The following is a 72,089-nucleotide window of genomic DNA, read 5'->3' as shown; positions in this document are numbered from 1 at the left end:
TTCAATCCAGTGAGAATCAAGCTGATCTATTCACAAAATCACTTCTTAAGTGCATTCACCAAAGACTTATACACAGAATCGGGATGAGAAGACTTAAGGATGTAAGTACTTCTGATATAAGTTAAAGGTTATTTATTTGAGGGGGAGACTGCACTCTTTTTTCCTTCGCCAAGGTTTTTGGTCCCAATGGGTTTTTCCGAGGCAAGGTTTTTAATGTGGCAGTAACTCTCGAATATACCAAGGATAGTGTACTCTTTTCCTTAGCTAGGTTTTTATCCCATTGGGTTTTTTCTAGCAAGGTTTTAACGAGGCATATCCTTTGGTAGTAGGCATCCAAGGGGGAGTGTTATAAATAAATATTATAACGGATGCCTACAACAGCAAAATCACTGTAGCAACCGGCATTACTATAGCAACTTCTAGATGTCATCGTAGTGGCACCACAACACCGCACCGACTTTCACATGTGGTACTCTAGCAACCGCCAAGATCAAGCATTATTCCACCAACTGAGTATTTTTGGACCGCTCGGATCAAATCGATCCCGGCTGCTCATTCAACTCTTGTAACCCTATAAATACCCCCCACCCCCCCCACCCCCTTCTTATTTGTATAATTTGGGATAGAGAAGAGAAAGAAAAGAGAGAGAAATAAAAGAAGCAGAAGAAGAAGAAGAAGAGGTCAATTTTACAGGTTTTTGGGTTTTTGGTAAATATTCTGGCTCTCTATTCTTATTACTCTCTTTATATTTATAAAATATTCTTAATAATTTTGAAATAATAGTAATTTTTAAATTAAAAAATAAAATGTGAAAAAAATGCACCAAGTGAGATTTGAACTTGGGCTGGTCAAGAGATAACATGTCTTATGGATAAACCCACTAACCACTCAAGCACACCAATATTTTATACTTTTATATGTCCAAATATTGTATTTTAGATTAAATTAAATATAGAAAAATCAAAAACCATCAAATATTATATTACTTTAAAAGTATTCTCTCCGGCGCCGAGGGGGGCTTCAGCCCCTACTAGCCCCCCTTGGTTCCGCCCATGTATATGCACTCGGAAAAATTAATAAAAACACAATAGATACTTTAGTATTTTTATCTTCCAATGACATTTAGCATTTGACTTCTAAACAAACATTATTAGTGACAGATGATTAATGCCATTAAATTTAGTAACATATAGTGACATTATCCAATATAATCACTTAATGTGATATTTATTTGTGACAATAATATAATGTTATTATTAGTTATATTTTGGTAACAAACCTATGTGTCATAAAAAATAAATTATGATACATGAAAAATTGAAATTGTCATTGATAATATATGTTAATATTAGTGAAAATATATTAAATTTAGTTTAAAAACAAGATATTTAAAAATTTGTCACAAAAGAAATATTACATTAATGACGTATTGTATTTGTCACTTAATACTTAAGCCGTCACTACGAATACAAGTGTTTTTGGAGTTAAACCTTTTGTGCCAATATTATATGACAATGTAAAATATTATCACATAAAATTCTCAAACAAGAGAAATTAGTGACTAAATAATAATTTCGTCACGTTATGTATTCTTTTTGTGACTAAAAGTTAATATGTCAAAATTAAATTTATCACTAATAATCAATTCCATTGTATTGTACCCAGTTTAGTCACTCTATTATCTCAAAATGACCCTATAGTCCCTTTATTCTTTTTTACTACTGAGAATCTGTAATGGCCTAAACCTTTGGATACCTGATGAAAATTATATTCAGGGTATTATCATAGTTGTAGTGAAACTATTTTATAGAGCAGTTTTAATTGAGAAATCCAAGTAGAAAGCTCAATGACCTAAATGTGAAAGTTTATAGAAGATTTTGGGTTCACAAGTAATAAAACGAACTGATCTGAAACATTTTTAGAGACCAAGGATTGAGAGGTAAGTTGGCAAGGACCTTTTTGAAATACTGTTTTATAATTCATGGACCATTGGTGACTTTTCAAAGACCTTTTTGTAAGAAATTTTATTTTTGGGACTGAACGAGAATTTCAGCATAAATTAAAGTTAAGAGAAAAGAATGGTTGATTGGTTCAGATGAAGCTTTCTCCTCCTTTAATGGTCTTCTAACTAATGACAAAAAAAGAAATAAGAGGCTTGAAGAATGGGGCTCAAAGATCGTTGGAGGGAGCTCGCCGGAGAGACCACTTATTTTGGTAAAAAAAATTTTTTGTGTTGTATTTGTCATGGATATGTGTATGTATGTGTGGGTGGTTTGTCGAAGAAGAAGATGAAATTTGAAGAAGTATTGATGAAGATGATGAGGTTATGGTTATTAGATGATTGTTGTTTTGGAAAAACACTAGTATTTGAGTTAGATGTTGCTTGGAATGATTTATTGTGGATTACTGTAGCAACCCAAATTAGGTTTTGTTTTATTTTATTAAGTTGATGATGATGATGATGATGATGATGATGATGATGATTAAGATGTTGATGATAATGGTCGGAAATGTGTTGGTTGAGTTTAATTGATTTGGTTGAGTTGGGTTTGATCAAATCAAGTGAAGTGGATTTGATTTGGTTTAGTCAGGTTCATTAAAATGGATTGGAGTTGGGTTTGCATGAGAGTCGATGTGGTTGGGTTTAATTGAATTAATTTGGTCTAGGTTTGATCAAATCAAGATGAGTTGTGGTTAGGCTTGAATTGGTTTGGCTAAGATAAGTTGCTTGAGATTGATTTAGGTTTAGTTCAAGTTTTGAGCTAATGATTTTGGGGTGAACCAATTCAAGGAGAATTGGGTTAAGTTGAACCAAGCTGGCTCAAGAGATTTTGTATAAAAATTTGGAATTGGCTTAAGGCCGGTTGGTTAAATTGAACTTGGTTCAATGAAATTGAGGTTCATTCAGGTTGGTTCAGGAGGGTTTAACCCAAATTAAGTTGAGTTAAAGTGCAAGCTGGAGGCTAATTTGTTTATGCAATGTTGGGTTTAAACCAGGTTGGAGTGAATGGCCTAATTAGAAATTAGTTATTTGTCTCTTGTATATATTTTTTTTTTGGATTCAGTTCTGTATTTAGTTATCATATTTACTTAATTTATTCCGTTCTCTGGTTAAGTGGGGTTCAGGCTTGGGAGGAAGTTTTAGGTCTAGATGGAAACCCAAGAGAGATCAAATGAGATGGTAGTTACTACTATTTTGAAATATTTATTTAATGATTACTATTTGAAAATAATTGTTTAATTATTTCATTTTGTTATGTTTAATAATTTATATTGTTAAAGGATAATTATATTTATTTGCAATTTGCTAGAAATCGTATTAGCACATTTAGTTTTGTATAATTTTTCATAGTTTCAAATGTGGAAAATACATGTATATATATATGATTTAATTATTTATTTTAGGTATTTACTTTTAATACTTACGTATACATTGACTTTGAAATGATTTGTGAAACTATGTGTGCATGTTAAAATGCTTGTACCGTCAATGTTTGTGGAATTGGTTTTCATTCCTGTCATAGGGATGGTGTCCTAGATCTCAACTTTATGGGTATTATGCATATACTGTACTTTTGAGCTTTCACTATAGTGGGGGTCCCACAGTCCAACCTGATGGAAGGCGAAGTGGTCAACCCTGAATTTACCCCTGGTCAAGAGGATCATACAATTATTGACATGGTTCATTTATGTGAGAATTATGGGGTTACCACATGGATTCTCAGTGGGCCAACGCCATGGTTATAAAGATATTGACTGCTCTCAACCTAGTCGAGACAACGATTAATTTGGAGCGTTTTTAGACCATTGATTTGAGAATTGTTTTACATTGCCTGTTATTTTGGATTTTGACGAGGGGGCAAAACCCAGATGTCGCTCTTAGGAGGACAGTCTCTCACAAAGATTATATTCTTTGGAAAATTTTATTTGACGGGGAGTTTTATGTTTTGATGGTTTAAAATTAGAATTTGTGAGATCAAAAATATGCGTCTGGCATCATGTTTGTGAAAAGGACACCAGATGATACATTGAAGCACAAATATCATATTTGTTTTGTGGGTTCTTCCATTTCTAGTAGAGGCAAGCCTCTATTATTAATTACCCTAGATTAGAAATCTTAGGAACCTCTGATTAAGGGCAAAAATTACAAGTAAGAGCAAGAAGATTTGCGAATTATAAATCTTGTTATTTTATTATATAAACATATTTATTACATCACTTATATGTATATATATATATATATAAAATCTGCCATTTCCGGATCATTCTTGTTATTGCTTCAAGTAATCTTGTCATTGCTATCTTCTTCTTTTTTTTATTTGCTGCATACCCCTTAGTTCTCTTCATAATTCGTATCATTGTAGTCAGCCTCACCAACCTCTTTTCCGTTGCTAAACCTTATGCTAGTCGATACGATGAAGCTTTTTTTTTTTTTAATACAAGTGAGTATATATACATTTTATTATTCCTGATCGTGCATACCTCTCTATTTGTTATTCCATCAACTTTGAGGGTGTCCAAGACTTGTCTCACAGACTAGATATCTATGTATTACGGCTTCTATATTTGGAATGTTTTATTGAATGATTCAGATATTTTTATCTCAGGATCCCTTGGATAATACAAGAGGGTGGTCTTGGGTTCCTTCCAACACCTTAGCATCATGTATAGGTTTCTAATAAATAAATATGTATGCACTTAAACATACATGCCTTTCATTCAATGTGCATGTTAAGACTCCAAGTTTATCATTATCACCTCATGTGCAAAGGTGGGCCGAGTATTTCATTTTTTTATTATCATTTTTTTTTGTTGTCATGAGGCAATAACATGCTTTTTATTATTATTCTTTTTAACCCCATACTCATCATTTAAATGGTGGATCCCACTTGAGTATATGCATGTATATGCATGCATATCATAAGTCCATAGGATGGATGGTTCTTTTTTTTTAGATCATAGGCTTCTAAATGTGTGAGCTTGCATGCATGCATGCAATTTTTTTAAGCTCCATGTGCACCTTTTGTCATGCATGAGTCACGTGATGTTTTCTTTTTTTATTATTATATATATATATATTTTTTTATCTCAAGCCCTGGAACCCATATTCATCATCTATTGGTGGTGGGCCTGATTTTTTTTATTTTCTTTAATTAATTGATTATTTGTGTCTCAAGGCTACATGCTTTCCATAATTTTTATATGTTTTTTTTTATAAAATAAGAAATACAGCATATTCTATTAATCAGTTATTTGTAACTCATACATATAGAGAGAAAGAGGCATGCAGAACTAGCAAGCCATTTTGAAGACTAATAGAACACACTAGAACATGAAATGAACTTAGAAACAAAAGCAGTTTCCTAATAAATATAGAGAGTCAAAAAAGACGATGAAAAAGACGGTAGTACAACATTCGGATATGATAATCCCATTCAGCAGGAATACCATGAGTTCATCGACTTTACTCCTTGCCATCGGCGGCACGAAGCGAGCCCAATTGGACGGGCGCTTGAGTTCCAACCACCTTGGCAGAACCGTAAATGGACAAGTCGATGCCTTGAGCTTTCTCTTTTTCGATCTGTTCCTTTATCCGGAAATATGTGAATCCGAGTCCATCCTTCAGTTTCATCGTCGGGGCCCAGCCGAGCTTCTCCTTAATAAGAGTGTTATCGGAATTGCACCCACGAACACCCTCCGGCCCCGGGATGTGATGGATGGGAAGTTGCTTGTTCTCGAAGCTAAGAACAATTTCAGCCATCTCATTCATGCTCACCATTTCATCACTTCCGATGTTCACTGGCTCACGGAAGTCCGACTTTGTCAATCTCAGAACACCCTCCACACATTCATCAATGAAAGTGAAGGATCAAGTTTGGAGTCCATCGCCCCACATTTTAAACACGTCAGCAGAAGTGATCGCCTTTCAACAGAAAGCAGCAGGGGCCTTCTCCCTTCCACCTTTCCATGTTCCGAATGGGCCATAGATGTTATGGAAACAGCCAATCCTACATTCGATGCCAAAGTCCTTGGTATAATGCTTGCATAACTCCTCGGTAGCAAGCTTCTCCAAGCCACAAGCATCTTGAGGCTCTGTAGGCCAAGCATCAGACTCCTTCAAGCTCACATTAGTCTCCAACTGCTTGAATTCAGGGTAAATGCAAGCACTAGAGGCATAGAAGAACCTTTCGACGCCGTTAATCCTTGCAGCTTCAAGCATGTTAAAACTGATCAGGGTATTATTGTGCGTGATCACTGAATGGTTAAATACATGATCCACACCTTGAGTAACTTTTAGGCAGTTGTCCATCAACCTGAGGTCAACAAGGTGGAACTCATGGCAGAACATGTCCTCAGTTATGTGCTCATTTTTTTTTTTCAATCAGAAGCAATAATGTAGTGGCCCTCACTCTTCATACGCCGTGCAAGGTGGGAGGTAATGAAGCCACCAGCACCAGTTATGGAGATACGGAGCTTCTCAGTTGGCCAATAAGGCTCCCTCTCCAAATTTGCATAAGTATACTCACCAAAATTGGTGCCATTATTTCCATTGTTGCCCATTCTCGACCTCGGCTTTCCAAGCACAAGCACAAGAGAGAAAGAGGTAGAGAGACCAAGAAAGATGAATATAGAAAGAGCGAAAGAGAGTGAGGGGAGCAGTGAAGAAGCGTGTAGCGGACATGGTTGACAGCATTATTTTAGCCATTCAACCATGTCCGCGACCTCCTTGACCGGCAGCAGTGGCGAGCAAGTAACGACGATGGCAACAGCGTCAAGCAGCGGCGATCATCGATCGAGCAAAGCGGGAAATCATGGGTATCGAACATGGTTGGCAGCATTATTTCAGCTATTCAACCATGTCCGCGATCTCTTTGATAGGCAGCAGCGGCGACGGAGACTTCTCTTTTATATATATATATATATATATATATATATATATATATATATATATATATGGTAGCATAGGGGAAGAGATAAAAAAAAAACCTTATAGCTTTTTTCTTTCAGAGATCTCTTCTTCTTTTTTAGTCTGTCGGTCCCTCCTTTTAAATGCTTACTCAATCTCATCTTCAAAATCAAAACCCCGCAGAATCACAGCAGATCAAACCCGCAGAATCGCAGCGGATCAAAATCGAAATAGGATAAGATTTTCATTTTTTTTTAAATTTAAATTTATGTGTGTACATTTTAAAATTTTTTAATTAATTAATTAAATTTTATTATTATTATTTATTTTTTTATTTTTTTTATCTTTTTATTTATTTTTATTTTATTATTATTTTTTTTTTCTTATTTTATTTTTATTTATTATATATTTTTTTAATTAATTTCAAATTCGAAATTTGAAATTTAAATTTTTTTTCTTTTTATCATCATTTTTTTTTGTCCTTCCCCTTTTTTTTTACGCGGCATCCCCTCATAATCACAACCTTGACTAAATCAGAAGAAGAGGATAGGATTTTTATTTTAAAAAAATTTAAAAAAATTTTATTATTATTATTATTATTTATTATTATTTTTTAATTATTATTTTCATTATTTATTATTATTATTTATTTATTTATTTTTTTGAAATCCAATTTGCCTCGGGATATGTGTTTGGATGCCTCGGTATTTGCACTTTCTTAAATCGCCTCGAGATCCGTTCTCATGCCACATAAAATTTAGGATTGCCTCGAGATGTGTGTTTGGGCTATCCTAAGATTTGAGATTGCCTCGAGATAGGTGTTCTCAGCGGTAATCTTGTAATTTGCTTTTATGCCTCGAGATAAATTCTCAGGGCCAATTTTGTAATTTTGCATTTATGCCTCAAGATATGTTCTCAAGGGTAATTTTGTAATTTGCATTTTGTATTTAACTTGGAATTTGCATTCTAGTCCAAAACAATCAAATAATCAATTAAGATTAAGATTAGGACATTTAAATTTTATTAGGACATGCATTATATTATTTATATATAAACAAATTCCCCCTTCCTACTTGTCTCACGAAATTCTCTTTAGTGAGTTTGAGTGAGAGAAGTAGGAATCCCCAATCTTTTCTTTTGTTATGGCTAATACATCTCAACCTTTTTGGGATATGAACCAAAATTACAATGAAGTTCCCCAAGGTCAAGCCTTCATGCGCCACACTCCTATGTTTGATTCTGAAGCCAAACCCGTAATCATATATGAAGGAGGAGAACAATCAGAGTGGGTGAAGCGCTATCCAAATCGTATGGTTATTGCCAAATTATCCATAAACCGTTGGTTTGAAGACGGCCTAACTGATGCAATTTGCTTGAAACCTGAAGGAGAAGTGAAAGATTTGAAGACATTCGAAACCCTTGGATCAAGAATCATCAATCACCGCCTGGGATGGAAGGGTAGGGAACCAATCCAAAATAGTTTGATTGATCTTCCGTATTACGCAGAGTGGGCCAAATTCATAGTCAATAACTACTCCCAGGAGTTATCTGAAGCAGAATTGGTGGGCGGGATTGTGGCTTCAGTCAGCCGCTATGATTTTGATATAAATTTTTATAAAGCATTAGTGGAACTATGGTGTCCAGAAACTAATACTTTCCACTTCTTACACGGAGAAGTTGGGATTTCATTATGGGACATCAAGGAATTGGGAGGAATTCCAATTACTAGAGACATCTATGATGAAGTCATACCTCCTAATGACACAATCTGCCGAATATATGACCCTGAACTTTCTATTTTAAGAAATCTTTTCAACATCTTTCAATGGCTCTCAAGACAAAGTGTTGACGAAGATGTATTTTTTGAGGATTGGGTGGAATTCTTTAGAAGATCAAGACATAGCTCCCGTTATAGGTCGGCGTCTAATCCCCCTCCAAAGCCTGTTTTCAAGGCAGATTTAGTTGCTTTCATAGCACTGTGGATTTGCTTTTTTGTTATGCCGGGTGATCGCAAGGTAATTAGACCAGGAGTTTTTATGATGGTATGCAACATCGCACACGGGAGGAGAGTAGCTTTTGCCCCTGCAGTGCTAGCGCGCTTATACTTAGGCTTAAATGCCATGGCTAAACACAGAAGAGGGCCCAGATTCTCTACCACAACGTTCCCTATTCATTTCTTGTATGCTTGGGCGGGTATTATTTTTGGAGCATATATCTCAAAAGGAGAATAGATGACAATACCTCAAGTATCCCTGGGTTGCTGAGAATACCCAAGATGTTGCAATTTATGAATTCCACCGCAACTCCGTTTGTCAATCCTATATATGTGAGGAACTTTATCCGACATGAAAGCAACTTCATATCTCGCCCTTTCTCGTTCATGCATCATAATGACGAGGTAGTATGAGATTCCAGATACCCGATTGGACCATATGCATTGGATTCATGTACCATGCAATATGTGATGAATCTTCGTTGTGGAGTTCTTCCACTTCGGTGTGCAGAAGATTTTTTTGCAGAACCTTATAATCCGCATCGATTTGGGCGCCAATTTGATACGATCAGCATACTCTGGCGTTCATTAATATTCCCAGGAGGGCCCCTTCTCTCGGGATTCTTGCGGGGTACTGGCTCCATCTTTCTCGCCAAAGGACATATAGCGCATTCTACATCCCTGTGCATGACAGAGAAGGGAGACTTATACTTGTTTATACACAGAAATGGTTAAGGACTGTTGAAGCTTTTTTCCAACAGAAACATTCATTGTTGATCCAAGATGACTTCAAAGACAAGAGAACCATTAATAGGGAGCGAGGACAATCTTCGAAGGGCCATAGATTTATCAATGAAAGTATATTCATTGATGACATTGATTTTACTGTTGACCCAGTTGTCCCATCAAAGCGACAAAGAACTGAAGTTATATCACCTTCATTTATTTGCTTATTTGTTTATTCATTTTTCTATTATTAATATTTTTTTAAAGAAAAAGTCAACTTTCTTTAAAATTTTCCTTCACAAAAATTTTCAAAAATCTCCAGGAACCTTTCCTTTTTCTTTTACGCCTTTTTCTTTTTTTTTTTCTTCTTAATTTAATTTTAATTTTAATTTTAATTTTCTTTTTTATTTATTTTTCCCAACGAATCTGATTTCCTTCTTTTTTAAATTTTTTTTTTCAAAAATTCTGAATTTTTTTTCCTTGAATTTTTTTTTAATTAATTTTTTTAATTTTTTTCATTTTTATTTTATTTATTTATTTATTTTAATTTTTTTTTAATTCAAAATCAAACTTTATAGTTTTCACAATTTTTATTTGACTCAAAGTCCAAATTTTGACTCAAGGTCAAACTTTGTAACTTCACACTTTTTATTTGACTCAAGTCCAAATTTTGACTCAAAGTTTATTTTCAATGTAGGGATACAAATTCATGACACCCCATTAGACAATGTTAGGGCTATTCAAAGTCCTCCAAGAATTGATGATGTTCCCGCATTAGATCTAGAGATGCACATGAGCTCCCATGGTAAGAAATATCTCTTTCTCTTTCTTTTTCATCTATGCATCTTTAATGAATTTGATGACGTCTTATATCTAGATCAAATAAACGCACAAGATTTAAGTGTCGGTGACCATGTAGGGATGGAAGACAACATTGGAGTAGAAGAAAATATTGAGATTGAAGAAGCTCTCCCTAACCCATTACAAGGTATTGTTCTCATGTAGTTTTTGCCAATTAACCCTTTGAATTTCTAAGAGTTTAAAAACTTATGCCACCAGGCCCTCTAACCTTTCTTTATTTCCTCAAAATTTGCAAATAACTCCCAAACTTCCATATTTTCATATTCTTCATGGTTTTTTTGCAATTAAACCCTCTAACTTTCATATTTTCACATATTTTCATAATTTTTATACAACTAGCCCCCAAACTTCCATATTTGCAAATAACCCCCAAACTTCCATATTTTCATATTCTTCATGTTTTTAGCAATTACACCCTCTAGCTTTCTTATTTCACATGTGTTCACAATTTTGCATGCATGTCCTCAAATATATTTTTTTATTATTTTTTTTTCCCATAAATTTTGCAACAAAGCCCCTCTCTTTTTTTTAATGCAAATTCCCCCAAACATTTTCTTTTCACTTCCCATCATCATTTATTCATTTTTTTTAATTTTCCAATAACCTTTTTTTTTTTTTTGGTTTCAACAAAGCAAATATTTTCTAGAAAAATATGAATAGGCCTGCATACCTATTCTATTCCTAACTCATTATATCATATGCACATGTAACATGGCCAACATGCATCATGCATTTGAATGACATGAAACCCATGGTGGGGTCCACCAAGCATGTAAGTATAAATTCAACATCCATCTAATTCATGTATCCATGCATGAGATTTGAGAAGTCATGTATTATATTTCAACAAGGAAGACAATCATTCTTCAACATTTTCTTTTTTTTTTCATTTTCTTGTTATTTCTTTTTGCCCCTTATTTATTTTAAATTTTCTTTCTATTAGGGGATGCACCCGTTGCCTTGGAAAATGAGCTCCCGCAGAACCCGCCAATAATCCAAGAAGGTTTTTTTTTTAAATATATATATATATATATATATATTATTTATTTATATATATTTTTTATTTTCTTTTTCTTTTCATCGCATAACGATATAGCGTATTCAAGAAAGTATTTCATCTCTTAGTCAAACTCCTTCGCGAAGTTTTTATAAAAGATGCCCTCTTCAATGGAGAGTGATGGAGGGAATACTCATGTTGAGAGTGTACTCTATGCGATAGCAAAAACGCTAACATTGAAAAACACGCCTCGTAATAGTGGTAACGTCAATGTTGATACCACGCCTCTAGGAATGCAGAACGAAGGTATTATTTATTTATTTATTTATTTATTTATTTACTTTTTTTTCGCGAACCGCCATGATATATGTATATATATATATATATATATTATTTTCTTTTTTCTCTTTCGTTTTTGTTAGACGTCCAAGAAATTGCCAAGGACGTTCATACTCCCACCGAGAAATTGGAAAGTGATGGCTCTAATGCCGACGTCGGGATTACCAATTTTCCGGAACAAGCCCAAGGTTTTTTTTTTAATCTTTTTTTTTTTATTGAAGGTCAAAATTTATTTGTATATTCTCTTTGTAGGTTCAAAGAATATACCGAATGTAGTTTTACGCCTGCGAGACGAGATGATCAACAACATCAAGTCCCTCAACCAACACAACTACCAAGACATCATCAACAAAGTGAAGGAGTCAAAATTACTCTTTCAACCTTTCAACGTTGATTTGAACAATCTAGAGCCTTTCATAGAGAAGATCGCTCGATGTGCATCCTATGCTACGACGGACCTATTTGAAGCTTCCAAGCCTACACAAGCGAATCTTCAAATTGCATTGGATGAGGCCAAGACACAACTTGCTGAGAATCAAGGAGAGAACTTAGATACTCCTCTTATGGCTATTTTCACTAAATGGCTTGATTAGTTGGATTAAGCAAAAGAATCGTTGTTGAAATTTACTGGGCATTAAAGAGCCCTCTCTCTTTCTTTGCTTTGGTAGTTTGTTTTCTTAGTTTGCTTTTCTAGTTTGTTTATGCTTTAGCAATTTGATTTTAAAACATCGATCATGGACATTTGATTTGAATAAGACTTTGCTTTTTTTCTTCTTTTTTTTTCTCGTATCTCTTTGTTTTTAATAGAATACTTGGAGAATTGAAATCATGATTGATTTTTTCCTTGTTTTTTTTTTTTGTTATTATTCGTTTTGAATGAGGGCCTTATATTTGTCAATATTTTCAGCCACATTTGGAATGATTTTATAAGCCATTCATCCACTTGATAGCACCATAGGCGAATAGGGAATTAGACAAACAAGGTTTGTGAACTCAATTTTTTATGATAATCAAATGAGCTCAAATTCCAATCTCCACCGTTCATTTTAGAGATAAGGACCTTATAAATGACTATAAGAATTTTCACCAAAATTGAATATGATTTGATATGGTGACACTTGACTTGATGAAGAGGTAGCTGGGCAGGAATTTAGGCAGATTCTGCCTCTAAATGTCCGATTTTTTTTATAATGGACATATGAACTTAGAATTCAATCGTGACCGTTCATATTGAAGATCAGAACGCCTTGATCATATAGAAAAAATTTCAAGAGGATTGAAACTATTTTTACTATCTGATCTTAAGCTAGAATTTGAATATAGTGTAATGACAATCATTAATGAATTTCATGCTTGATTTGTGATTTTATTTTGATAATTGATGGACTTGAGGCTCAATCATAACCGTTCACATTGAGCGTTATCAATGCTAGAGTTTTCATAAAAAAATTTTAGACTGATCCGAATTTTTGGCATGGTCCGATTAACACATTGATCAACATTGAATGTAGAGAAGCGGTGTCCTACATCATGACTCACATTCCTACTTTCTTCTATAAATAATGTAGACTTCAAATCAAATTTCAACCGTTCAGATTAAAGACCAAACATGTATTTATGATTTGAAAGAAATTTCAAGGCAATCAAAGATAATTTGGTCACCTGATGAAGACCTTGATTGGAACAATACCATCAAAGAAGCTTTTAGCTTTCAACACTTTAACATGCATAAGGATTTTTTTTTTTTTAAAACACAGGAACCAATGTATTTGCCTCAGGAAGCACGCTTAACTGTGCATGACCGGTCTACATGGAGCGGGACGTTCCTTCATAGACAAACACATGTCTCCTTATTTCATTGAACTAATTTTTAGTACAAAAATTATTTTAGTACATAAATGCATGAAAATAAATGTTTTGCCTCGAGAAACACATTTAATTGTACATGACTAGTCAACCCTTGTGAGGGACCAGACGTTCTATCATAGGCAAACATTTTTACATTAGACATAATATTTCTTTAAGAAACGGCCGTTGATGGGTGGCATCGGTCTTTCTCCATTGGCATCGATAAGTTGGTATGCGCCTCCTTCATAGACGATCTCCACAACATAAGGGCCTTCCCAATTTGCTTTGAATTTGCCCCCGGCCTTTTTGTTGGTAATGATAGGTCTTACCTTTGGTAAAAGTCCGAAAACGAGCCATCTTGTTGTATGCTTGAGACATTTGTGCTTTGTAGACTTCGAGATTTTGTTGCACCCCTAATCTTTTTTCATCAAGAGAGTCCAACTCATCCAAGCAGAGCCGAACATTATCTTCATTAGAAATTTTATTTTGCAATGACATTCTCAGGGAGGGTATCTGGATTTCAAGGTAAGACCACTTCAGTTCCAAACACCAAAGAAAATGGCGTGCACTGTGTCGGAGTCCTATTGGTAGTGCGATATGCCCATAGCATCTCCGGGAGTCTTTCATGCCAATCTCTCTTGTTTTTAGACACTGCTTTCTTCAACAGCTTTAAGAGGGTTTTATTGAATGCTTCTGCCAATCCATTTGCTCTAGCGTTATAGATGGAGGTATATCTCCAATCTATTTTATGATGCTGTGCAAATCTCCCAACCTTGAAGCTTCTGAAAGCGGGGCCGTTGTCTGAAATAATTCATCTTGGAGTCCCAAATCTATATAAGATGTTTTACCTGAAGAATTTGAGGATATTCTCAGTCTTGACTTCTCTAATTGGGATTGCTTCTGCCCATCTGGAGAAATAATCTGTTGCAGCCAATATGAATCGATGTCCCAAAGATGATGGTGGTTCAATAGGACTGATTACATCCGTTCCCTATATCTCAAAGGGCCATGAAGAGGCTGTGGGGTGTAAAGGATTTGGATGTTGATGAATAAAGTCTCCATGTATCTGAGATAGATGATATTTTCTAGTATAATTAATGCAATCTCTGACCATGGTTGGCCAGTAATACCCCAAGCGTTTGATCTTGAGTCGCATCTTGGGTCCGGATTGGTGCGCACCACATATCCCGGAATGCACATCATGCATAACTTCTTGGGCTTCTTCATATGAGAAGCACCGCAAAAGCAGTTGATCATGTGACCTGTGATATAATATATCATTTATGAGGGTGAATCTTAGGGCTCTTCGCTTTATCTGAAGACCTTTTGATTTATCCTCTGGGAGTTTATCATATTTCAAATATTCCATAAACGGTTGTCTCCAATCTTCTTTTGGCGTTTCGAGAGTGAAGACTTCCGCATTGCCCCCAACACTTTCCTCTTCGACTTCGTCTGGGATCGTACTAATGGGTCTTCTATTTTTTATGGTTATATGGATTTCTTCATAATTTGGATTCGCCAGTTCCTTTGCTACTTTTGCCAAAGAATCAGCTTCTTCATTTTCTGATCTTGAAACCCTCCTCAATTGCACTTGGGAAATTTTCTTCATCAGATTTTTGACCTTCTTATAATATTTAAGAAGTTCAGGTTTGTATATCTTGTAGTCTCCTTCGACTTGCTTCATAATGAGTTGTGTGTCTCCAAAGATGTGTATGTCTTGGATCCCCATTTTGATTACTAGTTCCAAACCAGCTATGAGAGCTTCATATTCTACCTCATTGTTTGTACATGGTTCCGTGAGGGAGAGAGCATATATGAGGATTCCCCCTTCCGGTGTAACGAATACGAGTCCTATTCCAGCTTTGATTTGTAGCATTCGGGACATGAGTGTCGGTTTTATAGATGACGCTCCATCAAAGTATAGTCGCCACCTTGCTTCTTCCACTATTAATGTCTCTTCATTGGGGAGTTCAAGATTAAGTGGTGAATCATCAGGGAGAGGATGTGCTGCTAGAAAGTCTGCCAGAGCCTACCCTTTAATTGCCTTCTGTGGAGTATACGTTATATCAAATTCCATCAGAATCAATGCCCATTTTGCTAGTCTTCCTGTAAGCAACGGCCTCGTCAAAAGGTATTTGAGTGGGTCTATTTTTTATATGAGTATTACTTTATGCGCTAGCAAGTAGTGTCTCAACTTCTTGACTGCGAACACCAAAGCTAGGCAATGCTTTTCAATTGGCATATATTTACTCTCAGCTCCTACCAACATCCTGCTAAGGTAATATAACGCATTTTTTTTTTTTGCCTTCTTCATTATTCTGAGCCAACATAGCCCCCAAAGACCTTTCCAATGCGGCCGTATATAAGATCAGAGGCTTTCCATGAATCGGGGCTGCTAGCACTGGTGGATTCAACAAGTACTGTTTAATGTCATCGAAAGCTCTTTGACATTCATCATCCCATTTGAAAGGAGCATTTTTCTTGACCAGTTTAGATAAGGGCTTGCATCTTCCAGAGAGGTTGGAAATAAATCTCCTGATATATATGCTAAACGCCCTTGGAATGAGCGCAGCTGCTTCAGTGTCTTAGGAGGAGGCATTTCTAGGATTGCCTTTATCTTGGAGGGATCTATATCTATTCCCCGATGCCTCGCAATAAAACCTAAAAATTTCCCGGAGAGGACTCCAAAAGCACACTTCATGGGATTCATTTTCAACTTGTATTTTATAATACGTGTGAAAACTGTCCTCAGATCATCAAGATGCTTGTCTTTGGAATTTGTTTTAACCACAAGATCATCCACATAGCATTCAACAACTTTGTGAATTAAATCATCAAATATTATAGTCATAGCCCTTTGATATGTTGCTCCCGCATTCTTTAGTCCAAATGGCATTACTCTATAACAATAGATGCCCATGGGGGTTCGGAAAGTAGTATTCTTCTGATCATCCGGATGCATTTTGATTTGATTATATCCAGAATACCCATCTATAAAGGAGAACGTCTCGTACCATGAGGTGTTATCGATCATGATCTCCATAACTGGGAGGGGAAAATCATCCTTGGGACATGCCTTGTTCAAGTCTCTGAAATCTACACATATCCTTATTTGCCCATTCTTCTTTTTCACAAGGACTATGCTAGCTATCCAATCAGGGTACTTCTCTTCTCTAATAAAGTTTGCTTCAATCAGTTTCTTTGTTTCTTCTATCACCTTTTCTTCTAGGTCAAACTTCATCTTCCTTGGTACCTGTTTGACTGGAGTAGCATTAGGATCAATGGCCAGTCTGTGTACAGCTACCTCATCATCTAACCCTAGCATTTCAATATAGTTCCAAGCAAAGCAGTCAATATGTTCCTTCAAGAGAGCCTTGAATGATGCTTTTTCTTCTTCTGATAATTGTGCATCTAGGAAAGTCGGCCTCGGGTCCTCATCGCTTCCCAAGTCAATTTCAACCAACTCATCAATTGTTGCTTGCTCCCCGTCTTCTAGTTCAAGTGGTTCATTCTTCATCTTGATTTCTTCTTCTTCCTATTGCAATGTTACCATGTAACATGAGTGCCCAGAAGACTCAGAGTAGCCTATTCTTCTCTTATCCACATGTGTAGGATGCCACAATCTACGAAAGCCCTGATGTGACTTTCTTGACCACTTGATTCTGCTCCCAAACCTCTCAACTATTGTCTAGATCTTGTTGGGGTAATGGCTTGGGAAGTTTATGGGTTGAACTTCATCATCTTTTATTTCTTCAATATTTATGATATCATCATTCAAGATCTTTTTGCTTTTGTCTTTATAAAAGAAAATACTTGTTTCCTTTTCATGTCGAGCTGGCACATGAAATGTCTTTAGATGCTCAACTGTATTTACATTCAAGTCATGCAGGGATTTGTACAGCCCCTCAGGAATTCTCGTAATGTACAATGCATTTTCTTCAGTAGATCTTTCAACTTGACCCTTACTTTGGTGTATATCTGCATCGCTCTCATCTTCTGATGACTCAGTGTCACTACCAAAGTGAGGTGGCACTGGTTCTCTTTTCTCGAGTACAGGAGTAGTTTTGGTTGTCTTGATCAAAGACACTTCATCTGGGCACGGCAATTTGCCCCCTTTGGTTGACTTGGATGCGTTAAGGTAATACCTCGCATCCTCATTGTGTATTCTATGGATGCCAAAGGGTTGGATCTCTCCATCAATTCTGAACTCTTCCCCATCCACCATGTACTTTGCGCATTGATGCAGTGTTGAAGGAACCAGTTGGTTTTCATGAATCCATGGCCTTCCTAAGAGGGCTTTGTAGGATGCATCAGCGTCAATTACTTGGAATTTCACGTTAGATGATATTTTTTCCAAATTTGAGGGGAAGAGTGATCGATCCCAATACCTTTTGGTTGTGTTGATTGAAGCCCTGGATAATGATCTTCTCCGAAGACAAGTGGCATACTTCAAGAGCCAATGCTCGAAGAGTGTTGAGGGTCATTAAATTCAAAGAAGACCCTGGATCAATCAAAACCCGGTTGATCTTTACTCCATCACAAAATCATGTCACATATAGTGGTCTGTTGTGTGCCGTAGTCCCAAGTAATAGGTCCTCATCTGTGAAGGACACTGAAGATGTATGAGATGCATATAGGGCTTCTTTTATGTTGACCTCGGCAAAGTATGCTTGACACTGAAGATGTATGAGATGCATATAGGGCTTCTTTTCGATCTGTTCCTTTATCCGGAAGTATGTGAATCTGAGTCCATCCTTCAGTTTCAACGTCGGGGCCCAGCCGAGCTTCTCCTTAATAAGAGTGTTATCGGATGGGAAGTTGCTTGTTCTCGAAGCTGAGAACAATTTCAGCCATCTCATTCATGCTCACCATTTCATCACTTCCGATGTTCACTGGATCATGGAAGACCGACTTTGTCAATCTCAGAACACCCTCCACACATTCATCAATGAAAGTGAAGGATCGAGTTTGGAGTCCATCGCCCCACATTTCAAACACGTCAGCAGAAGTGATCACTTTTCAACAGAAAGCAGCAGGGGCCTTCTCCCTTCCACCTTTCCATGTTCCGAATGGGCCATAGATGTTATGGAAACGGCCAATCCTACATTCGATGCCAAAGTCCTTTGTATAATGCTTGCATAACTCCTTGGTAGCAAGCTTCTCCAAGCCATAAGCATCTTGAGGCTCTGCAGGCCAAGCATCAGACTCCTTCAAGCTCACATTATTCTCCAACTGCTTGAATTCAGGGTAAATGCAATCACTAGAGGCATAGAAGAACCTTTTGACGCTGTTAATCCTTGCAGCTTCAAGCATGTTAAAACTGATCATGGTATTATTGTACATGATCACTCGAATGGTTGAATCTGGATGAAACCCATGCCTCCCATATCATCCTGCAAGGTTAAATACATGATCCACACCTTGAGTAACTTTTTAGGCGGTTGTCCATCACCCCGAGGTCAACAAGGTGGAACTCATGGCGGAAACATGTCCTCGATTATGTGCTCATCAATCAGAAGCAATAATGTAGTGGCCCTCACTCTTCAGACGCCGTGCAATGTGGGAGGCAATGAAACCACCTGCACCAGTTATGGAGATACGGAGCTTCTCAGTTGGCCAATAAGGCTTCCTCTCCAAAATTTGCATAAGTATACTCACCAAAATTGGTGCCATTATCCATTGCTGCCCATTCTCGACCTCGGCTTTCCAAGCACAACCACAAGAGAGAAAGAGGTAGAGAGACCAAGAAAGATGAATATAGAAAGAGCGAAAGAGAGAGAGAGGGGAGCAGTGAAGAAGCGTGTACCGAACATGGTTGACAGCATTATTTCAGCCATTCAACCATGTCCGCGACCTCGTTGACCGGCAGCAGTGGCGAGCAAGTAACGACGATGGCAACAGCGTCAAGCAGCGACGATCATTAGGCAGTAGAAGCAGTGGGTATCGAACATGGTTGGCAGCATTATTTCAGCTATTCAACCATGTCCGTGATCTCTTTGATAGGCAGCAGCGGCGACGGCGACTTCTCTTTATATATATATATATATATATATATTTATATATATGGTAGCATAGGGTAAGAGATAAAAAAAAAACCTTATAGCTTCTTTCTTTCAGAGATCTCTTCTTCTTTTTTGGTTGGCCGGTCCCTCCTTTTAAAAGCTTACTCAATCTCATCTTCAAAATCAAAACCCCGTAGAATCACAGCAGATCAAACCCGCAGAATCGCAGCGAATCAAAATCGAAATAGGATAAGATTTTCATTTTTTAAAAAAATTTAAATTTATGTGTATACATTTTAAAATTTCTTAATTAATTAATTAGATTTTATTATTATTTTTTATTTTTAATTTTTTTTATCTTTTTTTTTATTTTTTTATTTATTTATTTATTATTTTTTTCTTATTTTGTTTTTATTTATTATATTTTTTTAATTAATTTCAAATTCGAAATTTGAAATTTAAAGTTTTTTCTTTTTATCATCATTTTTTTTGTTCGTCCCCTTTTTTTCACGCTGGATCCCCTCATAATCACAACATTAACTAAATCAGAAGAGGATAAGATTTTATTTTAAAATTTTAAAATTTTAATTTTTATTATTTTTATTATTATTATTTTTCATTATTATTATTTTACTATTTTTTTATTTATTATTATTTTTAAATTATTATTATTATTATCATTATTTATTTATTTATTTATTTTGAAATCCAATTTGCCTCGGGATATGTGTTTGGATGCCTCGGTATTTGCACTTTCTTAAATCGCCTCAAGATCCGTTCTCATGCCACATAAAATTTAGGATTGCCTCGAGATGTGTGTTTGGGCTATCCTAAGATTTGAGATTGCCTCGAGATAGGTGTTCTCAGCGTTAATCTTGTAATTTGCCTTTATGCCTCGAGATAAATTCTCAGGGCCAATTTTGTAATTTTGCATTTATGCCTCGAGATATGTTCTCAAGGGCAATTTTGTAATTTGCATTTTGTATGTATTTAACTTGGAATTTGCATTCTAGTCCAAAACAATCAAATAATCAATTAATATTAAGATTAGGACATTTAAATTTTAATTCTAAATATATCTATGATTAGGATATATTAGAATTTAAACTAAATTGGAATATGGTTTCCATTAAGACATTGAATTTTATTAGGACATGCGTTATATTATTTATATATAATCAGTATTATGCCAAATTTTGGTATTTGTGGAAGTTGGAAACTTTATTTGAGAAATTGATCTTTATATACTCTATATTTAATTATTTTAAATTATAGAGCCACTATCGACCAACTAATGTGTGTTACAGTTGCAGGAGCAAGGTCCTACTAGATCGTCTGTGCGAGTATAGAGTCACTCAGGGTTGAGTCCAAGATTATAATAGGTCCCCTCTTTTTCTATTTGTTGGTGTTGTGATCTTATAGCGGTTGTAATGGCATATTTGAGTACAGAGGTTTATTGTGTACGTGTATTTGAACTTGAAGTTTATGTAAAAGTTATCAGTCGTGTTTATAAGTCTGATTTTTTTTTTAGGGGTGTCAGTTTTTCAGATTAAAATGGATTTTTAATTGATGGGTGCCACATTTACCTCCGTAGAAAGGGTGGGTGTGACTGACTCCCTATATTATCAATTTTTTAAAAAAGTAATCCCTCCGCTTAACGCTAATCACATTTTTCGTTTGTGCAACTAACGTGGCATTAATCATGATTGAAAGAATTATAAAATAATGTAAAAAAATACATATGGCTATAATTAAACTAATGTATACCTATCATGGACATGTCATGGTTGGGCATCTCATTCAACTAGGCATCTTCTCCAGTCGGGCGTGTGCCTTTGATAATCATCTGTGTTTTCATCGGCACCTTCACCATCTATTTTTCATCTAGCAATTGGTGGAGGCAATACGATATAGCCTCAGCACTACATGATGATAGGCAGCGGAGAGGTCTCAACTAGGAGAAGATTTGGTTTTTTGTTTTTTGGATTTTTGGATATTTATCAAATGGGGCATTGTATTGTAAAAATCTCAATAGAAATGTGACAAGTTAAATTTGTTTGAAGTTTCAACAAAGTCTTCATTTTCACTCATCGTTTCTTGTTTCTTTAATAAAAGCTAGAGAGAAGGTGGTGGTTCTACGGGCAAAGCCATACATCACTTTCCAAGGAGCTGGATGAGACGAGATGGTGATTGAATGGCATGATCGGGCATGTGACCGAGGGCCCAATGGCCATCAACTCCGCACTTACAATAATGCCTCTGTATCTATTTTTGCTAATTATTTCATTGCTAGAAATATAAGTTTCAAGGTGAGTTTTTCTTGATCCAGTATCCCATTGGAGACATCAGTGCGACAACAGATGACGATGATGATGATGATGATGACGAGGATGGCCTTAATTGGTGCATGATCATCATTATACCATCTTCACTCTAGGTTTATATTACCTTTGGGTCGGGATTTGATTTCAATTCGGATCCAATTACCTAATAATGCTTGTTATATGGGTAATTACAGTCACATGTATTTTTTATATTATTATATTATTTTTTTAATCATGTTTAATGCCATGTCAGCTACGCAAACAGAAAATATGACGGGTGCTAGGTGGATGGACTATTTTTCCAAAAATGGATAATACGAGAGACCCCCAATGGGTGAAGGGTCATTTCAAAATAATAATGGGACTAAACTGAGTATTAAATCTACATATATATATATATTCACATCATCAAATATACAGTACTTATATACAAGTATAAGTAAAGTATTACCTCTCCAATGCTAAGCAAGAGTTTATCCACCATCTGTTTCACCTCTATTTCTGCTCACCAATAACCAAACACACATACCCATAATAAATTCTAATCTCTACACGATGGTGTAAATGTAGTGATACCTATTAAACTTTTGCTTACGATAAATTCAAGCTATATATGAGATTTTTTTAAGATACCAAAATAATTACTTAAATCCATTATATGAATTGTCCTACTACTGTAATCAATTCAATATCACTCTCTACTTCCTTTTGACTAAATCAGTGTGTGTATATATATAAATAGATTTCATCAAAATTGCAAGAATATATATTGAATTCGGTTAATAGGAAAGAATGATAAAAAGGGATTATCCAGCATACCTATAATCTGATATCAAATGCTAATAACCCTTTAGAATCCAGTTTAACTCTTTTAGATTGAAAATAATTCGGGTATCTCAAGGGATTAAAGTAAGGAGAAGGGTAAATTTGAAACCTTTTAGAAGGAACAAACTAGAGGGTGTGTGAGGCAAATAAGAGGAATAGCTAGGGTTATGAGGCTTTTATATAATTTTTTCTCTTGTTTTCACATTAACCACCGGCATTTACTTAATTTCTATTTCATCCCCATTTGCCACATTGACCCTCTTATATTTAGTTTAATTTTTGTTTTAACCCTCGTGATTCATTAGTGACTATTGAAAATACCTTACTCAACAGTTATACTATTTTACTACAAATATGCAAATCTAAATGATAATGATGCATGAATATGCATAATCATAAATTTTAATGCAAATTTAGCTCTAGTTTTTAGTTTAGAGGATGTTGCATATACAGATCAAATCAACTTTTTTTTAATTTTCATAATCCCTTGTGTTTTTCTTTTATTATTTTCTCTCATCCTTCATCTTCATCGCCATCATTATCTTCTTGTTGTTGGATATGTATATATATATATATATTTTTTTTTCTTTTCTCTTTTCTTGTATTTATGTACTTCATCGCCACTCTTGTTCATGTGTTTCCTCTTCTTCATTTTATTTCATATATGTTGTAAAATTCCATTAAAAATAGTTATTATTTTTGTATGAATTACGATAGCAAGTAGGAAGAATGACAAATTAAGTAAAATAGGAGTGAGGTTAAAATAGTTAGTGATAAAGAAGTTTAGAAAGATGGAAGAGAAATCGGATCGTGATCTGCCAATTGATCTCTTGAACTGCCAAGTCAGTCTAAACATCGAATTGGTAAGAGATGGCTGAATTGCTACTGTTTTAGTGTATCCAAAACTATGTAGGTTCAAAATATATAAAAACTTGCATTTAAATACAAGATAGGTTGGTCTATTGGTTCAGTTTTTGAGTTTGTTACTAAATGACCATGGTTCAAATCCCACTTTTGCATTTTTTTTTTGTGTGTATATTTTAAACCACCATCTGTTCGTAAACTGCTAGGAGTGATCACTGAACTTCTAGATGATCTCCCGAACTTGCAAGCCAATCTAAACACCAAATTAGTAAGAGTTGACTGCAATGCTAGTGTTTTAGTGTATCCAAAATCAAATAGGTCCAAATATATTAAAATTTGAATTTAAATAGATAAGATAGGTTGGATCAGTGACTAAGTTCTTAGGTTTGTTACCAAACGACTATGGTTCAAGCCTCCATACTTGCATTTTTTACATTTTTAAACATGAGGCCATAACTATCTGTCATCAAAATGCTAGGAGAAATCATTGATTTGATAGGTGGTCTCCCAAAGTGGAAGGTTAATTAGACAACAAATTGATAAGAGATTTTTGAACTGCTAGTGATTTAATGAATCCAAAATTGGGTAGGTTCAAATATATAAAAATTTTCATTTAAACAAACAAGATAGGTTGGCTTAGTGGCCAAGTTGTTGGCCAAATGACCATGGTTTAAATCCCCACACTTGCATTTTTAACAATTTTGAAATACCATCCATTCATTGACTTGCTAGGAGAGATCATTGACCTGCTAGGTGATTTCCCGAACTGGCAGGTTAATCTAAATACCAAATTCAGAAGAAATGGTTGAAAGTTTAGTGTTTTAGTATGTCCAAATCCTTCCCTTAATTTTCTTTTTTTTTTGTATAAATATTCATTTTTCCCCTATTTGTATTCTCCTCTTTCTTCTTAATCACACTCCCTTATTCTCTTTTTCTATACTTTTTATCATCATCCATTATGATTGGCATATCGTTGTCGTCACCATCATCATCATATTCTTCTTCTTTCGTTTCTCACATAGGGAAGATGAACAGTATCATACCTCATTATTTAATGCATTTTAGTTTCCCATATTTTAAATATTAAAAGGACATGGGCAATAATATAAGTTTTTATAAATTTATTAGTTGTTATCTTTTTAAAAAATTTTAAAAAAAGTAGGACCTCGAGCTCACTTGTAAAATTGCAGGGACCTCATAATTAATTGTAACTTTGTGAAGGTCTTACAACTCTTCATCTGAATATAAAAATATATAATCGATATATATTCAATCTAATGCCGCGTTACATCAACATCCTTCCACTCCGGTGCCATCTAAAACCCTTGCGTGGTCACCATCTACACACAATAACTCATTAATAGCATACTCATGTGCTTGTGAGGGTGTGTGTATATAATTGCCCTTTCTCCAATGTCACAAAGCGCAAATATGCACACACATGCATTTACATGCATGCTTTATCTCCTTGCAAGCATCGAAGCACAATGTGCCTTTTCTCCTCTTTACCACCTCACTAACATGAACTCTCACCAACAACTAATCAACATATATATACTCCATGCAAAATCTCTCTTACCCAAACCAGCACTTAGTTAATTACTACTACTAGCATGTAGCCCACACACTAATGGCTATCAGTAGCGCCTAGCTCGTGGGTTGAGCTCTTGCATAACTAAGTTGTGTCATGACTCAAGAACCCTATTAGCACATCTCTATGGCTATGTATGCTAATAACAACTACAATGTGCCCTTCCTAGCGTCACATAAGCTTAGCATTCACCAACCAGCTAGAATCTTCTTCGACCTAAAACACGACCAAAAGCTCCCTAAAGCTTCCATATGTTAAAATAATAATAATATCTATCATAGTTGGATGGCAACTTTATATACATATATTTAATTCTGTATGTGGCCAAGAGCATAGCTCGCATTGCCACCATTATCACTCATAACCCCCATTGCTTTTAGTGCTCGGCTCTAAAACAAACCCAAATCTCTCTCTCTCTCTCTCTCTCTCTCTCTGATCTAATTTGTTCTCAGCTCGGTATTAAAGCCCTATTTACATCACCCTAAGCAAGAAGTAATGGTGGCGGACTGTTCGATATATATTCTATTCTTATCGAGATACCTTGATGTTGATCTACATTGAAGCGTGATCTTTTACAATGGTAAGCTCGTTCATCGCCAAGCATTTCTTGGGTATATAGAGATCTATCATCTTTCCCTAATCGTTCTACATCTTAGCTGCTTATCGAAAGACTAACAAATTCCAAAAACTGGGAGGGAGAAAAAAACTGGCTCACAATAGCGACAACCAAAAGAATATGGTGATGTTCCCAACACGTTTGACACTTTGCCTATCCTTTCCAACACTTTGATCCACCATGTATATTCACCCTCATTCAACTTTTGGTTTTATTTTCTATTTTAAATTGCACTATAGGTGAATTAGAGTTCTCTAAACCTATATCTTATGTTTTTTATAGCTTAAATAATCAATTATTAGTTGATGAAATGGGCATATTCCCCAAGGGAAGAAATTTATGATTTTTTTAGACAAGAAAAGCCATTAAATCAATCATGAAAGATGATGAACTATTTAAACAGTTTAAGGATTAGGATTGTAAAAATCATCAAATTCTAACATGGGTTGGCAACCTTATTGATTCTAAGATCAAAAGTAAGTTTAAACGGGTTAGCACTACAAAAGAAGGTCTTGTGATTTTTTGGCTCGTAGTTATTTTACTAAAGTCCAAGCATTGAGATATAAATTATTTTAGGGGTTTTTACTTGTATACCCCTATAAAATCATGAATTTACTTAAATACTCTCATAAAAATGATATTTGCTTGTATACCCTTACAAATCAATTATATTTACTTATATGCCCCTATGGTTAAGTTGACTATTAATGGTGTTAAATCAATGGATGGAATAAGAATAAATTACCAAAATGGGTTTGCTTATATACCCCTCTAAATTTTTTTTCCTTATTTTATAGACATTACACATTTCATTCAACAAATGGGTAAATTACTAAAATGAGTTTGCTTATATACCCCTTTAATTTTTTTTCTTCTTATTTTGTAGATATTACTCATTTCATTCAATACATGACTTTTATGGGTTTGTTAATATACCCATCAAATATTTTATTATATTTTATAGGCTTTAAATTATAGATAACCAATGTAATTTTTTTTTATATACACAATAATTTTTTAAAAAATTATTAAAAAATTATGAATTTTTTAGTAAATTCATATTTTTAAGGTTTTTACAAACATCTCTAAAAAATTTTACCTTATCACTTGCTCTTTACAAACACAACCTAAAAATAGGTAAAAATTACGACATGTAACAATATATAACAAATAATTTCATACACCTACTCAAAATATAATCACATATGAAATTTATAAGAAAGAAGACCAATAATTATTTTTTGAACATCCATCAAATATTAGAGTACATCGCATTCGGGCTGGCCCTGAGACACCCGCCCGTCAATAAAAATGGGACCGGGTCGGGTTGGTTTTATAGGCCACTGAGGCTGAGCCTAAATGAGCCAACCCTAGCCGGGCCTGGGTTGGGCGGGCGGGGCATGGGTTAGAGCGGGGTCGACCCATGACCCGCCTCTAATTTATATATAATATATATATATTGATATTGAAATATTGTTAAGGATTTAAATTAAAAAATAAATAAATAATTTTAATGAAATTTAATATGCATTTAATTATGTTTTTAAAAAGAAATATGGAGATAACAAAAACATTTTAATGACTTGTTGATTTTGATGAATATTATGATTGTAATGGGTGTTTTTATTTTGTGCTTTGTTAATTTTGCTAAATTTTTGTTGATTGTAATGGATGAATGTTTTAATTGTAATAGATGTTTTATCTTGTGGTTTGTTGTTGTTTTTTTAAATTTTGTTGATTGTAAATTTATAATAGTGTTTTTATTTAGAGATTTTTGTAATTATTGTTGATTTTGTTAGGTTTTTGAATATTATAATGGATGTTTTCATTTTTGTTAATTATTGCATTTTTTTAATTTTTAATTTAGTTTTTTTTATGAATTTATAATGAATGTTTCAATGTTTCATATATTACAACATTTATAAAAAAATAAAAATAAATTATTTATTTTTGATTTTTTTGGCAGCGCCCGCCCAACCCACAACCCAAAAGCAGGGTCGGGGTTGGGTTGGCATTTTGCCGGCCCGCCATTTGGCGGGCCGCGGGCCTGCCCGCCCCGCCAGCCCGTTTTGACTGCTCTATCAAATATTAAGATTTTTACCATCAAGTTCTCTATAGGACATCAAATTTTTGAACAAAACAAGTTCCCCATAAAATTCTTTGAAACAAATTACATGTAACACCAACTTTTTTAACATCAGCTAAAATAATACATATGTTCATTAATGCAAAAACACACTAAACTTCTAAAAAACAACATTCTCCAAATAACACAAATAACAACCTCAAACTCCATTCTCAACATCAACCTAAAAAATGAAAATGAATTTGCAATTAGATCTTAAAAATAAATGAAATCATTATAGGAAAGACAACATGAAGAAAGAATGAAACTCATAATCAATAACTAACAAAAAATGAGAAAATGAAGATATACATGTTTAAGTATCAATTGTGGAACACCCAACTCATTGGTTTTGATTCTCCCTTCTAATTTTCTTAGGCCTCCCACTTCTTTTTACTGTTGGTGGCACATAAACATTGTATCCTCTCCTTGATCTTGATCTTCCCCTAAATAAAATATTTCGTTTGTTAAAAATGAGTATGGCATGAATTTATTGAAGCCCCTAACTAAATATTCATTGCTTACCTGTAGGCTTGTTGAACACTAGATGATGAAGTCATAGATTGCATTGAAGGATCACTTTCTTTCTCTGGCTCTTTACATTTTTTTGCATGATTACCAAATGATCCACACCTTTTGCATTTGTGCCTACCTTTCTTGACTTCATCAAAATCTTTGATCCTATTTTTCCTAGGCCTACCAGCTGGCCTCCTTGAGATAGGTGGTAGTAAAGACTCACCATCACCGATGAATGACCCATTCATTAATATCGAGCATAGGGTGCAACCTCCATTTGATAGGTTGCTTTTATATTTGTCTCTTGAAAAAAATAATCATCAACATAATCTTCCCACTTTGCTCCTCGATGGAATGGATAAAAAGCAAGGGCATGCATACATGGTATACCCGATACTTGCCATCTTACGCATGTACATTTTTCTCTCATTGAGTACCACTTCACATCTCTTGTCTTTATATGATACTACGCCTTTATAGTCGAGTGCTTCTTCCGACATGATATTCGATTAAACACATACTTGATTCCTTGACATTTTTTACTACAAATGGAACAACTTTCCCTTTCCATCTAGCTGCCAAAGTCCTTCTTTTATCCATCATCTCCATAATTTTTTGTCTGACAGTATCAAGTAAATCCAACACTGGCTCGTGTCTTGGATCCGCAACCCATGCATTGAAGCTTTTCGGAGATATTGTTTGTGATGTAATGACACTTGGCAATAGTCCCAAATTGAGATCTACTCCAAATTTCACGCCTTTTCTCCAAGTCTAAGAACCATTCATATGCCCTCGTATTTATTGTTTTCAAACTTTCTAGAGAAGAAATGTAGCTTGTTGTAGTAAATGCATTTGCGGTGACCAAACAATCTTACTGCAATATATTCCAGACAAACTTCTTCTTGAAGTTCTTGTATAAATGTCTCACACATGTCACGTGTTCGACAAGAGGATATATCTTAGAAATTGCTTCCTCTAACCCCTTCTGCCTGTCTAAAGCCAAAACCAATCCATTAGGCATTCCAATTGCTTCATACAATGCACTGAGAAACCATGTCCATGATTCAATATTTTTCGACTCTACAATCCCATAGGCTCTGGAAATAATCGTTAACACCATCAATTGAGGTTGCAGCTAGCATGACGCCTTTGTACTTGCCTTTTAGATGACATCCATTTAGGCCCAAGAAAGGCCTACACCCAGTCAAGAAGCCTACACTGCAAGCACCAATGCTAATAAATATTCTTCTAAAATGCCATCCATCATGTTGTTGAATCCTACCAATTTTCACTACAGTGCCATGGTTTCTTCTAACCAACTCTTCTTTGAATGCCATCATCTTCAAATAAGAGTTGTCCCAACAACCATGAATAATAGACATCGCAATCTCCTTTCCCCTCCACACTCTATGGTAAGGCAAGGCCACATGATATTTTTCCACTAGTCTTCTTCTTAATTCAGATGGTGCCACTTCACCCTCATTTCTAAGCCACTCAATAACTCTATCTGCAACCCAATTTTTGGTAGCCATTTTGTTCCCACTTTTGTTCACTGAACTACATGAATGTTCTCCTTGCATTGTCTTGATTTGAAATACATCTTCTTCCGGCAGTCTAGATGCATGAACTCTCCATGAGCAATCTTCAGAAGCACATCTTGAAGTTACTCTTCTTTGGTCACTTTTAATATAAGTTATTGAGAACTCTCTCAATATAGCAAAATGTTATAAACATCTTCTATAATGATAGACATCTTCAAACTTTCTTCCAACTTCTATAATGGGATTTTCTTCATCAACTTCATAAATTACACCTTTAAAGGCATCAACATGTTTGTCATCATTAGAGTCACTGCTATTATAGAGAGAATGATAACTTTTTTCACTTTCAACCTCCATATCTTCATCAACTCCTGTAGAGACACTATCCTCATCACTGCCTACATAGTCCTCATCTAATTCATCTTCATCTGCCTGTTGGATTTCATTTATGATTCTTGGTTCAGTTTCAATTGGATCACATGAGCTTCCTTCTATTTGATGCACTTGGTAACTTTGCTTTCGTAGGCCATATCTTGTTCCCTCATTTGCTTTTTCCAACCCCTCTTGTACTGCAATAGGTGTAACATCATCCAACACCACATAAATCTCACATGTTTTATCTTCTTTGCACATATCTAATGCATGTAGAAGATTTGAATCAGTGATGATTTCAACAAACTCCCTTGGCTCCACACCTCTTATGATGCACCAATACTTTGGAATTTGGTTGATATCCGAAGAAAAAAAACTGTGATAAATCTTCTTCTAGTGTCTTCAAGTTGTAGAAATCTATATCTATCACCATTGTCTTCTGCCTTCCCAAACAATATTTTATTTTAGCATCCCCATGGTTCTTGAAATATCCACCATATTTAAACTTGAGTCTTAATGTAGAAGAACTTTCCATTGTATGAAATGATCTGCCAATAATCAACATATACCATTAGGATGAAATTCTATGACCATGCTAAAAAGCAAGAAAATTGCGTGCAGTTGGCAACACTTTCTAACTAAAGTGTACATGAAAGGATATACAATCTTCAAATAGTTGCAAACCCAAAATTAAAGAAACTTTGGATTAAAAAGTAAAAACATCACCAAGATCACAAAAACATTACCATGTTCAACAACACAAACATGGTTTTTGAATTAGTGAAGCATGAAGGCATTTCTATATAGTCAAGCATTAACAAAGACACATAGAAAGAATCAAAACTTGAAACATTATAGAATTTTATTAACTTCTCATGGTTCGTAAGTGTTGCTCATAATTTATGAACTTCTCATAGAATTTTATTAACTTCTCATTCATGCAGTTTTTGAATCAACTTTAGAAAGTATTTGTGGAGGTGTGCCTATTATATGTTGGTCAAGTTTTGCTGAATCCAAAGAAATGCCAGCCATTTTCACAATCGAACTTCAATTCAAAGTTGCATGTGTAGTGTTGTGCTTGTGCTTGTGATCACCAAAAACAAAATTTTTGAGACACATCTGAACTTGCAATAAAAAGTCTAATTTTTGATGTGAACTCTTTTGGATTTGTTAAGCATGAGTTTTATTGATATACTAATTTCTATTAATCCAAAGATGCAGGGACGGAAATGCTTTTCAATAGAAGAAGTCTTGTGATGGTCCAGTTTGCTTCTATATGGAGTCCTTGAATGAAGGCATCTAGAATGGCAACCATTATATAAAAATGAATTATTTTTGTTCATATGGGAGGACATAACCACCTACCAAAAAGGACATTACCATGTGCCACTGGGAGCCAGAAGATAGCAACTTTTGTTTTACAGGTGATTTTTATATTCTTCTACTTCATTACTTTAAATTATGTTATTTTACCACAAGATACATATAACATAAACTAAATATTATGCAATATAAATTTAGAGGAAGGTTTTATCCACTAAAGAGTCTCTCAAAACAATAAAAAGAATATATATATATATATATATATATATATAATCAAAGTTCAACAGTTACCTAGTTATAGGAAGGGAACAATTGTCAAAAAACTTTGTCCCAAGAAGCAGAACAACAATAAACACTATATTTCCCAACAAAACATCTAGAAATACCTGCAACAAAGACAAGTTGAGCAAAATATGAGAAATTAATTAAATGAGATCAATCCAAAGCTCAAACTAATTATCACCACTCTCTGCACTTTGGCATTGACAACAAAGAATTCCCATAATCATAAATAAATCTCTTCAAAAGTAATAAAGAGTTCCCATAATCATAAATAAATCTCTTCAAAAGTAATAGTCCGACTGCAAAATGTCAAGGTCTTCAAGATGGAAAACGAAATGGATCTCATTAACCAAAAACACATGTGACCATCTCTTTGATTACTAAACCATGGAGTTAATTAACAATTACTCACTTAGCAAAAGCAATAAATCTTCAAAAAAGAAAAAGGAAAAATAAAACGGATCTGGCAAAACAAAAAAGACTCAACAGAATCGATTCACAAATAACAAATTCCAACACACTAAATCATGGGAAAATAATTCAAAAATAATATAAAAACAACAAAATGACCATCCTGACCTGGTCATCTTGCAACTCTAGAACCCCTACTGACCAAGAATAAAAGATCACAGAAAAGAGGAAAAAAAAAGGCAGATTAGATTTAACCTTCAACAATTGGGAAACTAAGAAACTGAGAGAGCGATGGGGAAGAAAGGATGGAGAAGCCCTCAGACCGCCATTAACGAGCGAGCAGCGATGGAAGAGATCATCCAACGGCGCCAGTGAACGACGAAGATGGTATGGCTTGATAGAAGGGTTCTTGTTTGGAAGAAAATGGGAAAGAAAGAGTTAAGGGTAATTACGTAAATTTATTAAGTTGGTTTAAGTGGGAACTATGGTTAATTCCATAAACCTTAACAGTGGCTAACGGTAACTAACGGCAGGGATATATAAGTAAATAATTTAATTTTATGGGGGTATTCAAGTAAATAGTATTTTTATAGGGGTATTTAAGCAATTTTATGATTTTGCAGGGATAGGCAAGCAATTTTCCCAAAAAACAAATGTTATACGAAAAATATGGGACACTACATGCAAAGAGCGATTTAAAGGAATGATGGAAGAAGAAAGGAGTTGAGCAAAGAAGCATTTTGGAGTGAGTGACATTGCACATTGTAAAGGTAATAATGAGGGTTGGATGAGAGTTGATATTTGGGATCATTTAATTGAAAATGTTTGGAATAGTGAAACATGGAAAAATCGATCTCAAAAGGCCAAGCAAAATAGGCACACAGAAAAAAATGGAAGTATTACCAAACATATTGGTGGATCGATTCCTTTTTTCTTCATACGGAGAGGATGGTATATATGATCTATATCGCTTTATAATTGTTGTTTTCAAGATTTTATATCTTTTTCACAAGGTTTACATTTTTTTTTAATTTTATGTCCATGAGTAATTTATTCTATATCAATGTGTAGGCAAACCCAATTAAATCGGAAGCCAACATATGCAGAAGTGTTTAATCGCACACACATGCGTGACAAGGGTCGTGATGATTATGTTGATAATAAATCTAAATCCATGAGTGTAAGTAAATTGGTTTCATAATTATATTCTAATTATTAATATGCAAATTTTTTTCTAATGCATTAATAATTCTTTTATTATCTTAATCATACCACTTATAAGAATTTTATGTTTTTGTAGAAATCTTATACTTCTTCAATGAGCCATAAAATATGGTATCGATGAATCTTCTCATCCTGAATTTGACCCACAAGCTTGGTGTGATGCAATTGGAGGAATGGAGACTACGCGTACACATGTGTATGGATTTGGGACCACGCCACGTGGAAAAAAATTTAATTTCTCCTCCTCTTAGTATTGGGGAAGGCTACTATTCATCGGATTGTAGTCCACTAATTGAAACTCCACGTCCTTCCACCGAAGTTGATAATCTACGGGAATAAGTAGTAACTATGAAGAATAAACTACAAAGCTTAGAGGATTCTCAGAATGAAATCAAGACATTTTTGTATTGCATTACTGAGATGTTAAATCCTACAACATTTTGTAGGAATGCTGGATTTTATCAAATTGGAACGAATGACAAAGACCATGAAGATGAAACCACCGATGGTGAAGATTGAATGTTTGAGAGAGTGATTCATAGAACTTGGGTGTTTTATGGTTAATTTTACCTATGACTTCTCTTATGATCTTTTTAAATTTGATGAAACATTGAAGGTTTTTGTCTTAAACAATGTTGGAATTGTTTTTTTATGAATAAATAATTTTATACATTATAAATAATTTGTGAAATAGCATTTGTAATATATATGTGCTACAAGGAAATAAAACTAAAAAAATGAATTAATAAAAAATAGTATTATAGACGAAATTTTATGGATAATAAAAACAATTAGTGATCAAAATCCGTTGGTAATTAGTACCTTTAGTGACAGAATTCTGTGGTGATAAATATTTTCAGTGACGAAATTCCATTGTTGATGAAAACCATCAATGTGGAATTCCATGGGTGATAAACACTTTCAGTGACGGAATGCATTGGTGTTGGTAAAGAAATCGTTGACGGACTTCAGTGGGTGATAAACACTTTAATGATGGAATTCCGTTAATGATGAATATCTTCGATGATAGAATTCTATGGATGAAAAAAACACTTTTTAGTGACGAGTACTCCATCACTAATCTTTGCAACATCACCAACGGAAATATTTTTTTACTAATGGAATAGTATTAGCCACTTTATTATTACCAACGGTAATGTCCAATGGAAATTCCCGTCCGTGAAAGTCATCACCGACGGAATTTGATCTTTCAGTGATGGAAATTTATGTCCCTGGTACTCTTGTTTTCTTGTAGAATTTGTTACAAGCCTCCTATTTCATAGCAAAAATATTTTTAGTGTGTAGATATAACTGATTTGTTTTGAGGCAAAGGTGCTATCTTTTTAGCTACATTTTAGTAACTATAGCAAATAAATGTTTAATTTAGTTACGGATGTATTACATTTATAACTAAATTATAAAATATTTGTGACAATAATTTCATTGTGACAAGTAAATTAAACTTTTAGACACAAAGTTTCTCTATTGCAACTAAAATCTATTTTGCTATATATATAAATATAACGTAGCTAAAACAACTAATTATTTTCTACCAAGTTAAATTTTCATGGCAAAAATATTTTTATTGTTTTTAGATATGAAAAAAATAAAAAGTTGTAGCAAAAAAATATTACACTTAGCTACATAAGTCATAAAAATATGTGGCTAACTTTTTAGCTATGGCATTTCTTGCTCTGAGATTCATCTTTGAAGCTAACGTGTTTAGCTACAGGATTTTGCACCTTTTGCTACAATTTCTTCCATAGCTATAGATACATAATGTTGTAGTGTGGTGGCCATGATCCATTTGACATCTTCCAGTTCTTCTTTGGTGGCAATCCTTTTGGAGGAGGTAGGAACAGCTGAGGGCACAGGCAGAGGAGAGGGGATGATGTTATTTGTAGGAAACAAATCAGAGCTTCGTCTATGGTTTCGTATTTGTTTTCATGCAACGTGAGACTATGAGAATTTTTTTTGTGCTGTCAAAGTTACAGCTTTTCTGATTTTTATATCTTTATGTAAACATCCAGTCACAGAGAGAAAACAACGTTGGCTAACAAACATGCCCGACTCTTAAGTCACGACATGCTTTGACCGCGTCAACCATGAACGTGTCTTAACTGACTCATTCAAACATTTTTATGCACACAAACTCATGCATGCACGCACACTCATGCATGCACACAAACTCATGCAGAAAATATAAAATAAAAAGTAACTGATTACTACAACATAATTAATTTCAACAAATCACCCCATTAATCATGATATCTTGATTTTACTTTAAACACACCCAGCTTCTCCCGTATCTCAATGAACTTGGTGTGTCCGAGAGCCTTTGTTAAGATGTCAGCAAGCTGTCCGTTGGTACTGACATGTGCCACGACTACCTTGCCATCTTCGACAGACTCACGAAGGAAATGAAACCTCGTGTTGATATGCTTACTACGGTCGTGATGTACTGGGTTCTTGCATAGTTCAATCGCCGATTTGTTGTCTACCAGTAGTTTGACTTCACAAGGCTTGGTGCCTCTTAAATTTCCAATCAATCAGCTGAGCTACATTCCTTGACATGCCGTCGTCGCCGCTGCAATGTATTTAGCCTCACACGATGAAAGCGTAACAATTTTCTGCTTCTATGACGCCCATGTGATGAGGCTTGCACTAAGTAAGAACACCATTCCAGTGGTGCTCTTGCGGTCATCTAAGTCGTCGGCCAGGTCGCTGTCACTAAACTCGACCAACTCTAGCTCCAGCTTGACGTGCCTCTTGTAGCAACACCAAAAATCGGCTGTGCCGCTCACATATCTTAGTATGTGTTTGACGGCTGCCATGTGCTACATCGTAGGTGCCTCCATGTACTGACTAACAATACCTACGGCATAGGCGATATACGGTCTGGTGTTCACTAGACATATATCATAGACTCTCGACTATGCTGCGATATTTGGTGGCATCAACTGCGGCTCTACCATCTTTTCTTCTCAGCTTTAATCTATTCTCCATCGGGGTTAAGCATGGATTACAGTCGGCCATACCAGAAAGCTCCAATATTTTATGCGCATAGCTGCTTTGGCACAATGTGATCATGTCATCATTTTGCTTAACCTCAATTCCTAAGTAATACGTTAAAAGACCAAGATCACTCATGCTGAATAGCTTTTGCATCTGATTCTTAAATCCAATGATGTCATCGACGCGTGAGCCTGTGATGATCAGATCGTCAACGTATACTCTTACAAGTAGTAACATGTCACTCTTTCTCCTCCTGTACACTGCATGCTCCAGAGGACTTCTCTCGAAACCAAGAAAAGTCAAAGAACTGTCGAGCTTGGAATTCCACGCACGCGGTGCTTGCCGCAGACCATACAAAGCCTTGCATAGCTTGAGTACCATGTGTTTATGCTTGCCTTCGATGTAACCAGGAGGTTGCTGTACATACACCTCCTCGGTGAGCTCACCATTTAAAAATGCGGATTTGACGTCCATATGATGAAACTTGCCAACCACCGTGAGCTGCTAGTACAATCAACAACCCCATGGTCTCTATACGTGCCACCGGCACGAATACCTCATCGAAATCTATCCCCTGTCGTTGAGCATAACCCTTCGCGACTAAACGAGCTTTGTGCTTGATGATATTACCTTCAGGATCCTTTTTAACCTTGAAAAACCCACTTGAGCCCGATGGCTCGGTGTCCGGTGGGAAGGTTTGCCAGTACCCATGTGTCATTGCGATGGATGGACTGCATCTCATCATCCATGGCGCGCTTCCAGCACACTTCCTTCAATGCATGCTCAACGCTAACGGGTTCCTCGGCAGTAAAAAAACAAGACTCGTTGTATTCAATGTCATCTTCGTACATCACCGGTTGGGTCATGTCATAGATGCCTGACACCATCCTGTATCGCAGAGATGCACCCTCTGAGTCTCATGACATGTTGGTAATTGGTGTCACCTCATCAACATTGATCATAGCGACGAGAGTCGATGATGTATTCAGATCTATTGTTGATCTTCCCAATGAGCCTTCATTAATTGTTGGAGTCGTGTTGACGATGTTAATCGGAGCACCTGCTACATGATCAATGGTATACCCAACCGTGAAAGAATTTTCACCGCCGTTAAAGGATTCAGTTAAAGTTGATGCCCATTCCCATTTCTTCTCCTCCTGAAACACGACATCTCATGTTACATATAGCTTCTTCGACTTGGGGTCATAGACGCGATAGGCTTTGGATCCTTCTTCGTAATCGAGAAACACCATCGGCATTGATCTGTCCAACAACTTTGTCACACCAGGGTTCGACCTACTTCACGTGTGCAACGCAGCCGAATATGCTAAAGTAGTGCACACTTGGCTTTCTTCTGTACCATGCCTTATAAGGTGTTTTCCCATCGAGGCTTCGCGTCGGCAAATGTGCACTGCAGTCTTCACAGCCTCGCCCCAGAATGTAGTTGGCACACACATGCTTTTCAGTAGACTCCGGGCCATCTCCACAACCATCTGGTTGCGCCGTTCAATGACAAAATTTTGCTGTGGTGAATAGGGTGCGGTGGTGTAGTGTTTAATCCCCAACTCATCACAATAGTCGCCAAACTCTGTGGAATTGAATTCCCCCACGATCAGTAGAAAATGCTTTAAGTTTGACATTCATCTCGTTCTCAGCAGCAACCTTAATCCTTTTAGAATGCTTGAACGCCTCATCCTTGGACTTGAGCACCTCGATCCACATATATTTGCTGTGATCATCAACGATCAAAAGAAAATAACATTTACCTCCTGGTGTTGTCGGTGTGATCGGGCCGCAGAGATCACCGTGTGCTAACTCCAGTGGGCGCTCGGCGCGATACGTCGTAGCGTGAGGAAACGGTATGCGATGTTGCTTACCAAGCATGCATCCGCTACAAAGTTGCTCGACTTAGTCGATGATGGGAATTCCTTTCACCATCTGCTTAACGCTCAGGTCATGCAGTGCGCGAAAGTTGAGATGACCATAGCTTGCATGTCAACACCATGTCACTTCATTTACTTTTGTTAGCAAGCACACAGGTAAGGCCAAGTTCAAGGATAAAGTGTACAGTCTATTCTTGGAACGTAGAACTTGTGCAAGTAGCTTTCGCTTGCGATCATAAATTGACAACTCCCCGTGCTCGATGACGACCTTGCATCCGCTCTCATCAAGCTGGCCCAAACTGACGATGTTGCTACGAAGCCGAGGTATGAAATACACCTCAATAAGCACCCTATGTTCCTTATTTTGACATCGAAACATAACAACGCCTTTTCCGCAGATTTCCACGATCGAGCCATCTCCGAACTTCACCGTGCCTTTAACTGAATCATCAAGTGATGTGAACATTTCCTTTACTCCGGTCATATGGTTGCTAGCTCCGTATCGAAATACCACACATCACTGCTAGCGTCCATGGGAAACACTTTCTCCTCATTAAGAAACACCATCTCCGACACATCTTCAGCAACTTGGACAAGATCACAATGCTATGCTATTAACATCGCCGGTGCGTTGTCTTGCACTTGCGTAAGGTTCACCACCTGCTTGGGTTTGCGGCGTGGTTTTCGACATTCCTTCAAAAAATGGCCGTAGATGTTACAATTGAAACACTTGACCTTGGTCATGTCACGGCTGCCTACTGTCGTGCCGCGGCCACGGCCACGGCCACGTTGCTTGCCACGACAACGATTATCACCACCAATACTGCTTCCTTTGTCTCCACCAGAAGAACCATCCCCGTGTTCTCTCCTTTTCTGGTGAACAAACTGCTCCTCCTCAGTGAAGAACAGTTTACTGTTAGTGCCACCATTGTCGCTGCCGAGCTCGTAGCGTTCCTCAACAGCTTTGAGCCGTCCTGTGAGTTCCTCCACGGTTAGTGTTTTGAGGTCGGCGAGTGTCTCAATGGAGATCGCGACCTGCATGTACCTCAGAGGAACGACACGAAGGAACTTCTTCACAACCCTCTTGTCGTCGATATTGTCACCCAAGATTCTCATATTGTTTACTAAACCAGTGAGCCGCATGGCGAATTCGTCGACTGTTTCACCATCCTTGAACTTGATAGACTCGAATTCTGCACGCAACGTCTGCGCTTTTGTTTCTTGTGCACGCTCGGCACCCATTCGCATGGTCTTCACAGCATCCCATGCTTGCTTGGCCGTATCTTTGATGGTGAGAGTCGACAGCATCTCGGATGATACGGCCCGAAGGATGGCAGATAACGCCATTCGGTCATCCCGGTAGTCAACGTTTCCAGGTTTGATTGCGTCCCATAGTCCCTGTGCCTCCAAGTTCATCCTCATCAAGAGAGACCACTCACCATAATTCGTACGGGTCAACATTGGATAAACCACTGTGCCCCTAGTCTCCTTCACCACTCGCTGCACCACAACGTTGTGGTCGTCGTTGCCACTTCCGCTACTACCATCACCTTGGTTGCGGAGCGTAGGTGCAGAAGAAGATCTTGAAAGAGAACCAGCTCCATGATCTGACATTTTGGTAGGATCAAACTTAGCACCAGCTCTGATACCACGTGTAGGTAACAAATCGGAGCTTTGTCTATGGTTTCGTATTTGTTTTCATGCAATGTGAGACAATAAGAATTTTTTTTGTGATGTCAAAGTTACAGCTTTTCTGATTTTTTTTATCTTTATATAAACATCCAGTCACAGAGAGAAAACAACGTGGGCTAACAAACGTGCCCGACTCTTGAGTCACGACATGCTTTGACAGCGTCAACCATGAACGTGTCTTAACTGACTCATTCAAACATTTTTATGACACAAACTCATGCATGCACACAAATTCATGCATGCATGTACACTCATGCATGCACACAAACTCATGCAGAAAATATAAAATAAAAATTAACTGATTACTACAACATGATTAATTTCAACATTATTCATCCCTTGAAGGTTTCATTGGAGGACCACTATAATGGGACCGGAAAAAAAAAGAGTCCTTCCATGATCCAACAGTTGCAACATCCTTGCAGTGAGTGCAAAAGCGCAGGTGAGACCATCGATGACAAGGACTCGGGTGCCCTCGAGTGCAAAGGGAAAAGAAAGTTGTCATGAGAAGAAATAGCTGAAAGGTTGTTGAGAAGGGAGATGAAGAATGGCCAAAAGATTACCTTTCCACGGAGAGGGCGATGAAGTGCTGATTGCATTACAGGTGACATTGTGTTTGTCCTCCAACAAAAGGATAATCCCATGTTTAAGAGAAAGGATGATGATCTTTTTGTCGGGCACACACTATTTCTCACTGAGGCTCTCTGTGGCTTCCAGTTTGTGCTTACTCATTTAGATAACATGTAGCTACTCATCAAATCCAACCCTGGTAATGTTGTCAAGACTGATCAATTTAATGATTAAAGTTATTGTTGAACCTCGAAGCAACAATGAGATGGATGCACCAAAGTTAAAAAAAAATAAGTTCCCAAAGTTGCTATCAATCAAGGATTCACTGATCAAGTATATCTCTGAACTCAACAAAAGGGTTTTCTCAAAATAAAACTACAACTAGCTGCATGGAAATTTCGTAGTTGTTGTGATTTCTATAATTATAATTTACGCTTAGGTGTGCTTATTATTATTTGCTATATCTATTCCTAGATAAGATTTTCATTGCTAGTGCTAATGTGCTCATCTATGTTCATATGACTATGACAGAAGCTACTACCTCTTAATGTAGTTACATTATAATTCTAGCAATGGAGCTTCGTTATTGATAAAAAAAACGAAGGATGAGTAAAAAAGAGGAAAAAATGAAGGAAGAATGAAAAAAAAATGAAGGATGGGTTAAAAAAAAGAGAGAAAAAATGGAGGAAGAGTGAAAAGAGAGAAGATATGAAAATGAATGATGGAGGAATTTATCGAGGCTATTCTGGTAATTTTTTTGCAAGGCTTCCTCTAAAAAAATCCTATAAAATTTCTCTAATTCTACCTTGACTTTCTTGGGGTAACGAGACTTTTCATAAAATTTTCTCATCTTGGCTTTCTTCAGATAATGAGAAATTTTAATAAATTTCTCTAATTCCACCTTGAGTCTTGACTTTTTTGGGGTAACGAGAAAATTTTCATATTTTTCTCTAATTCCACCATGAAGTCTTGAATTTCTTAGGGTAATGAGAAAATTTTCATATTTTTTCTCTAATTCCACCTTGAAGTCTTGGGATAACGAGAAATTTTTCAGAAATTCTCTAATTCCACCTTAAAGTCTTGATTTTCTTGGGGTAACGAGAAATTTTTTACAAATTCTCTAATTCCACCTCAAAATCTTGACTTTCTTGGGGTAACAAGGAATTTTCATGAAATACTCTAATGCATGTGTGGTTTTAGACACGTTTGAGATAAAGGCAATTTTCTAAGCTCTCTTGAGCTCAGCATGAGGGTCTTTTGACACTTATTGGAGTAAAAGAAAAAAAGGGAGTGAAAAGAAGAGTAAAAATTTCTTGAAGTGGAAAGAAGAGAAGAAAAGGATGAAAAGTTCACAAAAAATATCTCTCATCAACACTCGTTAAAAAAAAAAAGAGAAGAGTTAACAAAGATTTTCTTGAAGCTCGCTTGGAGATCTTTTGATACTCGTTAGAGTGAAAAGAGGTGAAAAAAAACTTTTCTTGAAATGAAAGAAAGAGTGAAAAATAAAAATTCAATGAATGAAAGGAAGATGAATGGAAATTTTCACGAAAACAAAAGATGTCTACCGTCAGCACTTTCGTTTGAAAAAAGTTGAGTTAGCGAAAAGCTTTTCACAAAAGCCCGTTATGAGGTCTCTTTTCGAGAAAAAAATGAGTTTGAGATCGATTTTAAAAAAACAAGTCGAAAATTATCGAGTTGATGACCCTAACTAGTGTTGAGGGGTCACGATTTAAAAATAAATAAATCAAATGGTAAAGAGCTCAAAATCGTTTGAAGATTTAAGACACTAAATCGTCGTGTAAGCGACAATCTGTTTCTACGAAGTTTTAAGTCACGAAAGCCAAAGACTTGAGGGTTTCATGGTCAGGGGAGGCTGGAGATTTTCTAGCACATGAGGGCCAGAAGTCTTCGGGTGTGAGAAAAGCAAAGATGACCAAACAGTGACTATAGAATGTAGAATAGATGCGCGAACGAAAGCTGATATGTCAAGATGGCAAAACCCGCATATAAATAAGAAAAAATTGAGGAGGGCCACATTCAGTGAAGTTAAAAAGAATCTTACAGCGTGCTTTCGATAAAAGGAGCCAGAGGCGGCTAAAAAGAGGAGTTTGAAGAAGCGATAAAAATAGCCCTCTTTTAAAAATCTCTTGATAGCACTCTCTTAGAGAAATAGCTCTCTTACTTTTGTATTCTCGTTTATGATCATGTGTTCATATACATCTTTGAAATTAATTAAAAAAATTACTCATTCACACTTGTTTTTTAATCGGAGGTTCCCATAATATCGTCTGGGTAATCAATATTAGGGGTTGCCTTGCCCCTAATAGGAGTCATGAACTCCCAATCATCTCAAATATAAAAAAATTAAAATCTGATTTGTAATTTGTTAATCCTAATTAAAGGCCAGGTGGAAAGAAAGGAGCCCACAAAAACCAATGAAATATATTGTTTTAATGGAGTAAAAGAAAACAAAATAACACAATTTTCGTAATAAATTAAAGCAAATTTCATGACAACTTGACAAGAATTTCTTACAAATAAACAAGATAGCTTTCTTGATGGAAATCTGGGAAACCCTAAATTTCCAACTAAAACCTCCAGGAGAAAATGGCAGAGAAGGTATTAGAGAAGTGGAAACGAAAATGGAGGTAGATCAAGAAGGATAAGAGAAATGGTTAGAGAGGACGGGAGATGGAGGAGATGGAAATGACTTCGAGAATGAGAGATGAAAGCCCTTGAGAGGACGGAGATGGAGGAGATCGAAATGACTTCGAGAATGAGAGATGAAAGTTGAAACCCCAAGCGCGCTGATATAGGGCTTTTATAGCAATGTTTTTACATTCCACCCCCTGAAAAATGAGGAATTTACTTTTCTAACTCCTAATTTTCAACTTTTCAAATATTACTAATTTACCATCACTTTTCCTTTTCTTTTTCTTTTTCTTTTTCCCATGTGTTTTAATTGAAATTTAAATAAATTTGTATTATATAAATAAATAAGAAAAAGATACTTTAAGACAAATTAAAACAGGAAAGGGATAACAAGAAAATTAATATTTTTTTTATTATCTTCATGGCAGAAAATAAAGAAATTGATGCATGGATGGTGGGTCTAAGTGGTCCAAATTACTCATGCATGCAAACAACATTGCACAGTTGCATAATACATAATGACCCACGAGAAGAGGAGGGGGGCTAACTTGAATATCCAATAGAGAGACAAGTAATTTCTTTATATATGAATTATGGAACTCACTAGAGTACAAGGCATTGTTTTCCATGCATGCCATTTGTGGTCACAGCCCTTAAGAGAAACAGGGGATATACAGGAACCATTGGAACTATTTATTCAATTCATTTGGTCCACCATTACCTTACCATCACCATCTTCATATTCCATTTGCATATGTTAACAAGAAAGACAGCACAAGAGTTGTTTCTGATCCATTTGCTGATAAATCTCTGTTTTTTTTTTTTATTCCTCTATTTTAATTCCTCAATCCAAACACATTCTTAAGAAAGATCATAATTCCAGCAAGCAAATTGAATGTTTTATTATTTGTACCTTGGTGTCTTAATTTGACCAAACAGAAAAAACAGGATTAGAAATTGCTTCATCTTATATATAGTTTAATGAAACAATGGGGGGTGGATAGTTTATATATATGTCTTTAATAAAGACAGGAATATCCTCAATCTGTAGTTCAACTGTAGTATTTATCATTTTCTCAATGAATGGGTTTTGATTCATTTTACAAGAAATTAGAGGAGATATTTATTGTTTTTTCTCTCAAATTAAACAACATCAATCCAATGCAGCTTGGCAGATAATGATGTATGTCTGCAGTACAAAACAGAGGCCTTCATTGACAAAGGAGACTTGTGCATTAAAAACACATGAATGTGCTGTGCTACAGCCTATATGGATTTCAAAACTGAGTACCACCAGATTCATGGTTGCCAAAAAACCTGCAAACCCAATCCACTATCCTTCACCACCCTAGATTCTTATCATGCATATATGTCTATAAACCTCCCTCAGATAAGATTGCCCACACTTCAATGCAAAATATTTCATCAGTAGTAGAGTTGCATGTACTTCCAAGTATTAGTAGCTTGATGTTTCAATAAGAGGCAGATAAGTATACAGTGAGAGGACCACAAGGAACAGTATCTTTATGTAGAAATGAAAGAGGAAAACAATGGACCAGCCCTGTCTTTCAGCTTTCTTGTACCAGTGCCAGAACTGGCCTTGGTCACAACCTGCATCACATAGTGACAAATCCAGCCTCTCATACATCAAAATTAAAAAGGGGGAAAAAAAAAAGAAAAGAAAAAATTACATTACAGATAAGATGAGTTTGCTGTGATTAATCAAATGAAGTTAATTTAATTAACTAAGATGACAGATCACTGGCTTCATCTTCTTCCTCTTGCTCTTGTTCCAACTCTTTAATCTCAAAGGAAAAAGAAGTTGAAGAACAAGAAGTAGAAGGAGGAGGAGAAGCAAGCATGAGAAGCAAATCCATAAAAGCTCCAACAATGAAACCATGAGTCTTCCTCCCATTGACTCTCAAGTACCAACCCAAGAGCTCCTCAAGCCACCCGCATCCTTTAACTCCATGAGCCACCACCATCTCCTCCATTGAAGCTCTGAAGTCATGGTAAGGGTCATCTGACTCCATTGCCACTGCATGGCTCCCTTCAAATGGGACTCTCATGGCTGCTCTAGCATCTTCCATGATTGAACTTGTCCCACCAGGCTCAAAGAAGAGCCTGTCTGCAGATCTCAACCCATGTATTACACGCTCCACTGAGTCCATGCTTTTATTATCTCCTTGGTGCACTGCTTCATCTCCAATTCTGAAGGAGTTTGTCCTTGCTTGCTTGCAAGAAGGCCAGTGCCATGAAGAGAAGCTTCTTGGATCTTTAGTCTTGTAGAAGAGGGAGGTGAGCCCAAGCTTTCTTCCCATTTTCTTCTAGGACTAGAGACAAAAAGATGAACAGAGGTGAGTGAGTGAGTGAGCGAGTGAGTGGGGAGTGAGTGAAGGTTCAACAAATTCTCATGGCTTTGGTGGGGGCATTGAAGCAGCAAGATGGAGATTAGGTGTGGCCTGTTTGGGTTTTAAAGTTTGTGTGGTTGTGGGGTCATTCATGCAAATGCCTTTTGCATTTACTGCAGGGGATTGCAGAATTAAATGTCATATTTATTTCACCATTGAATTGTGGTTGCAAAAACTGTTTGAATTTTTCCTTTCCCCTTTATTATTTTTTTTTAAATTGAGCTTTTGGTTAATAAATGGTTAATAATATGGAAATATGATGTATGTATTCATGTAGCGGTGAAGAAGAATCAGACAAGTCACAAGAGGATTTATTGCTTCACAAGTTGGACATGATTTTATTCTCCACCTTGTTCCTTTTTCCCAACAACAAAGCTTTACCAGGGATATGTCATGTCTCACAAACTTGTGAACTCCTTCACATTCAGCACTCTCCACCAAAAAGATATCACAATGAACAGGAATGCAAAAATATAAATTCCAATCAAAAACAGTGATAAATATCACATTATTAATATATAAATATATGAATCAAAACTAGTGTGAACACCCACAGTGAGAGGCCAATTGCATGTAACTTCGTTGTCTCACAGAAGAAGCAATGATTCAATGAAAAATTACAAACAAATAATCCAAGCAAGTCCCCCACAGTGTAGGCCTTGCTTTCTCTCTTATCTTTTCCCTCTTCCTCCATCTATCTATCTATCTATCCATCCCTCATGTGGAGGAGGAGGACCATCTATCATCTATCATCTATCATACATCATACATCATACATCATACATCAGATATCATATGTATCAAGGTTTATATCTCAGAAAAGTAAAGATAAAATGATGCCTTTATATCTGCACAATTACTCAGTTTGTCTTTCATCACACCTTTTACTGTGCATCTTTTAACATGAAACCATCAGCAATTTCAGTTTCAATTTCCTGCCTCTGCCACAGGACATGCTCCTGCATTATTCAGATGCTCAATGACCACACTCACTCATCATCTCTCTCCAATTATTTATTTATTTTAACTATACATATATATATATATATATATATATATATTAGAAAACAATGTTAAATATGCAACTCATCAGTCAGTCCTCTGTTATCAAATATATTATAAACATGGACAAATTACCTGGTAGAGGCATGTGCGGACTTTTCAAATATATTTAGGTATTCTCACCCTACAGCAACTGAGCAAAGATAAGATTTTGGTGCCAATAAATTAAAATTATGAATATAATTAGGACTATCAGCGATTTATGTAATTTTTTTAAATTAAAAAATATATATATATTATGCACAAAAATTGATAATATATAAAAAAAAAATTTAAATAATTAAAATAATAAACAATTGATTGACTAAATATCGGGATTAGCGAATCCTTAGAAGCTAGCTAATAGACTTGGAGCTCAAGGCCATAGAGAACACCGGCATGATGGCGGTGATGGTCGGCGCCGACATCGTCGGAGAAGAAGCGATCCTTGATCTTCAAGAAGGCATGCCATGTGAGCAAGCTATCAGATCCGGCCTGATGACACTTCCCCACCACCCTCTCCACCTTCAACTCCTTCGCCATCCTCTCCAAACCCCCATACAAACCCTCGCAATACCTCATCATGTGCTTCACATCAAACACTCTCTCGCCGAAGAACACCCTCACCAGCGCCATGAATTCCGGCAACCCCTTCGGCAACGTCCGCCCCGTCAACACTTTGATCAGGTACCCAAAATCATACGCGCTGTGGAACGTCACCCACGCCACCGCCGAGTCGTTGCAGATCAACCCCGACGAGGCCATCAGCTCCGCGAACCTCACTGATGAGATCCCCTTTTCTCGATTCATCTCAAAATCGATCCCGTTGGATCTCAATAGATCGATGGATTCCGGCGCGTGGCGGTCCCGGAGGGGATCGAAATCGTTGAAATTGAACTCCCAGATGAAGCGAGCGCCATCGTCGGTGCCCAGATCTGGGAGCTCCCCGTTGGCGTTGGAGAGCGTGAGCCCGATTTGGATTAGGTTTAGGGAATCAACGTTAGATTTGAGGAGGGTGTAGCGATCGCCGGGAGAGAGGAGGTTCGGGTGGCGTCGCGACCGGTGGATCACGCCGGGGAACTCTGTGTCCATGGCGGCGTGGGGGAACCGGTCCACCGTGGACCGGATCAGTTCGAATTCGGTTTCAGGTTATCGGCCCAAACGGACCGGATCTGAACCGAAGATCGAGAAGCCATCATCGTTTTCGTTTTCCCTTTTCGTTTTCCAATTTCCGTTTGCTGTGAGAAAGAAAAAGAAAGGGAGTGGTTTTATTTATAGATCGGTATGATGGTTCGGAGAAGTAATGGAGAAAGGCGAGTGGTCTTTCTCTGCTTCGGAGTTTTATTTTTAAATTTAATGCTTGAGGGGTCCGGGATGACGTGGTGAATTCTTGAACCGTTGGATTGATCCTGCAAGGGTGTGATCGTAATTTTGACAAACAAGGTGGATTTTTAAGTGGGGCATTATGAACGTGGAAAGCGTGTGAATATGTTTTTGGGTTTTATTTATTTATTTATTTTTTTAAAAAGGATTAGCGTGTGAAGTTTGACTGGGGTTTTGGTCAGAGTGGACTGGTTCAGTGCATGCTTCTAGTAGTCAATGGTCAATGTTCTCAATGATATCTGATGTGTTATTGGGGTTTGAGATATATGTGTGTTCATATTTTTTTTTTCTTATTTACTAATAATTAAATAATGTTTATCTTGATATATTCTAAAAGAAATAGATATGTATATTTTTGAAAAATATAGTTCATATCAAATTACGCCATCCTTCTTTTTTATTTATCGTGATTAATTAAATTTTATATATTTAGTTATTTCATAAAAATTTTTATAAAAAAATTAGTTATATTTTTTTAAAATTACTCTCTAATTTATATCTTAGCGAGTGTTAAAAGATAATTTTAGAAAAACGATAATAAATTATGCTGATGTTAGAAAATAGCAGGATAAAAAAAGTGGAGTTGTGACATAAATAGGAACGAGGGTGTACATATTAAATTGATGTGATTATTGATAGACTTGTATTCAATTTACTCTTAATTAAATATTAATTATTATTGATAATGATGACAAACACCATGATAAAAACAAAAAAAGACTGGTATGGAGAAAGTGTATTAGTTATAAAATTCTCTGGCCAAACAAGCTATTAAAAAGAAGAAAACACTTTTTCTTTCAGGAGATCCATATGAGACCCAACTCCAGAATTAACAGAACAATACTTTTCCCTAATACATAGTATATGAACAATACATGTGAATAATACCATAGGAATAAGGTTTCAAATCTCACATCTTTTGCTTACTTTGTAGTAAATTAAAATTTAATTATTTCAATTGAACATCTATATTTTATCAATTGACATATTTTATTTGTCGGCGATAGCCTAATATCTAAAATAATTTTTATAATTATCTTTCTAAATTAAATTTAACTGGTATGCTAAATTTTCTTTATCTTTAATAGACAAGTATTTTATTGTAACTCTATCTTTATCCTTTAATAATACTTTTAGAATTAACATGATCTCATTTAAATTCTGATAAATTTAAAATTATTTTTTAAATATTCAAACCGGATGCCTACTATAAAATGGTATCCAATCTCTTAAAAATTTATCCAAGATCACATTTAAGATTATCTTATAAAAAATAAAATAATATTCATCTATTATCTTATATTTTATCTATTAAAATGAAATATTATTAAGAGGAAATTCATATACCTATCTTATATGGAGTGTGTAAATTTGTTTATAATGAAGTTAATATATAAACTTCCATCATTCTTGCAACATGAGCGTTATTCTAAAAAATATTGTGGTAAATTCGAAAACAAATAATGATAAATAGGGAGAAAATGTAAAATACAATAATATTAACATTAGGCAAGGAGTTCCCAACAAATTAAAATAATAATTTCTTTAGTGGCCCCATGAAAATTTTATCCCATTAAGGGCCAATAACACCAATTTTTAATTTTTTTAACATATAAATAATCTTATTACAAACATCAGAATTTTCTTATAAAAATAATTAAAAAAAACCTAAAAAAAATATTGATTTGTATGACAGTGTTTAACATAAAGATTCAATTTTTTTAAAAAAATATTTGATAAACCACAACTTTATTGAAATCAAAAAGCCTCGACAAACGACAAATAATATAAAAATATATCTTATGATCCATTAGTGGTGAGGCAAAGATGATAGAAAAGATCAAACACATCAATATTCTAGGAGGGGATGATGTTGGCAGCATCTACAAGACTATTGCTAGAAGCAGCTCATTTATACATAAAATATGTTTGAGGGATTAATCAATTTGGTAGATAAGTCAAAATAAACCATGTTTTTTTTTATCTTGACACAAAATTAACATGAAGGAAAATGATTGAATAGAGGAACTAACTCATGGAATAGTTTATAGGGTTCATAACTACTCCTCTTACTACAATCAACTCTCACCCCCAGGCGGTAGTAGGCAGAGTGTTTGGTATTAATAAAACCATTCACTATTTCTTAATGTTATAAAGATTAACATGTAAGAAGCAATATTTAATTATAAAAATTATTGTTTACAAATAATGTTATTTATTATAATATTCACTCAAATAGGGTATTCATTTATTTTTTTTCTAAAAAATACATATATAAAACATATGTATGCATGTTAAATTTTAATAATACAAAACCACTTAAATATTCATGCAGGATCTTGTTCAAATCAGTCATAAATGATTGGCTATAAGATACTTAGCTTGAAACATTTGCATTGCGTCTCAAATCTTATCACCATAAGCGGATATACTATAGATTGATACGATACTTGTCTTCTCTCTCTCTCTCTCTCTCTCTCTCTCTCTCTCTCTCTCTCCTATCAAAATAAATTGGTAACTGATGGGACATTCATCTGGGCGGCGCAGAAAATTTATAAATATTAAAGTTCACATAAACAATTAGCGAGAGTTTTAAATAATGATTAAACTAAGAGTTCATATCAAACATAACTAAATAAATTAAGTTCTATTAGTGAGAAGCTATTTGAAGACACAAACTAAGTTAGGCAAGGACAAATTAATAAGATTATCAAGACCATATTTAGCAACAAAATTTGAAGGAAGATCTAAGAACTAATTATGGGCAGAACTATTGAAGGAGACTAATCATGTATGGAGATTGATTGAAGATTACATGAGATTTGATTGAAGATTTGAAGATCTAAGCATGAATGATTGGAGATCATGCTTGAAGTTCTTGAAGGCTAAACTTGGATAAAATGAGATCAAGTTTAGTAACAATATTTCCATGAGTCAAACGAAGATCATTTGGGAAGACCAAACTTGGACCAAGTTTGGAAAGAAGATCGGAAGATCTTTGGTGACCATCTTTGGTGAGATGGTTGCTTGTGCCTTGGTGGGCGCGTTTCTCGGGAGAGGAGACATATTGAAATGACATGAGGAAAGAAGCAGCTGCAGGCAGGAGGAGCTCGGGTCGAGTCAATTGCTACGAGGTGGACTGAAGGAACCGGGAAAGTTGAAGGTCGCAGATTCCGGTGTAATTGGCTAGAACTCAATCACGTTCAGTAAGGTGGGCAATGTTGCAACTGGGTGTTGTAACATCTAACTTTGGAAAGTGTCAAAGTTAGGAAGCCGCGGAGAATTCTAAAAGAAGAAGTTTCATTGGACGTCGGTGCCTCTATATAAGATATCCTGCTTGAAGATTTAAGATGAGCCACGGAGTGAGAGACCCTTTGGTGAGGGTTGAAGAGTGGGCATCGGTCAATCTTAAGAGGGTATTCTTTGTCTTGAGAGAGTAAGGGAATGTTGTACTCTTTATTCTATAACCTCTTTTAGTGAATTGTTTCTCCGAGCTTGACCCCCCAGATGTAGGTAAAATTGTGCCTAACTGGGTTACCAACTTGCTTGTCTTCTTTCTCTTGCTTGATTGTATGTGTGTGTCCAATATTAGAATGAGTTCTTGAGTGTCTTTTCTTATCACACTACCCACCAGAACTATCAGACGCACCCTATATATAATTGATAAAGTGAATAAACCAAGTCAAAGATGTGCACAGGTAAAAAATTAATGCCTCAACTTATCTTTGTATTTACTTGTGTGACTTAATGTTCAAATTTTCTTCTTTGGTAAAATTAAAACACAAACACACTATACAAGAAATTTTTGTTAAAAATACAAATACTCAACATAAAAATAAAATAAAATAAAATAAAATAAAAAACTCAGTGCTAATAAACCAATACAACCTTTAATAAAATCTTAGCACCCATTCTTTATTATTAGTTTAGCTCATAAGCATTAGAAGTCAAAGTTTAACAAATGCAGGAGCATGTTGTCACATAGATGGAGAAAGAGAATATTGATGCATGCCAGTGGTGCACCTACAACATCAATTAGTTAGAAAATTTGAATAGAATAAGTCTAACCTTGACCTAACCAAGAGCAAATGGATAAAAACATCAACTTCCTATTACAAATAAATCAATGTCAAAAAGAAATCACTCACTTAAATCTTCTTGAAAAATATATGACCCTCAAAGAACATGGGAAGAGAAGAAAACTCTATATAAGGACTATTCAAAGTGATTTTCATTGGTCACTTTGGATTTGTTAAATATTTTCCCCTTCTTATCTTTCCCTTATTTGGTGCAACTCATTTGTTTTATTCTTTTTTCTCCTTTTTAATGAAAGATAGTTCATTAAAAGAAGATACAAGGGATAAAGGTTTAGGCCCAAATACTATGAATATTGTAACATATCTAACTTGAGGACGAATTAGATACGTGTAAGTGTAACACATCTTACTCTGCTTTACCTTTACTTTTTTCCTTCCTTATTTTTTTTTTAATATTTAATTATCATTCAATAATTCCACACCTAAAGTTTGATACACGTCATACATATAAATATATAATTAGTAATTAACCTTACGTGCATGTCTCTCCAATGTTTTTAACTCAAACCAAATAGAGAAAAAGAGAAAAATTGAAAAGGATTGGAATTAAATAGCTTTTAATCATGTGAAGTTAAAAGCACCATAATTTCCTCAACTGTTTCAATTACTCATGCATTTAAGTGTTCTTATGGAATTTCAACCCAAAACCCTTCTCCCTTTGATTCAATGCCCTTAACCACTTAATGTCATCATCATCACCTTAACCATCATCATTCATTAAAAGTTCTAAACTAGATCTCTTCTTCTTCTTCTTCTTCTTCTTCTTCTATCTTCTTCACAACAAGGAAGAAGATAAAGAGAAAAAGAGACAGAGATTAACTTGAAAACTCTAAAACCACAAACAAAGAAAACAACACCAACACCAACAACAGCAACAACAGTAGGAACTACTAACAGTACTACAGTGCTTGTTTAGATCTTGTTATTCTTCTTATTTTCAGTGTTGTCATTAAGGAAATCAAGAAGGGCAAGACTCTTGCACTTGGGGCACTTCGGGTCCTCTTCAGAAACCATGACATAGATCAAGCACCTTGAGCAGCCAGCAAGCACCATGGATGCTGTTTCAGGGCTGCTGGAGTAGTGTTTCATCCCTTGATCACTCTCTGATGATAAGCATGAGCTTTGTGGTGATCTTGGAGACATTGGAGATGATTTGTTTGGTGAGTTATGTTCCTCTCTCTCTCTTGATGGTCCTGCACTCCCCCTCCTTGGTGGTGATAGGTTCAGCTTCAACTCCAACTTTGGGCTCTTCCCATTCATGTTTCTTTTCTCCAATAATAACTAAACAAACATATATTCATGCACTCAAAATACTATATGAAAACTTTTATCAAATATATATATGGACATGGGCATACCTTGATGATGATGGTGATGGTGTTTGGGAAGGAGTTGTGAAGAGATGATGATGATAGTGGTGGTGGTGGTGGTCATGAGGGTTGAATGGCATTATATAAGAAGAGAGATTGAAGAGGATGAGGGGAGCTTCTTTAATACAAGCCAACAGAGGCTTTAATGGTAGTATGGTTGTTTTCCCTTCTCATCTCTCTATTCTTTTGTTTCTAGCTATTTTATTTCTAATATAGTATTTGAAAAGATTGGATGTAAATGCAAGGGCTTGATTTCTTCATGAGATGAAAGCTTAAACTTTGTTATTTATAGGCATTAATTCTTTGGACCTTGACTTGTCAAAAACTCTGAACCATATTTTAAATGGTATTAACTTCTCAACTATTTTTAGGTTTGTTTTTATATCTGTATCTCTTGTTGCATTGTGCTGTATCTTCTTCTCCTTTTTATTCCTCACTGATGAGGTTCTGACTTCTTTTAAGGTTCAAAGGTAAATGAGATGTGAAAGTGAACTGTTTCTCTTTCATTTGACTTTCTTTCTTTCTTGATTCTTATTCTTCCATTACTTGCACTTGTCATTTCAATTTCTTCAATGGGATTTATTGTTCAAAGTAAATGTAGAGAATTGAAACTCCACAAAAATTCAATGGGATTTATTGTCTTTTGCTTAGTAAATTAAATGGAGCCATGAATGCATACCACTACTTTTTATTAAATAGGACTCAACTTTCAATTCATGGATTTATGTCCTTTGTTAGACCTTTGTTTAATGAGCTTTCATTCCTTCTAATTTGGCTTGACATAAATCTAACTTTTTAAGACATGGTAGTAAATCACTGATCATATGATCATCTCATTAATTAATTCTTAACATGGTAAAAAATACTTTATTAATTACTAAAATTTTTAGAAAACATTTATTAATTACTTGCCCATGCCTTCATTTAACTTAATTTAAAATCTTCAACTAATTACAAATGAATGAAAAACATAAACAAAACTCAGTATGGTGAGCTTTTAGTGTCATATTTTGTGTGCAAGAAAGGGCCCATATATATATATATATATTTATGCTGGCTTTTAAGACTGGTTGTTGACACAAAACTGATATATTCTTGATTTTTATCAGACTTTGTGTTCCTTTGACTTGAGTCATATACATATTATGAAGTCAAGATCCAGTCAACAGATTAAGTTCATTGGAATTCAACACTCCAACGCGTCTGATGAAAGTCAGATCTTATGCTTTCATGGTCCCAATTCATCAAAGCTAGCTTTGGCATTTCAGTAGCTTGAATTAATTAGATAGATGCAGATGCATAGATGCATAAATGGGAACATATGCTTGCCTCGTTGCTCATTGTTGATGAACTCATTATTGGATACTCACTACAAGAAAAATCCTATATCGGCACGAAAAAATTAGCACAGGAAAAAAAATCGTGACAATTTGTCACAACATCTGATATGAAACTAACTAATTGTGTCAAATATATAATTTTTTTAAAATATTATTTTTAATTCGGATTCAAAATCTAGTCTAGAATATACTGAATTTGATAAATTTAGCATGATCGAGTCATTGAAAGCTAAAATGTATTTTTTTATTTTAAAATAATTTATTAATATTGTGCCAAATATCGTGCCAAAAACCTACATATAATAATATATTAATATCGTGCCAAATGTCGTGCCAAATTACAAATATAACAGTATATTAATAGCGTGCCAAATACCATACTAATAAACGAAAAATATAATAATATATTTATACCATGCCAAATACCGCGCCAAAAATATAAATATATTAATATATTAATACCATGCCAAATACCGTACAAAAAATATAAATATAATAATATATTAATATAGTGCGAAATAGCATGCCAAAAAATAAAAATATAATAATATATTTATACCGTGTCAAAAATATAAATATATTAATATATTAATAATGTACCAAATAATGTCCCAAAAATATAAATATAATAATATATTAATACCGTGCCAAATACCATGCCAAAAAACCCAAATATAATAATATATTTATATCGTGCCAAATACCGTCCTAAAAATATAAATATAATAATATATTAATTCCGTGCTAAATACCATGCTAAAAATATAAATATAATAATATATTAATCTCGAGTTAAATAACGTTCCAAAAATATAACAATATTATAGACCAGGTAAAAAAAAAACATTGTATGTGGGATGGTTCTCTCTTCATTGTATGTGTATGTATACATACACATGTCATGACAACCGTAAGTTAAAAAACTACAGTATTTCATCACAAAATCCCGATCTTGATGCAAGTGAATACATGAATTTCCAAATGAATCTATCATCACTTCATCACAGAATCCCAATCTCGATTCAAACTCACGATCGATTAAATAACTTTTCTTCCCATTTTCGGGTACTTTTTCGTCATTTATCGCACTCATCTCAGACTTACGTTTATTTCGTATCTAGATTAGGCAGCTAACTTTCAATTTGATTGCACCGATGAGCCATTTGGGGGTTTTCCGATGAAGCTAGCGTGAGCCGCCGGATCGCTTGCGTGGTCACTAATAATCCACGTCATTTGCACCGTGGAAGATGCCATGCGCCAAGAGGTCAACTATCCTACGTGGCATCCTACGTGGCCATATTAAAGGCCAGCTGTTGACCTTGCTGACATGGCATCTTCCACGAGTGCAAATGACGTGGATTATTAGTGGCCACGCAGCGATCCGCGCCACATCGACTAACCTTCATCGGAAAACCCCAAATGGCTCATCGGTGCAATCAAATTGAAAGTTAGTGCCCATTTAGATACAAATTGAATGTTAGTGCTCAAATTGAAATAAGAGTAAACGTTAGTACTCAACTGAGAAAATTACCCTCCCATTTTCTCTCCTTCTTCTTCCTCTCTCAGACTCTCTCTCTCTCTCTCTTTGTGAAACCCTCTTGAGAAAGTTTGAAGAGCTTCTTGTTTGTCGTAAATCCTCGCATTCGTGTGCTGCTTTGTATCTCCATCTTCTTCTGATCTCGTAGTATCTCTTCATCTTGGAGTTGATTAGATCTCGATTTGTGAAACCCTTGAAGTTTGTGCTTGATCGAAGTACCTTTCTTTGGTTTTTTCATCGATTGAATTGTTTTAGGGCTTTCGGTTTGATGCATTAAGGTGTTTGATCTCGTGTTTTGATGTGTTTGTCATGATTTGTGGTATTTAGGGTTGGAATTTGTTAAGAGCTCAAATTCTCGCTCCTCCCTACCCCTTAATTTGCACAGCCACATCCCTCCAACCGCTCCTACAAAAGCACAAAAAGAAAGGAGCAAGACTTCTTTCCACCGAAGCCACCTCAACATTAATTAAGAGGTAATTTTCTTTGTTCACTATACCTTGCAATGAGGAAAAAATAATTAATGTACATTTACATGATATGATAGGTGTGTATATAATATAATATACATATATAAAGAATGGTTAGCTAGAATAGATGAGGACTGACTGTGATAGTAATGGTGTTTGAAAAAAAAAATCTATAAAAAAGACATTTTTGAAGAAATCCTTGTTTTTGCTTACCACCTTGACAGAAACTAGAATTCAGATAAACTCATATGTATATATATATTCTTGTGAAACCTGTAGGCTAACTAGAATGAGTTACTAAGTTAATTGTTAACTTGATGATATTGAGGTTTCATTGGAGTTTTATTGTTTAAACTGGTTCTACATGCATAACAATTTAATTGATGATATTAAACTTCGGAGTTTTGATTTCAAGGTTGGATTATGGTGTGTTTGTTCTCAAATTCTAGGTCCTCACATTAGTTACTTACCTTTGTTGGTACCTCTTTTGAAACCCTATTTTAGTAGTACGCTTCCTCTGGGCGTTGACACTTATGAATGATTGGGATTGTTTCATTTAATTAATTCTTTTGAAACCTTATCAAGAAATGACTGATTGGGATTGTTTCAGTTAATTAATGCTTTGGAGTACACTTATGAATTTGATTTCTTGGTACTGAGTCAGGGCTTATCAGTTTCTAGTCTTAGCAGATAATGTGCTGCATGGATTTAAGTTGTATACTATAGGTTGAAAAGATTTTAGTAGTAATTTAGGATTTAATCAATTAAAAAATATTGAAATTGCAGTAAAACTTGGGGTGCATTTATTAAACTTGGGGTACAAAAGAATTCAGATAAATTGCAGTTTCCAATATTCTGGACTCTTGCATATCAGAAATAATTAAACTGCATTCTGGATGATGATCACCAGAAAATCATGTTATCAACTTGAATTTTTTTCTTAAATTTAATTATTACTATTGTTATTATTTTGGCAGGATGACTTCAAAAATAGAGAATAAAGGATATACAGGTCAATCACTTCACTTTTTGTATGTTTGCAATATCTAATTCTTCTGTATTTTCTCTATATATGTGTAAGCTCTATATATCAAAGCTAAATTACTATACTTAGTTTTAACATCTTTGACATGCACCAGGATTGTCAACAACAATAACTTCAATGGAAGCATTCCTTCAACACTGAACCTAGTGCCGACATTAGAGGCTCTATAAGTTTATCTAAAGAGAAATTAACAAATGCAATGCATTGAGATTTACTACTTGAAACATTCTAACAAGCGTCTCGATCGAAATAAATTAACCGGGCAAGTACCTCCCACCCTTAATAGCCTTGCTAGCATCAAAGAACTGTGAGAAGAAATATTTTTGTTGAAAACTTTATAATGTTTCATGTAAATAATATACGATCAGTGATCATTGTTTCCATTTCTGGTATTTATCGAATAATATGTTATCTGGTCCTTGCCAAACTTAATTGGAATGAATGCACTCTCTTATGTGTAAGTGCTAGATTTTCAGTGATTTCTGAATCACTTTGCTGATTTTTTTTAATAATTAGTTTTTTGCTTTCAGGGACTTGAGTAACAATTCCTTTGGTGCATTAGACGTGCCTTCATGGTTCTCAACCTTGCCATCTTTGACAACACTGTACATCACTCTCTCTTTCTCTGGATTATTCATTCAACTTAATATTTCTAATGTGCATATGTTTAAACTGCAGATTACTCAAAAAACACATGTTCAAGGCCAGGTACCAGCACAACTATATAGTTTTTCACCATTACAGACTGCGCAAGTCTTGGTCTTCTTCCAATGTTCATTTATCTAATAAGTATAGTCTTGCATTAACTAACTACAAGGAATACAAACGGCTAAAAAATAACTCATTATCAATGCAAGTCTTGGTCTTCTTCGAATGTTCATTTATCTAATGAGTATAGTCTTGCATTAACTAACTACAACGAATACAAACAGCTAAAAATATTAAACTAGGGATTGTTCAAGGCCAGGTACCAGCGCAACTATTTAGTTTTTCATCTTTATTCACATGACATTATATCTACATTGCACGGATACAAAGAAACAAACAAAGCCAATTCACTTCAGTAACAGTACCACTAGACCCATGGACACCGTCACACATCTTGAACCCCTTATTATTATTATTATTATTATTATTATTATTATTGTGTGTGTGTTTTATTATTATTATCACAACAAAGTAACAAACAAAGCAGACAAACGAGTTTGAGAAACTAAACAGAGAAGCATTGTCAACGGATCCTCAACCACATACCACAAACCGAGCCCCGAGTTTAATAGGAAGTCAAAGAGGAGGCTAGAAGCTTCCCCAACAGTTAATCTTCTGGTAACTACATTCACTTTCCCCCAAGACATGCCTTCTCTTTCATTCCTACGATTCAAAATGCATTCAATATCTAGTCTCGTCTATTAATTAATATATATATATATATATATATATATATATATATATATATATATATATATATATGCATGTCATACAGTTGCATATAATATCAGCAATGTTAATTGGCTATATATATATATATATATATGACTAATGAAGTTATAAATCTATTGAACAATTGCTTGGATGGATGACGCTCCTTATACAGACTTCAGGACACCACTAATATCTTATTGCTATTTCTAGTTTGGACTCTACCTTTCGTGGGCGATGATAATGTATCATGTTTCTTTTGTCTTCTTTATTTTATCTGTTGTACTTTTATGAATTGTTGTACTATTATTTGCTTATAATGAAGCAAATAATAAGGTCTTCGGCGATGAGGGTTGATCTTGTTGAGAGTGTTGATGAGGAAGCTGACGTTGGAGGTCGGAAGAGGGAGGTCAGTTTCAGCTGCCAGAGATGGCGACCTTCAGGAAGCCAAGGCCCTCTTGGAATACAATCACCGACTTGCCCGGTATTCCACCTTTGGTGTTCCGAATTCGCCTTTGCATTATTCGGCTGCACAGGGCCACAATGAGGTTACTGATTATCAATGCTTTGCCACCATTTGATTTGGTGTGCCAGATATGGTTTTCTTTTATTTGATGAGTTCCTTCCTTCTGCTTCCTCAGATTGTCACTCTTTTGATTGAGTCTGGTGTTTATATAAATCTTCAAAATATTTGTGGTCAGGTAAAGCTTTGATCTTTTCCTTGTTCAATCTTATGTATGGTATGAACTCTATGCTCTGGTTTATTTATTTTCATTGTCAGATGCTGAATTTATAAGAAGACCATGTTTGCTTTCATTTGATTGAGTTCCAATAATGATATAACAATATCATGTTACTATCAGACTACTTAAATGCAAGCATGTCAATATGGTCACTGGGAGGTTGTTGAGACTCTAATCCTTTTCAGAGCCAACGAAAGTGATTCTGATGAGTTATCATTGTTCTTTTTGTTGATAATGCTGATGTCGAATGACTTCTTTTATTACACTTCTCATGCAATATATGGGCATTGGATTTTAGATTAACAGAATGGATTATCTTAATGGTGGAACCGCTTTCCACTTTGCAGCTCTAAATGGTCATGCTCGCTGTGTTCGCCTTCTACTGGTTGACTATGTGCGGAGCATATCTATTTTTGGCATATTATGAGGATGAGGTCAGGTCAAGAGACCTCTACATCAAAATTTGATGAAGAGTATGTGGAATTCTCTGCTCCTCATCCACATCAAATTTATTTTTGATAAATTCTTACATCACTTTCTTCTAATTTTTCCTTGGCAGTGCTCTAGTTAAGATAGCTAACAAAAAGGCTGATGGTGGCGTCACTGCCCTCTACATGGCTGCGCTGAATGGACATGCTGAGACTGTTCACTTACTTTTGGATCTTTATGCTTCTATCACTGAGGTCACAGTTGAAGATGGGCCTACTATTGATCTTATAGGTTTGTATACTTCTTAACGAGGCTTTGTTGATCCTTTGAAGTTCTCATCCTTTATTTCTAATCCGTATATTTGTTCTTTCTCTTTGATTTATCAAACTGATCTTACAACCTTTTAGACATTCTTGCATGGTTGATATTTAGGTGCTTTTTGCTGAAGTTAATATGTCGCATGCAGGGGAAGACTATGCTAATGGACATGTTCACTGTATTAGCTTTATGTTTTATTCTCATCACTAATTGTATGTTAGATCCAAACACTTGAGTGAATTCTTTTGATGTTAAGCAGAACAAGTTCAAGTTATATATCATGAAATGCATGCAATACATTGCTTTGTAGTAGGACCGAGTTCAAGGTTTTGAATTTTATCAGCTTCTGCATTGATTTTTGTTAGGAATTTGAAACGAAGGTGGGTGTTTATGATGTTATTAATGCCTTTTTTTAAGGTGTTTGTAATGGCTCGTGAATGGGTTCTCGGTTGCCGGATCATAAGATATTGGAAATGGTCCTTGATAAGCTACAGAATGTGGTGTTAGTATTTGCCTCTGATTTGTGTTGAAAGATATATATATTTTTGATTGTTTGTGTGTTGTGGCAGGAAGGACCCTTATGGAGTGTTTGCAGAGCTTGTTGATCCGAAAGAGGTCTGTAGGGAAGTGTGGAGTTGTTGGTGAGTTTTGAAGGGTGTGTTGATCCTGATTTTTTGTTGGTGGTTTTATTTTTTGCACCTCCCTGGTTATCATGATGTGATTGAAAGCTTGCCTTAAGGACTCATAGCTCTCCACCCTGAGATTAAGGAATTGCTTTACAGTCTTGTAAAAAACTCACTGCACAAGTGAGCACTAAAATTATTATTAATTCATTGGATGTTTTGTTATTCATTTCATTCAACTTCTACTTAGTTTGTCGAGTTATGTCTTTTTAAAGTTGTGATTTTCGTAAAATTTTTGTTCATTTTGCCTGTAAAGCAATATAAAACTATAGAATATATTTTAATAAAATTAATTTCATATAAATTATTTTTTTCACAGACAAAAATGTGCCGAAAGCTGTAACAAAAAAATTTTGCTAAAAATTGTGCCAAATACCATAAAAAAATAGTATATAAAATCATGCTAAAAAACCATGCCAAATACTGCACCAATAAAACATTGCCAAAAACAGTGAGAAATATGGGACCAAAGTCTGTGCAAAAAATTGATGTTAATGTTTGGCACAACACTAAAAAATCGTGCTAAAAACAGTGACAAGGTTTGGCACGGTATAAAAAGACGGTGTCAAAATGGATTTGTGACTATTCTATAGCCACGATTATTTTTTGGTGCTAAATGCAGTGCCAAAGTTAATTTGGCACGATTTTTAAACCCATTTATGTGCCAATTGTACCATGCCGATTTATGATTTTTCTTGTAGTGACTATACTTTGCCTTATGTTTTCGACAACTATATATGTACCTTTCTCTCTTTAAATTTGATGTCACATTGAAGCTAGTACAGACTGAGTTCCAGGCAAAGCCTCACCTTTGGTAGTGTTTGGATAGTGGGATATTGTATTCTATGGATGGGGATATCCATGTTTAAGTGTTTGGTTGGAGGGATTTAATAGTAAGGATAGAGATTGTTTAGTGTTTGGTTAGAGGGATAAGGATATGTAAAGTTTTGGGTATCCATTTTTGAATGTTTGGTTGGGTGGATATGGGAGTGATATCATAACCTTATCCATGAGGGGAGGGGGTGAAGTTACCCTTTATTTAATTAATAATTTTTTAAAATATTTTGAAATTGTTTAATTAAATTCAATTATAGTGGATGATTAGAGAAATTTATTTTTTAAAATATTTTAAGTAAATATTTGATTTAAATAATGGATAATAATAGATGAATTTTTATTTATTTAGCATGAAATTTTTTTAAAAGGATTATTAAAGAATAACATAGCAATTTATTATTTAACTTGATTTTTCTAATTGAATTTAATTAGTTTAAAATATTGAGATAATCTTTTAGACTGTAGTAATTAATAAAATCATAATGTAAAGAAACAAAAATTTAACTTAATTATCGTACCTAATGACAAAATGATTATGCCTTAAGACAATGAAAACATTAGCATTACAACAATTCAATAAATCTCAAAATAGAGTTCCAATCTGATAGCATTACACATTAATAACAAATCCAACACCATAAGTGAAGCTATAAGTTTACAATCAAGTTATAAAAAACACATGCAAAACACTACAAGAATATCTGGTGGTCCTACAAGCTCCTCTGCCATGTACTGGCAGAGAATATCTGGTGCGCCCAAGAATTTGAATGTTCTAGTCTCACTATATGCATAATATGAATAAACTTTAGGCACATCACGTGTTGAGTAACCAACTTCAGTAAGCACTACAAGAAAAATCCGCGCCAAATTGATTTTGGCACCGTATTTGGCACCGAAAATTAATTATGCCTATAGAATGGTCACAAATAAATTTTGGCACCGAAAATTAATTATGCCTATAGAATGGTCACAAATAAATTTTGGCACCGTCTTTTAATACCATGCCAAATTTTGTCACATTTCTGGCACCGTTTTTTTTACTATTGTGCCAAATATTACCATTGATTTTTGGCACGGACTTTGGTTCCATATTTGGCACGTTTTTATTGATTCAATATTTGGCACGGTTTTTTGGCACGATTTTATATACTATATATTTTTTTCATGATATTTGGCACAATTTTTGGCAAAATTTTTTGTTATGGCTTTGGGCACGCTTTTGTTTATTCTGTAAAAAAATAATTTATATGAAATTAATTTTATTTAAATTTTCTTGAATTACACCAATCAAATTTTTTTTGAATCGCTAATTAAAAATCATTTTATTGAATTAACAATACATACACATTCCTTTAATCAAGTTCTTCAACATCTTCTGACTAGCAATAAAAACACTATGGCTGATGGATTGTTTGAAAATACTAGACAATGTAGAGAATACAAATATAATATTGTTCACAATGAGCTTAATGGCTAGAAACATTACAAAAGTCCTGAAGATGTATAAGAGGACCTTAGTTGATGCAATCCTTCATTCATCAATCTCTAATGGCTTAAAATGCTTCCCATACAAAAGATATGTCCCAATGCTAAACAAACAGCCCATACATATTTTAGTTTTCTTGCGACAATCTTGTATTATTTTAAATGCGAATCAAACATATATTATAATAAAATTATATAATGATATGACGCCTTAATTAATTGTACCTTCCCATATCTTTGGCCTTGATTTGACCAGTGTTAACTCTCAATGAATGCATGTAAGCCGTGGCCTTTTGAAGGCTAGTGGTGCTTCAACAATGATGATCGGAGAGCCTATTTGAAGCTCTGAGTGCCCACCTGAAAATAATTATAATATCAATTGTGAGAAAACAACAACTGAACAAACGATAAAAAAAAAAATTTGAAAGGGAAGGAACCACCTATAGTACTAGCAATATAAAACCATGCAAGAAACTAAATAAAAAATATGGGCAAGGAATTTAAATAATTACAATGGCACACATCAACGCATTCCAAAACCTGCTTGGTGAAGAAAATTCAACCAGTAATTAGATAATTCTATTCTTAAAAATACATCAACATTGTGTCATCGATAGAAGAAAATAGTTAAAAGAAAATATAGTAAGCTAACTGCAAGAGTTCATATTTAATATAGCTCAATGTTTCAAATACACAAAGAAATTCAGATACCTAGAGGAGCTTGTTAGATACAAACATGCCCTCTTATAATTTGAAGCATCAACATGTTCAACCAACAAATCAAGATCTTAAACCTGAAATAGATCAGGAATGCATAGATGACAAGTTTAACATATAATAACCATGAAGAGTGGTTGCAACTTACCTCCATCAGAAGCTTCCAGCTCGGCCTTATCTGCAATAATAACACATCCTTGATAAGAAAGAAATTATACATAGTATACACGTATACACATATACACGGTAATCACAAAAAAGTATCGGTAAAGATAAAATAAAGCCCAGAAATTTAACAAAGCTAAAGATATAATGGCAAGAAAATAGTAACGGTAATCACAAAAAAAAATGAAATAACAAGATCATACATAGTATACACGTATACACATATACATCCATATAAGATGTACATATAAACAGATAGGTATGTGCATATGCATAGGTTATGTATAATACGAGTCAAATTCAAGGGTTTCTTGGAGTACCCAACAGGTTAATGTCCGATGTAGCTAAAAGGGTCCTTTGACCAGACAAAACTCAAAGATACCTATGGAAGTATTCCTTTTCAAATATATAATTATAGATATAATAAAAAAACATAAAGAGAGGCAAGAGAGGTTTGGGGTATAACTTGTCAGCAGGTCACAGATGAATGTTTTCAAAAAAATAAAAATAAATAAATAAATAAATAAGGTAAAACATGAATGAATGGATGAATTCCTATACAAGGTAAGAGAGCTAATGCGCCTTAGAAGATTAGAATTTGAAAATCATGTCATAAAAATCCACACAATTAGAATATTGGAATACATAGGTTGTCAAGCTCACACACATTAGCATGTAGTATGCTGCAAGGAGAAACCAAATGATAGTCCATAAATGCATTGCAAGAGTTGAGAAAAACCCTTGTTGTCACATGTATTTTAAAAAAATCTACCCAAGGCAGCATGCTGTTTTTCAGTACTTATTTCTCTTTTTAATCTCCTTTGACTAACAGACTTAGCCCAATAAATTTTTAACTTAATGTAAGACATCTTGCTTGGAGTATCAGAAGACAAAAAATTGAAAAGCTAAATCGAAAAGAGGAAAAAGAGTTCATGCGTAAAACAATGAACTCACCTAAGAAACCCTTGAGATACTCTATTTGGAACATTTGCAAGAACTTCGAGATACCCATAAGCATACTCCACTCTTTGATTTTCTGCAGACCAATATTTATTGCTCAAAATATATTTCTCTAATTATTTAAAACAATTATCACAATACAGAACAAGCATGAAAAACCCTTTTTACTTATAAGAGCAGGCATTCCAAAATCCAGCATATAAAGATGATAACTAGCTAAGAAACCAATAATGTGAAGTATATCACCAATAATCTTCATAAAATGATGAACTGGTTGGCATTTGGATGCCCATCTTTGAGTACTCTCAAGTTTAAAGTTCACTATCAACCAATTGAAATTTTATAAGAATTTTCAATTTGAATGTGTATCAATGCATTTAAAAGTCCTACATGTGGAACAATTATAGTGTACAATAATTATAATATCACATGCAAAGTTTACTTTATTAATGTAACTGGCAGTGAATCATTATCATTGTTTCTTTCAATCATCCTGAAATTTCAAACAAACAGAACACCTACATATAGACATAAAAAATTGTTGTGTTATCCCCACCTATGATGAAGAACATGCTAGTACATGCATGCATATTACTTTTGCATTATATCTAATAGAAAGGAACAAGGGTCGTTTTGTATGCAGACAAAGACATGTCAACAAATACTTGTCAAGATTTATAACTAGATGAACATCTGAAAAACATAGTAGAAAACTTATATAGTTAGGTGAAACTCCATAATCTTTAGAAAGAGAATGGAATCCTTAGCCAAACAAACTAACCCACATCATATTCTTTTGCAGATTAACACTTATCCTTGAAAAGGAAACATTTTTACAATATAAAAATATGATGGCAATGAAGACAAGATCAGGAATTATTGGTTTCATTAAAGGCTCTCACCAAGACCTGATGGGCATTGGCTGAGAACTGTCTTGCATTTTTCCAAAATGAAGAAATTTGCATGTTCACCTTGCTGAATAAGTGACCAACAGCTACTTTGAATGACACTTCAAGCAAGAAAACATTAAAGAAATTCATTAGAAATTGTAGCATTATTTTAACATAGAAATAACAATCACAAAATTTTGTTGGTGGAAACAAACTCCACCAACAGAAGTAATCAAAAGCTAACCATTAAAAATGGTCATATTGAGTCATAGACAATTCTCTCTCCCTCTTAGCTCCATGAGCTCTTTTTAATGTTGAGCTTTGAAAACATAACTACATGCATCACGGACTGGCCATAACCAACCTCTTTTGGGGGGAGAACAAAAACTTTGTTAATTTTTTAAATAAAAAAAATAATCATCACCAAATCCATACAAGCATTAGGCCAGCACACAACACTAGAAATCAAATGAATTCTAAGTAAAAGTTTCAAATCCGTGCATTGCATTTCATGGATGCTTTCCTATGGTTATATATATATATATATTATAACACTAATTTTAAAATTTTAGAGGTGTTTTCGAGTACTGCGATTTTTATGGTATGACTGAGTAAATCAGAGAATGTATACATAAATACAATGAATTTGTATTTATTAATCAGTACAACAATTTTATTTTCTAATGCATTTTTTGACTATTTATTTTTGTAGTGACTTACTTATCTAAAGCTTATTTCCAAGGGATTCAACAAAGTCATTTAAATATATAAGCAAAACAAACAAACACACATTAAAAAGAATAAAAAATAAAAAATATACATAAAAAGCGGATCTTTCCCTTTCAACCCAATGAGTCGTTAGCGAGTGAATCATTTAGTAAAAATGTTCTAAAATAAGCAAATTAACAATATTAACTAGCAATGAACAAGTTAACTAATCTGAGTAATCCTATCCTCCCTCTACATCTACACAAGAATTTTACAGAAGAATAAGAAAACTCAGTGACAAATGATCATGCAATAAAGAAAATGTGATAGTTAAGTATGCAGTATAGATGAGTAGACTAAATGCTTAGTAAGTATCCACCTCATAAGAACTATGGAAATGTTTGTTTGTGCAATTATCTAAAATAATCCTTGTAACTCGGAGAATCTGAAGAACAACCTCCCTAGGAAAAAGGGAATCTTCTTTCAAAAAGTTGTCCTCAAGTTGCAAATCTTTCCTTGACTTTATGTATTTCTCAAAGAAAGAGTCAAAATGATTAAAAAGTTCAAACCAATGATGAAAATCACCCTGCATAAGGCTAAAACACAATTATTAGATAACTCAGAGCACATTAAAGCAAAGCAAGAGGGAACAGAGATAAAAGAATATCTTATCAAATTACCAAGCAAAACCTTTTAATGGTTCTTCAATATTCTCAAGAGGAGTTGCAACAACAACGCTGATAAAGGATTTTATTTTTGGGGGTTGAAGGAAAATAAACAAGTCAACAGAAAACTAATTCATCAATACATGGACAAAAGCAAAGAAAAAGGTAACAAACTCCAACTAAGAAACAAGAGAATCAAATTTTAGTTTGTGATGAAATAAATATTTGGGTAGCATAAACGAAATAAATATATTACACAAGATGGATCAAAGAAGAGAAAACTAGAACTTTAAATGTAATAACAATAATTTAAAAAGAGAGAGAGAGAGAGAGAGAGAGAGAGAGAGAGAGAGAGAGAGAGAGAGTAAATGCCCATATGATAAAATGTCTCAATAAAAGGCCAAAAAAAGAACATAAATGAAAATACCAAACAATTGAATTAAGGTATACTAAAATATGTGTCATAAGAATCACTGAAGGAACATCATTTAAAGTCAAATTTAATCCACCAACTGTTGATATAGCATTTTGTTTTGAAGTACATAACCGACAAATAATATTCAACATCTGAAGAATAATTTGTGAAAAGCAACTTCCTACCCTGATTCTACAATCAGCCCCCTCATATATATTGTACAAAAGCACCAACTAAAGATACCACGAAAATAGGCCATCGGGTTAGCCCTCAACGAAAACGCCATTCACATGGTTGTTATGTGAACCACAAACTACTATTCTTTGCTTACTTCCACCCATAGATTCCTCAGCAGATGTCAGTTCACTACAGACACATTTCTGACAATCTCAATTTTCTGCATAAGGTGTGCAATCTTATTGAAAAGCCACAAACCTAAAAAAGAGTTTTTATTTGAGATAATTAATTAAATTCTACAAACATTTGTCATTTAAAAATACTAAGCAAGTAATGATAGGCACAACCTCATCATTTGCAACTCAGCTACTGTTATTATCATTTGAATATTACAGTTTCTAAACTATACAATCCAAATAAGCTTAACTATTCTTCAAATAGTATGTTCATGACTCTTTGGACACCATCATCCTTGGATCTACTCTCATAACTCAACACTATCTAGGTCCTTCCACCTAAGCTCATCCTCAGATAATCTCTCCTTTGTTTCAAAAATATACCTCCATAACAAACAACATAATCTTACATGTTGAGAATCTCCTTTCAAATGAATATACTCTATGCAGTCAAATTAAGCATCACAAGGCAAGATCCAACTCAGATTCACCCTAGATCCTGATCTTTTAATTAAGATTTGACGTTTCAATTTTGGGTAGATTCCATTTTCATAATATATATATATATATATATATTCTAGCTTTAGTGTGTTCTCCAAGTCTATTGGGATTGCAATAGTTTCTTAACTTCATGTATCAGTCTATTTGTAAAAATAAAAATAAAAATACCAAGGAAGAATAAAAGCCAAAACAACAAAATAATAATGATTATAAGTATCAGATTTGGTACTTTAAATGACACTTGGCACATGTTCCTACAGCATCTTAAGGCCAAATTGCTTAACTTGAGTGAGTATTTACTATCATGTGTTCCCTTTTATTTATAAGGGATTTCTACACACAAATGAAGTAGCCAAAGCAAATCAAGCTAATGGAAAAAGAAATCATTACTAATTTAATCCAATCACAGAAACCAATTAAAGAAAAGGTTTACCTAATGGTTACTGGCACATCTACCATAGCCTTTTTGGCTAGTGCACTGTACCCTGACTCAAATTCCTACAAATAAATAAATAAATACATATATAAATAATAATAATAATAAATAATAATAATAATAATAATAATAATAATAATTTCCATAGTCTTGTTTTGAGTTTTCACCTGCAAACAAATTTCACAAATAGTGTTCCCTTTCTCTTCACACCATCTCTGTATACATCCTCTATGAGGAAACTAAATACAAAAAAAAAACCAAAATAACTACAACATTTCATAACTTAAAAAAAACCAAAACTTTCCAATAAATTAATGAATAAATTGTTTATATATAAAAAAAATATAATGTATGTCCTAATAGAACCAAATGTCTTAATGTAACCCAAATCTCAATTTAATTTAAATTCTAATATATTATATATTTAGAATTAAAATTTAATTATCTTAATCTTAATCTTAATTGATTATTTGGTTGTGTTGGACTAGAATGTAAATCCCGAGGCAAATAAAAAAATAATATAAATTACAAAATTGCCCCTGAGATCATATCTCGAGGCAAAATGCGAATTACAAAAAAAAAGAGCATGGGTCGTGTGAGACAAAACAGGTGATTTGCATGTAAAAATCTAAAAATGAATAATTTATGCATTTATAGCCATATAAAAGATATCCAAAAGACAGGGGTTCACCATGCATGCAAATTCACGATGAACGAAAATGATTAAAAAAAAGTATAATAAATAAAATAGAAATATTGCATGGGAAGTACGTAATGGCTACTTTGTTTCTTAGTAGGACATGCAAAACTCAATGAGAGGAGGATCATTAATTTGTTTGGCCCACCATGAAAGAGACACTTACAAAAATTAAAAGAAATATATATAAAAATAAAAATAATAAAAAAATAATAATGCACCTGGAATTTCCAAAATGAGAAGCATGCATAAAAAATAATAATAAAATAATAAATAAATAAATAAAAATATTAAAAAATATAAAAATGAGAAACATGCATAGACCCATCATTTAAAAAAAGAGAGTGACAAGTATGCATAAAAAAATAATAAAAAAAATAAAATTAAAAAAATATATAAAATATAATAAAAAAAAATAGAAGCATGCCATAAAATAAAATAAAAGAAATATATTAAAAAGTGAAAGCATACGTTCAGTAACAATAAAAATAATTCAAAAGAATGGGTTCTATGTAATAGCATGCATGGTTGTTTTGTATTTAAAAAAAAAAAAAACCGTACATGACCAAAACATCTCATAAGTTCAAGCAGGAAGCTTAATTGAAGGGTAAGCAACGGTGGTGAGTTTGGCTTCATGGGAACATTTAATATATGCATATATATATAAAATGTTTCTAAACCTGGATCCCAATGATTAGTTCGAAATGGTTAATGAAAAGAATAGTGATGATGTTGATTAAACAAGAAAAAGATGGTGACTACAATGATACAAACCATGAAGAGGACTATGGGATGTGCAACAATATAAAAAAAGAGGGTTTGAACAATATATCAAACACTGATGACATGTTGTTATCCTTTTTGCTATTAGAGCAATGACAAAATTACTCGGTCCGAAACAATAACAAGAATGTTCAATTCAAGGGAATGGTAAATTTTAGAATATATATGGAAGATGAAAATGATATATATATATATATATAGAGGATGCATCCTCTGTCAACGTTCACAGAAATGTAATCTGTGAGCGTTGATATAGGGACCGTTGATTTCAATCAACGGCGACTGCATCAATACGTGAATGTAATATTTGTGCACTGTATTTATAAGCGCGGTAAAAAGTGGGATGCATGGTATTTTGATCCGAACAGGTCAATCAATCTCAAGACGCGAATGGCGAATCAATCACGACCCATCCAACCTTATGAAAAGTACTGTACATCATCTGCGGACGACTCTACGAACGTCCGCAGATGATGTTTAGCCATATATATATATATATATATATATATATATATATATATATATATATATATATATGTCAAGGCAGCAATGTGATATATATTGGAACGCGATGATAAGGCACAGGAAGTGGTGACCTATTCATTTCAAGACTGCAGCAAAAAATTGTTTTGAGATATATTTATTTTAAGATGGCAATCAGGCAGGCATATAAGTTATATGTTGACATATAATGA

General features: G+C 34.7%; 4 protein-coding genes and 4 pseudogenes across 5 annotated transcripts; 3 read left to right on the top strand and 5 right to left on the bottom strand.

Annotated features, from left to right (window-relative positions):
- Nucleotides 1-5,464: 5,464 nt before the first annotated feature.
- Nucleotides 5,465-6,601, bottom strand: LOC120253943 (annotated as a pseudogene).
- Nucleotides 6,602-18,489: 11,888 nt separating this feature from the next.
- LOC120253944 (GDP-mannose 3,5-epimerase 1-like) lies at nucleotides 18,490-19,048 on the bottom strand. The gene has a single exon (XM_039262125.1). The coding sequence runs from the start codon at nucleotides 19,012-19,014 to the stop codon at nucleotides 18,691-18,693; it is 324 nt and encodes a 107-aa protein (XP_039118059.1). The 5' UTR covers nucleotides 19,015-19,048; the 3' UTR covers nucleotides 18,490-18,690.
- A 13,706-nt stretch (nucleotides 19,049-32,754) lies between these two features.
- LOC120253946 lies at nucleotides 32,755-41,081 on the top strand (annotated as a pseudogene).
- A 3,613-nt stretch (nucleotides 41,082-44,694) lies between these two features.
- Nucleotides 44,695-45,875, bottom strand: LOC120253948 (transcription repressor OFP13-like). Its single transcript, XM_039262130.1, has one exon. The coding sequence runs from the start codon at nucleotides 45,818-45,820 to the stop codon at nucleotides 45,245-45,247; it is 576 nt and encodes a 191-aa protein (XP_039118064.1). The 5' UTR covers nucleotides 45,821-45,875; the 3' UTR covers nucleotides 44,695-45,244.
- A 1,374-nt stretch (nucleotides 45,876-47,249) lies between these two features.
- Nucleotides 47,250-48,212, bottom strand: LOC120253941 (annotated as a pseudogene).
- Nucleotides 48,213-53,343: 5,131 nt separating this feature from the next.
- LOC120253945 lies at nucleotides 53,344-53,691 on the bottom strand. Its single transcript, XM_039262126.1, has one exon. It carries the CDS (start codon nucleotides 53,689-53,691, stop codon nucleotides 53,344-53,346), a length of 348 nt encoding a protein of 115 aa, XP_039118060.1.
- A 3,023-nt stretch (nucleotides 53,692-56,714) lies between these two features.
- On the top strand, nucleotides 56,715-59,330 carry LOC120253949 (receptor-like protein 30). 2 transcript variants are annotated; one of them, XM_039262131.1, is made up of 6 exons: nucleotides 56,715-57,151; nucleotides 58,123-58,176; nucleotides 58,285-58,356; nucleotides 58,426-58,452; nucleotides 58,721-58,795; nucleotides 58,869-59,330. In XM_039262131.1, the coding sequence occupies exons 2-6, from the start codon at nucleotides 58,124-58,126 to the stop codon at nucleotides 59,077-59,079; spliced, it is 438 nt and encodes a 145-aa protein (XP_039118065.1). In that variant the 5' UTR covers nucleotides 56,715-57,151; nucleotide 58,123; the 3' UTR covers nucleotides 59,080-59,330. The 2 variants fall into 2 exon arrangements, 1 of the variants encoding a protein (XP_039118065.1); XR_005534474.1 differs by having other exon boundaries at nucleotides 58,123-58,157; nucleotides 58,285-59,330.
- A 387-nt stretch (nucleotides 59,331-59,717) lies between these two features.
- On the top strand, nucleotides 59,718-61,956 carry LOC120253950 (annotated as a pseudogene).
- Nucleotides 61,957-72,089: the final 10,133 nt, after the last annotated feature.

This window comes from Dioscorea cayenensis, unplaced genomic scaffold (assembly GCF_009730915.1).
Source record: "Dioscorea cayenensis subsp. rotundata cultivar TDr96_F1 unplaced genomic scaffold, TDr96_F1_v2_PseudoChromosome.rev07_lg8_w22 25.fasta BLBR01000255.1, whole genome shotgun sequence".
In the NCBI taxonomy this organism is placed as follows: domain Eukaryota; kingdom Viridiplantae; phylum Streptophyta; class Magnoliopsida; order Dioscoreales; family Dioscoreaceae; genus Dioscorea; species Dioscorea cayenensis.
This window is presented reverse-complemented; position numbering and strand designations above follow the sequence as displayed.

Excerpts from the sequence above, each read along its gene's own strand:
- LOC120253949 (XM_039262131.1), top strand. The coding sequence starts at position 58,124 with ATGACTTCAAAAATAGAGAATAAAGGATATACAGGTCAATCACTTCAC. Across the intron at positions 58,453-58,720 it reads GATCGAAATAAATTAACCGG|GGACTTGAGTAACAATTCCT; the intron begins GCAAGTACCTCC and ends TTTTGCTTTCAG. Across the intron at positions 58,796-58,868 it reads TTGCCATCTTTGACAACACT|ATTACTCAAAAAACACATGT; the intron begins GTACATCACTCT and ends TTTAAACTGCAG.
- LOC120253948 (XM_039262130.1), bottom strand. The coding sequence starts at position 45,820 with ATGGGAAGAAAGCTTGGGCTCACCTCCCTCTTCTACAAGACTAAAGAT.
- LOC120253944 (XM_039262125.1), bottom strand. The coding sequence starts at position 19,014 with ATGTACAATAATACCATGATCAGTTTTAACATGCTTGAAGCTGCAAGG.
- LOC120253945 (XM_039262126.1), bottom strand. The coding sequence starts at position 53,691 with ATGAATGGGAAGAGCCCAAAGTTGGAGTTGAAGCTGAACCTATCACCA.